Here is a 72,089-nt window from a genome sequence, read left to right as displayed (position 1 = left end):
AAATCAAATTATTCCCAGGGGCTTGGCTTGTTAAGGTGTTCTGAATGTTAATGAGCCCTGGGACACTGAATTCCTGCACTCAAGAGCTGAAGGCTGAACAAGCCTCTGCAGCAGGAAAATTCAGCAGCAGCCTCCAAGGTGCTGAGGATGCCAGCAGCCCCCACTGAGGCCATCCCTGCCCAGAGACCGTGGGGGAATGGACAGACAAGGAAAGCGTCCCTGGGGCTGGGGCAGCACAACTCAGAGGCACCAGCGGCTCCAGCTGGGAAATGGAGTGTGGAATGTGGCTGGGAAAGCCCTGCCTGGGCTGTGCCAAGCAGGACACACAAGCCCTGACTCCCATTCCCCAAACAACTCTCTCAAGGAGACATTCAAAAGGATTTACAATTGTTTGGGTAGTCTGAGTTGGACTCTCTGGAGAAATACCAACAAGAGATTCTCAGGAGCTCAAAACAACAAAACAGCTTTTACTGGGAACTTTAGAAAAGAAGATAAACTTTGGCAAAAGGTTTATTATGACATTGTAGTGGTCTTGGTTTGTTAATTTAAGATTTTTCTAATTTTGAGATTTCTTAATTAATGTATTGATGAGTGTGGTGCGTTTTAGTGTTGGTTAATTATTTATGAATTTATTTTGTTGTGAGAGTAGATTAGGTGAAAAGTAAAGCAGGCTTAACATTTTTAACGGGTATAAAGAAAATTTTATTAAAAAGTAAATATAATAAAAAGGTAGTAAGAATAAAATAAATTCTTTAAACAACTTTTTTCTTTACAACTTTTTTTAACTGGCAATGTAAAGAAACAAAACTTAAAATTTCTAGATAGTTTACTGTTTCTAGGACAGCCTTTTTTTAGTTTACTTTGGGAGAGAAGTTTTTCTTGTTAAGGTTATGGAGATTTTTTTACAAGAGAAGAAAATTTGTTTTTGTGGTTCTTAATTTTGTCATGGATAACAGTTGTCTGGGGAACTTTGTTATTGTGAAGTTGTTTTTATTGCTACAAGCTTTATAGAGATCTTCTTGTGGGGGTACTGGATTACTTTTTTTGTTTCTGCTTAAACATTTTATTAAATTACAGTTATTTTAATAGTTGTTTTACTTTAATATGGAGGTTTTTGTTTATTTTATTTTGAGTATTTTATTTTTTTATAATGTTATGTGCAATAAAGAAAAATTTTTTCTTTATAGATTATAAGAGGATTTTAGTTTTAGGTTTAAGGTACAAATTTTTTCGTTTTTATTTGAGATTTAACTTCTTCTTTACTGACTTGGATGGTTTTATGGGTTTTTTTTAATGTTTGTATTTTGTTTTTTTCCTGTACTTGAAGGAGGATTGAAATATTGAAAGGGTTTACACCTGACCCGCTGGTAACTTGTGATGGAAGTTGTGGTTGGGTTGTGTTAGGATTGGCTTTATGGTTGGTTTGTGGGCGGTTTTGTGTTTAATTTTAGTTGTAGGGTTATTTTTTATGTGTTGTAGGTGTTAGAGGTTTTTGGTTTGAGTTGTGTTGGCGAGGGGGATTTGATGATAAGATTTTAATAGCTGTGGCTACCTTTGTTCTGGTTGGGGTTTTGTAGCCTCTTTTGTTTCCTGTTTGGTAGTTGTTCGGGTTTGGTTTGGTTAGAATGGGGCCGATGGGGAGGGGGCAGCCTGGGGAGGGGGCAAGGGGCTTGGCCCACGGCAGGGTTGTTTGGTTTGGTTTGGTTTGGTTGAGATGGGGGATGAGGCCAGGGCTCGCTGCTTCTTTGTTGACTGGGAAAGAAAGAGGAGGTTCCTGGGTTTTTTCATCTTTAACATATGTGTTTCACAGAGGCCTGTTCAGTATCTTAGTGGTTTAACAGATTGTCAGTAACACAAGAAGTTTCGTATTACTTTTTAAAATTCTTCTCATGTCAAACTATGACAGATAATCAGCCAACAAAAAACACTTCTCAAAGCATTGGCTTGGCCCATTCAACTTCACAAACTCTAAGCCTGTTCAATGTAATGTTAATCAAAATTTGCAGGAGCACAGAAACAGAAGACGTAGAAAAAGACAAAGACAAAAAATACAAAGAAGCACACACACTGCTACCAACTCCTGGATTCCAGCACTGTTCAGATAAAAATTCCAAGAGGAGGTAGGGTCAAGATGTGTGCTTGCCTTGTGGTCAGCCTTAAATACCCCTTGGTCTTCCTGGGCCCTTCCCCCAGCTGGGTCTTGGGGTCATTTGGTCCTTCAGGAGCTGGGCTGGGGGCTCCAGAGGTGGCTGTGGAGCATTGCCTGTGCTGTGCCAGGGACTGGCAGACACTGCTGGCCTGGGATAGAGGCTCTGGGGGGGATTGGGGTTCCAGGGCAGGGCAGGGCTGGGGTTGCAGGGCAGGGCAAGGCTGGACCTGCCCCTTCCTCCCCACACATGAAATTATTCAAGCCAACAATCTCCTCCAGTTTGTCACAATAGGCAGTGTTGGAGATGGGACCCAAATTTGGCCATGGGCACCTGGCCAAGAAGGACAGTTCCTTTCCATAGGAAGGAAAGCATAGAGCCTTCCCCAGGGTTTTGGGGCCAGATGAGAGGTGACCCTTGTGAAACCACTGCCAGACAGATTTGTCCTGGCAATATTGCTGTGGGAACAATCCCTGGATATAAAGAAATTTGGTGGTGAAATCCCAGTTCTGGCCATGGGCACCTGGAGGAGAAGGACAGTTCTTTCCCATAGGAAGGAAAGCACAGAGCCCCAGTGTTTCAGCAGCAGATGAGAAGAGACCCTCAACATGCCAAGGTCAGCTGGACCAGTCAGGTGGCCCACGGGAGGCCAAACCAGCCAGACCTGTTCTGTGTTCCCTTGGTTTTGTGGGGCCCTGAGGTGTCACAAGGGTGCCTTGGTTCCATGGGCTCCCACAGTGTCACAATGGCCCCCGGGTTCCTGAAGGTCCCACAGTGTCACAATGGTCCCAAGGATTACATGAGGCCTTGCAGTGTCACAGTGGTTTCTGCGGTTCCACAGGCCCCACAATGTCATGTCACTCCTCTGTTCAGTGAGGCCTGCAATGTCACAATGGACCTTTGGACCATGGGGGTTTGTGGTGTCACAATGGTCTCCTTTGGCTCCACAGTGTCACAATGGACCATTGATGACAGGAGGCCACTCTGTGTCACCCTGGAGCTTTGGTTCCATGAGCCCAGCAGTGTCACAATGGTTCTGCTTGGTTTCTTAGTGTCACAATGGACCACTGATGACAGAAGGCCTCACAATTTCACAATGGCCCCTTGGTTCCATGCAGCCCTGCAGTGTCACAAAGATCTCTTGGTTCCATGAGGCCCCACAGTGTCACAATGGTCTCCTTGGTTCCATGGTGGCCCACAGTGTCACAATGCTTTACTTATTCCATGGGGCCTCGTAGTGTCACAATGGTCTCCATGATTTCATGAGTCCCCTCAGTGTCAAAATGGCTCTCTGTTTCCATGAGGCTGTGAAGTGTCTTAATGGTCTTTTCATGGTTCCATGAGGCCTTGCAATGTCCCAGTGGACCTTTGGTTCCATGGGATCTCACAGTGTCACAACGGCCCCTTGGTTCCATGACACCCCAAAGTGCCATAATGGTCTCCACAATTCCATTAATCTCCTCAATGTAACAATGGACCCTTGGTTTGATGGGGTCTTTTAGTATCACAATGATCCCTACATTCCATGGAGCCGCACAGCGCCAGTATGGTCCCCTCGGTTCTGTGAGGTCCAGCAATGTCACAGTGCTCTCCATGATTCCATGAGGCCCCACAGTGTCACAATGGCTGCCTGGTTCCATGAGGCTGTGAAGTGAGTTAATGGTCTTTCCATGAGGCCTTGCAATGGCACAATGGACCTTTGGTTCCATGGAATATCACAGTGTCACAATGGCCCCTTGGTTCCATGACACCTCAAAGTGCCATAATGGTCTCCAGTGTTCCATGAGGCCCAGCAATGTCACAATGGCCCCTTGGTTTGATGGGGCCTCTCAGTGTCACAATGACCCCTTCATTCCATGGAGTCACACAGCATCAGTACAGTCCCCCTGGTTCCATGAGGCCCAGCAATGTCACAGTGCTCTCCATGATTCCATGAGGCCACACAGTGTCACAGTGATCCCTTGGTCTCATAGTGTCTCTTTCTCGGCTGTTTTTATGGCCTGGAAAGGCTCGGGATGGCCTTGGACAGCCCGCGCCCCAAAGGACAAAAAGAGTCTTCAGGTTTTTTCTCGGTCTTCAGTGTTTATTAGTTTTTTATCTACAAGATTTTCTCTCGGCCCGACAGAGGTCCGCACAGCAAGCCAGCCATGAGCACACTGAGAGCCCCCGGGGCAGTCACTTATCTTTATACCCAAAACTACGTATAAGATATTTACCTATTTTCCCCAATACCTTTCACCCTTATTGACAAGTGCACTTTTAGTAAGAACCAATCCCAAAGTGCCACCACCACCACAGAATATGGAGGCCAAGAAGAAGAACAGGAGGACAGGACACGCCCCAATTCCTCCATCTTACTTCTCTAGACCCCCCTATACCGAAATTCTAAACCCTGTGTTTCACACTCTAATTAACCTATCCCTTAACCATTTATCCCAGTGAAATCCTCCCATCCTCATACAGGTGTCGTCTCCCGTGCAGGATCAAAGTCCAGCCACCAGACACTTCTGGCAACATTCCAGGACCTCCGAGCCCCCCAAGGGTGGTCTTGGTGACTCGGCATATCAGTCCTGAGGTGCTGAGATCCCACATCATACGGCCCCACAGTGTCACAATGGTCCCTTGGTTTCACAGGGCTGCACAGTGTCACAATGGTCCCTTGGTCTCACAGGGCTGCACAGTGTTACAATGGTCCCTTGATGTCACAGGACCCCACAGTGTCACAATGGTCCCTTGGTCTCGCAGGGCTGCACAGTGTCACAATGGTCCCTTGATGTCACAGGGCCCCACAGGGTCGCAATGGTCCCTTGGTTCTATGGCCCTGTGCTGCTGCATTCCCCCCTCCCCTTCTCAGGCTGCCACTGCCAGCTGAGAAATGCTCCTTGGGCCTGGGCCTTGGCCAACAGCCCCTGGGCTCAGCTCCTCTGCAGCTCATCACAAACACTGTCTGCTCCAGGCACTGCTGCTGCCCAACCAGCCCCTGGTTCCTGTAGGAGCAGCCCTGGGAGCTGTTTGTGTTCCCTCAGCGGCATAACATCCCTGTTCTCACACTGCCAAAGAAAGCTGTTGGTGCCAAGTGCGGCCAGGATGAACCATTGCTGGGACTGAAGCCCGTCTCTTGGGGCCCTGCACACAGTGCTCCAAAAGGAGCTCTTGGAGCTCTCCTGGGCCAGCAACTCCCTCTGAGTGGGGCCTCTCCCAGCTGGGAACTCTCCTGTTTGCTGCACTCGGGGATCCCAAAACACGACGGAGCCTGGGCCGATCCCCCCACTCCTCCAGACTCAGCCCTTTGCCTGCTGGGGAAATGCCAAAGGATCCACAGAGAGCATTTCCTGCCCTCAGGGGAATTGCTCACAGGTGTCTTGCACTGACTCTTTGTGTCTGTGTGCACACAGGAGTGCCTGTGCTGGGGAAATGTGGCAGAAATGCTGCTCTCTGAGGGGTTTGAGTGCCTTGGATAGTGTGGGAATGTATAAAATCAGAAGGCTTTGGGATGATATATATATCATCCTGCATATATATATCAGAAATTGGTCACATTTCTAAAATAATAGAGTGCTTGTCACATCTTTAGTATTCTTCACTCTCCCACAAGCCAAGCAATTATTGAGAGAGCACATCAGACATTAAAATACATTCTAGATCAACAGAGAGGGGGAGTAGAGGTAACACCACAGATGAGGCTGAACAAAGCTTTCTATGTTTTCATTTTTAAACAGTTTGGTTGCAGAACCTGATCCACTGATTTTTAGGCATTTTCCAAATAACACACAGGCAAAACTGAAAGAAAATCCTCCTGTTTTAATTTGAAACCCTGAGACTGGACAAATTGAAAGTCCTTTTCGATTAATAACCTGGGGCAAATAGTATGCTTCTGTTTCTACAGGTGCAGGAATTAAGTGGGTCCATGCCAAAAACATCAAACCATATCGCACCCCAGAATGTGTTGATGAGTCCAGAACCAAGGAAGCAAGTACGCAGACGTGAGCCGAACAGAGGGATCCCAGGTCACGCCTGACGTTCCTTGTGCATCGGTGGAACCTGCAAACTCTGATTTTGCATTAATGCTATTTATAAGTGTGTCAATTGTATGTCAAATGTTTGTTTCATGGAGCTGATTTTTGGCAAAAGTGTAAGTTTTTGTTTTTATTAGGTTACAGATCCTCTCTATTGGATTTTCAAAATCAAATCTTCTCTTAAGGCTAAAAGCAAAGTTTTAAAATTAGTATATATGTGAGGATTTTGCCAAAACGTAGCTCACGAAAAAGATGGAGCAAAATCAAATTGTATGTTGGTGTTGTGGGTTTTAATTGTTTTTTGTCATGCAGATTTGCCTGTGGAACAACCAAAAACAAACGTTTAGGTGACCTTAGCCAAGTCAGCCAGCTCAGATACTATATGTTTGTCTAATTCAGAATCAGAAAAACTTTTCTCAACCTGTCTGGTCAGTGTGCCAGTAAAAGAGTTGCCTTTGGTCAAAAAGCAATCCAATGGTGAGCCAGGTGAAATTGACAATGGGAACAATCCTGCATTGAATTGGAACATTTGGGCCAAAAAACTTCCCAGAGCATCATCTGAACCCCAAGAATTAGAAATCCTTAGTTCTTTAACAATAGATTTTTGCTTTACCTTCACAGCTAGTAGTTGGCAAAAAGGTGATCCTCCAAATACAATGTTACTCCTCATTATTTTGCATATAGAAACTTAAGGTTTTGGTGTAATTCTTCAAACAGTTGAGATGTGCTTTCTGAGGCTGACCAATATTCACAAAAATTGCCCAAGAGATATTGGTTCATTTGTAGAGATAGGGCTTGGCAGGGCAGTCCATCACACCTCAAAGGTGGCCCTTGTAGCATTGAGATGCTCACTATAATTGTGCCCACAGCCAAAGAGGTCATGAAAAAAAAACAAAAGAGAACAAGATCTGCTCATCATTATGATGAGAACTGTAGAAGTGATTTCATGCTTTAGAAGGCTGCGAAAAGAGTTTCAGCAAGTTTGTTTTTACCCCAACTGGCTTCAGCAATGGCATTGAAAAAAATAGATGGAGTTGGATGCTGGCTGAGCAAACAAGTTAATGCCACATCCTCTGCAATTAGTGACATGTTGACCGATGTTCACATAGTGTTAGACATGCTACCCTTCAAAATAGAGCAGCAATTGATTTTGTTTTACTTGCACAAGGACATGGTTGTGAAGAATTTGAAGGATTGTGTTGTATGAATTTGTCCGATCATTCTGAATCCATTCACAAAAGCATACAAAAACTGAAAGATTTGACAGCCCAAATTAAAGAAGATGATGGGTCCTGGTTAGATAATTTGTTCCAAGAATGGAGCTTTGCACCTTAGCTAAGGCAACTTTGCAAGATAGGTCTTTATGTATTGGGTGTTTTGGTGGTGATATTGATAGTAATCCCCTGCATACTTCAGTGTGTGCAACGAATGATGAACAAAAAAGGTCAGAGAAGTTTTTGCCACACAAGAGAGAGAATTAACAAGTAAAATCACAGAAAGTGCTCGAAATCTCACGGAGATAGTAGATGAAGGTATAGAAATAGAAGAGGATTTTGAATTAAGACGCTAGAATTGACAAGAGTTTTTTGAACAATGAATGTAACTATTGTCAGATGTGATTTATACCCTTTCCACTAAGCCTTCACAGCATTAAATTGCTGTGTTGTAATATAGCAATGCTTAGTGCCAGCAAGAACAGGTCTTAAGCAGTTAGTAAGAAAAATATTATAGTAGGGCTATAAAACACAAGTAATAAACGACACGATTATGAAAGTTTCTTTTTGGGTGAACAGAGAGGGTGAATTGTGGGAATCCATAAAATCAGAAGGCTTTGGGAAAATTGCAGAAGACAGGCCTCAGATAACGCAGAATTGTGAACAGTGCTAAAGCAGCAGAAAAATTATTTAAGCTGTTGAAAAGACATGAGAATAGAACAATAAAGCTGTGCATTAGTGCCTGTATAAGCTTTCTATGTTGCAAAAAGTTTATCTAGCAAGATATTAAGAAGGTTAAGCTTATGAATAAGGCTCTATGCATTGTGCTTCACAAACAGTTATTGTATTCAAAATAAGTAAGTATTGTTTTAACCAAAGCTACGTGTGCTTACGGTGATTGGATAGAACTACTGTAAATATGCTTTTGCTTCATGTAATTGGCTAAGAAGGTTATAAAGTATGCTGCAACATTAAGTTTTCCGGCCTGCTTCTTAGATTTGTGAACTGTTAGCATCTTTCCATTATCATAATCATGTAATGAGACTGATGCCAAAAAATAAAACAGCTCAAGACAATCCTCATAGCAGTCCCTTCCTGTTTGCAGCGTAAATTAACTGCTGGCATCAGGATAGCTGAGTCAGTCAGGCCTGTAAGTAAGGGTGAGTCACAAGCAGTAAGCTGAGTTGAATGCTGCTAAGTAATGTTTTGCTAAATTGTTAAGTTTAATATAAGTTATAAGCTAAGTTGAATATTGTTGGTTGTTATTCCACTGTGAAATCATTAATCATAAGGGATAAGTAAGGTTAAATACTGTCAAGTGCTGTTCTTTTCCTAAATGCTGAAGTCTAAGGTATCAGTCAAGGCAGGCTTGTTTTTGGTTCATTTCTGGTTTGACTGCCTGGATTTTGTTTGGTTTTGTTGTTACTTTGTTTCCTTGGAGTGCCTGAAGTGTCCAGTCAGGAGCAGAGGGACTCTTGCCAAGGAACTTTGTGCTGCTGTCCCTTAATATTAAATCTGGTTTTTGCTGATCCCTTGCTGGGGATTTTGTCAGCACTCTCAGCCCCTCGTTCGTAAAAGGGTGAAGGAGCCCTGGCCCAGGCTCTGGCCCTGCGGGACACGGGGATGCTGCCGGGGGGTCCCTGTGCCCCTGTGCCACCCCCAGGGCCCCAGCTCCTTGTCCCCATGTCAGGCTCTGGGGTCGATCTCATGGAACATACTCTGGGGGAGGCAGCGGGGCCAGGGCTGGGGGGACCTGGGGGGACAGGGGACCCCGCTGTGCACGAGAAGGGTTGGACTGCTGTGGGGGGAGCTGTAAAGGTGGCCAGGGCAGAGTGACCTCCCCAGTGACCTCACACAGCCCCTGTGATGTCACACAGCCCCTGTGATTTCACACAGCCATCTGTGATGTCACACAGCCTCCTATGATGTCACACAACCACTCTGTTATGTCACACAGCCTCCATATGATGTCATCCAGCTGCTGTGTGATGTCACAAAGCAGATTTGTGATGTCACAGTCACCCTGTGATGTCACAGCCTTCTCTGTGACATCACACAGGCTGCTCTGTGATATCATACTCTATGTCACAACCTACATTGTGATGTCACAGAGCCGCCTTCTATGATGTCACAGCTAGCTCTGTCATGTCACAGCCCCCTCAGTGCTGTCACACAGCCCACTCTGTGCTGTCACACAGCCCCTTGCTGATATCACAGCTGCTCTGTGCCTCTGTGACACAGCCCCAGAGGTGCTGCTGTGACACAGCCCCCTCGGGGCCATCCCACAGCCCCTGCCAGTGCTGAGCCCCTGTGAGCTCTGTCTGTGACCTGCTCGTGTCCCTGAGGGGCCCTGGCAGTGCCCCAGCCCTGCTGGGCTGTGCACAGGAGCTGCTCCTGGCCAGAGCTCTCTCTCTGCAGCACTGCCCTTGCCAGGAGCTGCCTCTGGACGAGGAGACCGGCCCAGATCAGCAGCACAGACACAGCACAGGGACTTTAATAAGCCTCTGGGGCTTTGGTGCTCTGTGCATCGGACCCAGTGCTTCAGAGTGGGCTCAATAAACTTCTGAAGAACTCAAACTCACATGTGAAGTCTAAAGTTTCATTTACTTCTAATGGGTCTCACTGAGGGACAGGACTCACATGAAATTGTCCCCAGGTTCCAGTTGGAGCAGAACACTGGAGGCAGTGATGACAGCTGGGGACAAGCAAGGCAAAGGAGTCTCTGGTGCTGAGCACACCTGGATGTGTTTGAGGGATTCAAAGGGCCAAGGCCTGAGCCCCAGACCCTGGCCAGGCAGACCCTCTCCCTCCCTCCTTGCTCAGGGATCTTCCCGGGATGGGCACTGGCATGTGGGGATGTGCAATGGCAAGGGCAGGAGCATGGTGCGGCCCCTGCCAGACTGCTGAGCAGGGACAAGGAGGCAATGAGGCCCCAGCCCTGCAAGGGTCACTTGTCCCCTCGTGGCCTCAGGCCCAGGCCCAGCAACCATGGCCAAAGTGCTGCCCAAGTCGGCTCTGGCAGGGCTGTCTTGCAGCTGCTGCCCATCCCTGTGCCCTGTGCAGCCCAGGCTGTGCCACGGTGTCCCTGCCCTGCGTCTCTGTCCCTGCAGGCTGTCGGCATCCCCCGGCTGCCCCTCCTGGCTGGGACCTTCCTTTGCTGACAGCTCTGCCTCCTGCCTGCCCCTGCCTGCTCACACAAAGCCTTGGGCTGCTCCAGGCTCCTGCTGGGGACGTGCTGCACCACAGCCCTGCCCTGCCAGGGAAATTCCTTTCTCCTGGTGCCAGTCTGGGCCTCCCCAGCTGCCCTTGGCATTAATTCTTTATCTCTCTGGCTGTTTTCCAATATGTCAAAAGGATCCACCATCCCTGAAATTGCTCTTTAAACACTCTCATGGCTCTGCTCCACTGTCCTCAGTCTTTGCCCCACTGAGCACAGAGCTCCTTTGTCCCTATACAGTGCTCATGTGCCCATGGCCTCCAAACCCCTCCTTGGGACAGCTCTGGGCCCTCTCCAAGGTGTTTCCAAATGAAAACATTCAGCTCATAGTCTAAGTAAATCACCAGAGGACAGAGCCAGCCTGACCTGTCTGTCCTGGATATTTTTGTCTGGGAGCAATCCTTGGATTGCTCAGAATTTGGGAGGCCAAATTCTAATTTTGGCCATGGTCCCTGGACAAGAAGCCTGGTTCTTTTCCATAGGAATGGAGGAACAGAGACTCTGTGTTTCAGGGGCAGATGAGAGGTGACCACCAGAGGCCAAGGCCAGCCAGAGCTGGCAGATTTTATTTTGTTTTGTGAGATACCCTTGCAAATAGGAATTTTTTTAGGGAGAGTACCAATTTTGGCAATGACCATCTGAAAAGTCAGACAGTTTTTTTCCATAGCAAGGAAAGCATGGAGCCCCAGTGCTCCAGGAGCTGATGAGAGGCAGCCCTTGACATCCCAAGATCAGCCAGAGCTGTCAGGTGGCCCCTGGGAGGCCAAGCCAGCCAGAGCTGTTCCATGTTCCCTGGGTTCCATGGGGCCCCACAGTGTCCCAATGGTCCCTTGTGTCCACGAGGCCCTGAGGTGTCACAATGCCCACTTGGTGACACGAGGTCCTGAAGGTTGGAATGGTCTCCAAGGTTCCAACAGGCCCCACAGAGCCATAATGGTCTCTGGGTCCATGGAGCCCCTCTGTGCCACCAAGGCCCCTTGGTTCCATAGGCTCCAGTGATGCCACAATGATCCCCTTGGTCCCATGGCCTCTAGTGGGGCCACAATGATCCCCTTGGTTCCATTGGCTCCAGGGGTGCCACAATGATCCCCTTGGTCCCATGGGCTCTAGTGGGGCCACAATGATCCCCTTGGTTCTATGGGCTCTAGTGGGGCCACAATGATCCCCTTGGTTCCATGGAGGTGGAATCCCAATTTTGGCCATGGTCAAGATGGGTGTTTTTTTCCCATAGGAAAGTAAAGCACAAAGTCCAGGTGTTATGGAAGAAGATGAGAGGTGGCCACCCTCAGGCCAAGCCAGCCAGACCTGTCTCTCCTGGCATCTTTTGTCTAGGGGCTTTCCTTGGACATTGGGCATTTTCGAGGTGGAATCTCAGTTTTGGCTGCGGGCACCTGGACAGGAAGTAGAGTTCTTTTTACTAGGAAGGAAAGCAGAGAGCCCCAGTGTTTCAGAGGCAGATGAGGGCCAGCCCTCAGCAAGCCTAGGCCAGCCAGACTCATCAGTCCTGGCAGCTTTTGTCTGAGAGCTATCCTTGGATATAGGGAATTCCAGAGGCAGTTGCCCAATTTTGGCCATGAGTGCCTGGTCGAGATGGATGTTTTATTCCCATAAGAAAGAAAAGCACAAGGTCCCAGTGTTTCAAAGGCAGATGAGTGTTGAAAGCGAAGGTAGACGACCCATCCTCTGATCAGCATCGAACTCCAATTTATTCATCCATCATGCACATTTTATAACAGTGTTAATTAAGCTCATACATATTGCAAAGCCCAAGCTCATCATAGGTTACAGATTACACATTAACCCCTCCTTTTGTTTTCAATACCTGTGTTTTGTTATTGAAACCAAGATTTGTTTTCTCACCCTGATATGAACGGTTCTCAAGGCCTTCATGTTTGTCACTTTTGCTTTCCCAAAACTTATCCAAGGACAAGATATTTACCTGTTATGAAAAAACAGCCTGAGAACTTTGTTGTTTACAGAAATGTGCCTGAGAACTTTGTTGTTTACAGAAACAGGCTTTGAGAATTTGGTCCTCACAGCTGCCTTTTACTTTTCCATCAGCTGTATATTTTCATGGCCTTTTTCCCTTCAAGCCATGTCTGAGCAAAATTCTCCAACAAATTCCCCGTTTTTCAGTTTTGCACAAGGAGGCTAGTTTGCCAGGGTTTTTTCTATCATTCTACTGACCATATCTTTAATACAACTAAAAATACAAGGTAAAACAAGTAAAAGCATTATAAGCACACTTAGTATCTCTATAAGGTTCCCCAGCCACGGTCCGAACAATGGCTTTTACCCCAACGGGTTAAAACCACCCCCAGCTGAGCCATAATGTCCTGCCTTATCAGGCATTGCACAGTAGGTGGTAACTGGACTAAGAAAAGAAGGCTGTTAGCTGTTTTCATTCATGCGAACCCGGAGAGGAGGCGAACAGCTAGGGCTAATAATGCTGGAATCGACCCCAGTGTCCAACAAGCTTGAAGTTGATCCTTTCTGTCCTTGAAATTCCACTTCCACTCTTTTCTTGGGTCTCTCAGAAAAATTCAAAGTCAGTAAGGTAAGTCCTCCAGTGGATTCAAAACCATTTTTCCCCCTCTCTTGTCCTATTACAGTCTGTAATCCTTTAGTCATTTGGCTCAAATGGCACCAGCTGAGCAATTCTCAGTCCTTTTGTTGATTTGGAGTGGTGGGAAAGTAGTATGCACCATAACATATAGTCCCAACAAATGCAGATCATAAAATAAACACCTAGCATAAATCTATCTAACATCATTCAAACTTAACAGCACTTAAACTTAAAGAACTTAAAATATTTAAACTTAACAGACTTATTTTCAAATCAACAGAACTTACATGTAAAATTACTTAAATCTAACAAAACTTTAACAAAAATCAACTGACTTTAAATTCTACATAACTTAAACCTAATATAATTTAAACTTAACAGAATCTAACTTAACTTAAACTTAATAACACTTAATAGATAATTTAACTTAAACTACTTAATAACAAATAAAACTTACTATAAAAATAGACTATAGCATTTAATATAACTTACTTACAGGCCTGATTCTAAAATACTAGGATGAAACAACTTTCTTCATATGTTTGCTATAGCATTTTTACACTTGAATGCACTTAAACACAAGAAGTTTGTTTTTAAGGTATACCTGTGGAAAAATTCTTTTGAATTCAGTGTTTGCCTTTACATCTATCACATCCAAGCAAATCTCAAAGAACATAAAAAGCACACTCACTACATCTCACCCATACAATCGCTTCCACACATCTTTAACATTTTTAAATTTTTCAAAATACAATTTCAGAGTTTGATTGTTCCACCGACCGAGCCATGTGTGCCTCTGATGTTAAAGTCTATGTTACTGCAGGTGATTCTGACAGCATAACGGATGCTGAGCCAAATCGGCTAGGCGAGGAACGTCTGGATTCTAATGCTCCTTGGTGTCGCTTGTTTATTATCACTGGTTTCCCAATTGCAGTAGGGATCTTTTCCTTTTGTTGACAAGAGTCACATCCACCACGGCTGCTAGGTCTAAAACCGAAGCTCTTTGCCAGCTGTGGAGTGGAGAGACAAGCGCTGGCGCTGGAAAAGCGCTCTGGTCCCCCGCCGCTTGTGTTGGAGCGGGCGAACCCCCCCGCGCTGGGTGCGGTGCGCGCTCCGTCCGCGCTGCAGCCGTGGCGGTGCGGGTCACTCCTCCCGCAGTGGCTCCGCTCCCCCCGCAGCGGCTCCCTGTGGTGTTGGGTTGGAGACAGGAGAGGGTGCTGATGCTGCAGCGACGACTTCTGTTGGTGCCTGGTCACTGCGGTTCGTACTCCCGGGGAAGTTTCCCGATTTCCGTCTGCAAGCGCTCGTATTATGAGTGTCCGAACGGCATCTCCGGCACCAGAGTCCTGCAGCCTGCCATTCCCGGTGCTTGTGACCCATGCCTCCACATCGGTAACATTTCATGCGGCCTCTTCTATTTGCTGGTGCCGATGCAACTGGCACTTGAAGAAGTGCATGAGCAGCTAACACCTGATTCTGAGAGGTCCCTAGCCCTAATTGTGCTACGCATTTATTTACAAGCCCTTGCCAATGAGCATTAGATAAGAATTGCTGGGGCTGAGATAAGATCAATTTAGTTATCTCATGACAATCATTCTCCAGAAGGAGAAGGTTGGCATCAAAAATATAATCTAACATCTGTTTGGCTGGCTCACTTTTCACTTCAAACTGACTAACAGTAGATCTCAGTTGAGACAGCAATTTCAAATCAAAATCTGTAATAGTAGCCTGCATGCTGCCTCCCTCCTGCGCTGTGGATACAACAGGACAAGCCAGCTGGGTAGCAGCGCTGATAAGCTCCCCCTCCCGCTTATTCATAGCGTGGCAAGCGCAGCCCATGCCAGCTTCCATTACAATAGCCCCGCTAGGTCGTTTTCTGCCCCAGGGATCAGATGATTGATTTTCGGGAGCTGATCGGGGGGTCTCGGCCATGGCTGCTGTTGTTCAGAGGGTGCGGGAGCCTCAGAAGCGCTCTGTGTAGCCTGGCTTGCTGAAGAGGGCAGCGAAGCAGGTAATAAAACCGTCCTCATTGCAGAGGCCAAGGGTAATCCCCTGTCCGGATCGTATCCTTTATTACACCCATGAGCGGCGTTAGCCTGCTGGGCAGCCTCTTTTGTGGCCTGAAACTGCAGTAATTCATTGTGAACAACCCACCATATTTACCTAACTTCTTGGCAGTTTTACCACCATCTAAAGTAGCCTCCCACAATAAATCACCGAATTTATGCCATTCCGTTAACTCGTGAACCGTATGGGGATTGAGGAAAACACCTCTAGCATAGCCGTCAGCCAAAAGTCCTTGTAAATCCTTTTGCAAATCTACCCCCTTAACCTGCCTTTTCTGCAAAAAAGCAATAAATAAGTCATATGCTGCTTGCCTTTCCATACCTAAAATCGTCAGCGCTGATTCCAGCCTCTTCAAGGTCCGTGCAGCATGTATCAGTTGGGCTTGCCTGTACGACACCCAAGGCACAACGCGTCTCAGCTTCTTTTTTATCCATTTTGTCGTGTTTACTGCCATCCCGCTGCTAAGACCTGACCTGTTTCTTCGCTCCTTCGTGGTGCATTGCCGTATCACGATCGGGTGTCACCATTTGTAGAAAGCGAAGGGAGACAACCCATCCTCTGATCAGCATCGAACTCCGATTTATTCATCCATCATGCACATTTTATAACAGTGTTAATTAGGCTCATACATATTGCAAAACCCAAGCTCATCATAGGTTACAGATTACACATTAACCCCTCCTTTTGTTTTCAATACCTGTGTTTTGTTATTGAAACCAAGATTTGTTTTCTCACCCTGATATGAACGGTTCTCAAGGCCTTCATGTTTGTCACTTTTGCTTTCCCAAAACTTATCCAAGGACAAGATATTTACCTGTTATGAAAAAACAGCCTGAGAACTTTGTTGTTTACAGAAATGTGCCTGAGAACTTTGTTGTTTACAGAAACAGGCTTTGAGAATTTGGTCCTCACAGCTGCCTTTTACTTTTCCATCAGCTGTATATTTTCATGGCCTTTTTCCCTTCAAGCCATGTCTGAGCAAAATTCTCCAACAAATTCCCCGTTTTTCAGTTTTGCACAAGGAGGCTAGTTTGCCAGGGTTTTTTCTATCATTCTACTGACCATATCTTTAATACAACTAAAAATACAAGGTAAAACAAGTAAAAGCATTATAAGCACACTTAGTATCTCTATAAGGTTCCCCAGCCACGGTCCGAACAATGGCTTTTACCCCAACGGGTTAAAACCACCCCCAGCTGAGCCATAATGTCCTGCCTTATCAGGCATTGCACAGTAGGTGGTAACTGGACTAAGAAAAGAAGGCTGTTAGCTGTTTTCATTCATGCGAACCCGGAGAGGAGGCGAACAGCTAGGGCTAATAATGCTGGAATCGACCCCAGTGTCCAACAAGCTTGAAGTTGATCCTTTCTGTCCTTGAAATTCCACTTCCACTCTTTTCTTGGGTCTCTCAGAAAAATTCAAAGTCAGTAAGGTAAGTCCTCCAGTGGATTCAAAACCATTTTTCCCCCTCTCTTGTCCTATTACAGTCTGTAATCCTTTAGTCATTTGGCTCAAATGGCACCAGCTGAGCAATTCTCAGTCCTTTTGTTGATTTGGAGTGGTGGGAAAGTAGTATGCACCATAACATATAGTCCCAACAAATGCAGATCATAAAATAAACACCTAGCATAAATCTATCTAACATCATTCAAACTTAACAGCACTTAAACTTAAAGAACTTAAAATATTTAAACTTAACAGACTTATTTTCAAATCAACAGAACTTACATGTAAAATTACTTAAATCTAACAAAACTTTAACAAAAATCAACTGACTTTAAATTCTACATAACTTAAACCTAATATAATTTAAACTTAACAGAATCTAACTTAACTTAAACTTAATAACACTTAATAGATAATTTAACTTAAACTACTTAATAACAAATAAAACTTACTATAAAAATAGACTATAGCATTTAATATAACTTACTTACAGGCCTGATTCTAAAATACTAGGATGAAACAACTTTCTTCATATGTTTGCTATAGCATTTTTACACTTGAATGCACTTAAACACAAGAAGTTTGTTTTTAAGGTATACCTGTGGAAAAATTCTTTTGAATTCAGTGTTTGCCTTTACATCTATCACATCCAAGCAAATCTCAAAGAACATAAAAAGCACACTCACTACATCTCACCCATACAATCGCTTCCACACATCTTTAACATTTTTAAATTTTTCAAAATACAATTTCAGAGTTTGATTGTTCCACCGACCGAGCCATGTGTGCCTCTGATGTTAAAGTCTATGTTACTGCAGGTGATTCTGACAGCATAACGGATGCTGAGCCAAATCGGCTAGGCGAGGAACGTCTGGATTCTAATGCTCCTTGGTGTCGCTTGTTTATTATCACTGGTTTCCCAATTGCAGTAGGGATCTTTTCCTTTTGTTGACAAGAGTCACATCCACCACGGCTGCTAGGTCTAAAACCGAAGCTCTTTGCCAGCTGTGGAGTGGAGAGACAAGCGCTGGCGCTGGAAAAGCGCTCTGGTCCCCCGCCGCTTGTGTTGGAGCGGGCGAACCCCCCCGCGCTGGGTGCGGTGCGCGCTCCGTCCGCGCTGCAGCCGTGGCGGTGCGGGTCACTCCTCCCGCAGTGGCTCCGCTCCCCCCGCAGCGGCTCCCTGTGGTGTTGGGTTGGAGACAGGAGAGGGTGCTGATGCTGCAGCGACGACTTCTGTTGGTGCCTGGTCACTGCGGTTCGTACTCCCGGGGAAGTTTCCCGATTTCCGTCTGCAAGCGCTCGTATTATGAGTGTCCGAACGGCATCTCCGGCACCAGAGTCCTGCAGCCTGCCATTCCCGGTGCTTGTGACCCATGCCTCCACATCGGTAACATTTCATGCGGCCTCTTCTATTTGCTGGTGCCGATGCAACTGGCACTTGAAGAAGTGCATGAGCAGCTAACACCTGATTCTGAGAGGTCCCTAGCCCTAATTGTGCTACGCATTTATTTACAAGCCCTTGCCAATGAGCATTAGATAAGAATTGCTGGGGCTGAGATAAGATCAATTTAGTTATCTCATGACAATCATTCTCCAGAAGGAGAAGGTTGGCATCAAAAATATAATCTAACATCTGTTTGGCTGGCTCACTTTTCACTTCAAACTGACTAACAGTAGATCTCAGTTGAGACAGCAATTTCAAATCAAAATCTGTAATAGTAGCCTGCATGCTGCCTCCCTCCTGCGCTGTGGATACAACAGGACAAGCCAGCTGGGTAGCAGCGCTGATAAGCTCCCCCTCCCGCTTATTCATAGCGTGGCAAGCGCAGCCCATGCCAGCTTCCATTACAATAGCCCCGCTAGGTCGTTTTCTGCCCCAGGGATCAGATGATTGATTTTCGGGAGCTGATCGGGGGGTCTCGGCCATGGCTGCTGTTGTTCAGAGGGTGCGGGAGCCTCAGAAGCGCTCTGTGTAGCCTGGCTTGCTGAAGAGGGCAGCGAAGCAGGTAATAAAACCGTCCTCATTGCAGAGGCCAAGGGTAATCCCCTGTCCGGATCGTATCCTTTATTACACCCATGAGCGGCGTTAGCCTGCTGGGCAGCCTCTTTTGTGGCCTGAAACTGCAGTAATTCATTGTGAACAACCCACCATATTTACCTAACTTCTTGGCAGTTTTACCACCATCTAAAGTAGCCTCCCACAATAAATCACCGAATTTATGCCATTCCGTTAACTCGTGAACCGTATGGGGATTGAGGAAAACACCTCTAGCATAGCCGTCAGCCAAAAGTCCTTGTAAATCCTTTTGCAAATCTACCCCCTTAACCTGCCTTTTCTGCAAAAAAGCAATAAATAAGTCATATGCTGCTTGCCTTTCCATACCTAAAATCGTCAGCGCTGATTCCAGCCTCTTCAAGGTCCGTGCAGCATGTATCAGTTGGGCTTGCCTGTACGACACCCAAGGCACAACGCGTCTCAGCTTCTTTTTTATCCATTTTGTCGTGTTTACTGCCATCCCGCTGCTAAGACCTGACCTGTTTCTTCGCTCCTTCGTGGTGCATTGCCGTATCACGATCGGGTGTCACCATTTGTAGAAAGCGAAGGGAGACAACCCATCCTCTGATCAGCATCGAACTCCGATTTATTCATCCATCATGCACATTTTATAACAGTGTTAATTAGGCTCATACATATTGCAAAACCCAAGCTCATCATAGGTTACAGATTACACATTAACCCCTCCTTTTGTTTTCAATACCTGTGTTTTGTTATTGAAACCAAGATTTGTTTTCTCACCCTGATATGAACGGTTCTCAAGGCCTTCATGTTTGTCACTTTTGCTTTCCCAAAACTTATCCAAGGACAAGATATTTACCTGTTATGAAAAAACAGCCTGAGAACTTTGTTGTTTACAGAAATGTGCCTGAGAACTTTGTTGTTTACAGAAACAGGCTTTGAGAATTTGGTCCTCACAGCTGCCTTTTACTTTTCCATCAGCTGTATATTTTCATGGCCTTTTTTCCTTCAAGCCATGTCTCAGCAAAATTCTCCAACAGATGAGAGGTGGCTCCAGATAGCCAAGGCAGCCAGATCTGTCTCTCCTGGCAGATTTCATCGGGGAACAATCTTTGCATGTAAGGGAATTTGGAGAAGGAATCCCAGTTTTGGCCATAGGGCCATGGAGGAGGATGAGGACAGTTCTCTCCCATAGGAAGGAGAGCCCAGAGTCCCAGTCCTTCAGGGGCAGATGAGGAGCAGCCCTTGACATGCCAAGGTCAGCCAGACCTGTCCAGCAGCCCCCGGGAAGCCAAACCAGCCACACCTGCTCCCTGTCCCCTTGGTTCCATGGGGCCCCACAGTGTCCCAAGGGTCTCCTTGATTCCAGGAGTCCCTGGAGTGTCACAGTGTTCTCCTTTCTTCTGCAGTGTCACAATGGCCCCTTGGCTTCCCATAGCCCCGCTGTGTCACAACGGCTTGGCACTTGGAATGTCACCATGGCCCCTCAGCTCCCCATGGCCCCGCTGTGTCACAACGGCTCCTTGGTTCCATGGGTCCCACAGCTTCATCCGTGGCCCTTGGTTGCATAGGGGGCCTGAGTTTCACAATTGGTCCCCCTGATTCCATGAGGCACCAGAGTGTCACAATGGCCTCTTTGCTCCCATGAGGTTCCATAGTGCCACCATGGTGTCCTTGGATCTGCATTGTCACAAGGTTCCCTTGGTTCCATGAGTTTCTGGACTGTCAGCAATGGTTTCTTTGTTCCAGAGGGGCCTTGATGTGTCCCAAGGGCTCCATGCTGGGGTTTGTGTCTCACCCACACTGGAACCCCAGCAGTTGGTAGCCATGTTCATTTCTTTCTATAGAGCTTCTGTCCCCCTGTCTCTCTGTCTTCTCCTTCTAATGCTCTTGATATGGAACATTTTTTGATACCTCAACAACTGAAGTGATTAAACGTTTCCAGGTGCAACGAGCTGAGTTAATGAAGTTACTGCTATTGTGTTTTATGTTGAATTGCATGTTTTAGTATATCTTTTCCCAAAGTTTCTTGATTTTTTGTACTTTGCCAGTAAAATTTTGTGTCATTTTGACCTCTTCAGAACATATGGTTGGTGTTTCTCCTGTGCACCAAACTCCAGTAAAGGAACCCATGGTTAATGTGAGAAATGACTGCTGACTTTCAAAATTTTAAAAGTTTTATTCAACCTTAACAAAAATGACAACAAAAGGACTAAATAAGGAAGAACAGGCCTGGGAGCTTCCCTCGTGGCTGCCTACCACATGCCTGGCCCATCCTCAAGATGGATGCTTCACCTTTTATACCCCAGGGATTGCATCAGCCAACCCTGGCCCCTCCCATAGTCTGTCAGTCAACTCTTCTTTGCTGTTTATTGGTGGACTCTGCTTTCCTGCAGCTTCATTGGAGGGTCAGGTGCTGTCATGCCACGCCCCCTCCCCAGGAATAAGTTTTTTTACTCGCCTTCTTTCCACCTGTCCTGAATGGCTCAGGCTGGCTGATGGCAACAATAGGGGGAAAGGGGACTGTGGGGAGAACCGAGGACATCTAAACAACAGACTGCAATAACATAATCACACATCAATAAAGCTTCTCTTAATATTCATACAGTATTCATCCCTTAATTGCGAGAGCCAATCATCTCATTAGCCATCTATTACACATAGGGACCTAAAAGGTAAAATTACCCAAAGAGAACTAAAATCCACCCATATGGGCCTAAAATCAGCCAAAGGGATCTAAAATCCACCCTAAAACCCACCAGATTTGGCCTAAAATCAGCCAAAGGGGCCTAAGATCCACCCAAAAGGGTTCAAATCCTTGCAAGGGATCTGAAACCCACCCTAAACCTGCCCAGTTTGGCCTAAAATCACTCAAATGGACCTAAATTCTCGGGAACAAGACCAAACCCAGCAGCAGAACCAGCACCAGCAGCAAGACTGAGACCAACACTGGAACTGAGATTGGCAGCGCTACAGGACCAGCACCGAGACTAGGACCAAGACCCAGACCAGAACCAGCACCAGAACTCGCACTGGGACCAAGACTGGGACCAAGACTGACACTGGGACCGGCACCAGGAGCACTTTAGAACTGGGACTGGCTCTGGCAGCGCTCCAGGACTGGGATCAGGACCGAGACTGGAACCCGCCACCCGCACCGGGACTGCTCTGGGACCGGGATCAGGACCGAGACCGGGAGCGCTCTAGGACTGAGACCGAGACCGTCACCGGAACCAGCACCGAGACCGGCAGCTCTCTGGGACCAGGACCGAGACTGAGATTGGCACTGGGAGCACTCCGGGACCAAGACCAGCACCAGTAGCAGCACTGGCTCCAGAACTGCTCTGAGACCGAGACTGAGACTAGGACCGGCACTGCTCTGCGATTAAGATTGACATGAGAACCAGAATCAGCACTGGGAGTGCTCCGGGACTGAGACAGAGACCGAGGTTGGAACTGGGACCGGGATCAGCGCCAGGATCACTCTGAGACTGGCACCAGGATCAGAAATGGGATTGGCACTGGGATCCCTCCTGAACCTCTGTGTTCATCCCGGGAAGCTTTGGCTGCACCCCCGGGCAGGATGGGGAGGGACCCCTGGGCAGGGCGGGACCCCCTTGGTTCACATTGATCCGGTGCAGCCATCCCGGTCCATATGGTCCAGTTTGGATGATCCCAATCTCTGCTCCTAATGCTTATGGTCCCAGCCCGTGAAATCCTGGTCCACGTGATCCCAGCCTGTACAATCCCAACCCATACAATCCCAACCCATAGAATGCCAGCCCACATGACCCCAGTCTGTATGGTCCTGATCCATATGATCCCAGTTTGTATGATCCCAGTCTGTATGGTCCTGATCCATATGGTCCCAGTCTGTGAAATCCCAGTCCACATGATCCCAGTCTGTATGGTCCTGATCCATATGATGCCAGTTTGTATGATCCATGTCTGTATGGTCCTGATCCATATGGTCCCAGTCTGTGCAGTCCCAGTCTGTGGGATCCCAGTCCACACGACCCCAGTGGTGCCAAAACCTCGGGACCGATCAGCACCCAGGGTTCGGGGATCGCCTGGACGAGGGACCGGCGTCTGCACAACTGGCCTAGTGCAGCGGGGGGGACGCCCCCGGACCAGCGGGGAGCATGGACGCTATCACGAAGGTCGTAAGTCAGATCCACACGCAGTGGGGCATCGAGTGTAAGCTTAAAGATCTATGTCTTGCAATACCGAGACTGATTAAGCTTGGGGCTATAGAAAGCCCAGTAGACATTCTCAATTCGGAGATCTGAGATAATTGCACAAAGGCTCTGGCCGAGGAAACCATGTCCTCAGGCTCAGGGAAAGCCCTCAAATCATGGGGCAGAGTTATCCAGGCTTTGCAAAAAGCTCAGAAAGAGCAAGAAACCTGGAAAGCCACATGAACTTGTTTATTAGCCACGCCACAGTTGGGGGTAGGGGCAGTGACACAAACCGCGGAGGCGTGAACGCCGGAACCCCCTCAGCGACCGGACTCACCATCAGAAGGGGGGGTGCACGCGCAGGCATTTTGGCAGGGGCTAGCAGAGGAGGCGTGGAATGCTGCTATAATATCAGACCCCGAAGCGGTTGATAAAAAGGCACCCCCGCCATATGCGTTTAAAAATGGCGCTGGAGCGCGTGACCAGGGCTGGAATGAAGACACGGGGGGCAGAAATGCAGAAGGCTCGATGAACAGCGCAAGCATGGGCAAGCGGGGAGGAGGGGTGGCCCCCAAGAAGGAGCGTAAGACCAATCAGAGCGCTCAATTCACATTAGGTCCTTATAGGGCAAGGACCTTCCCCAGCAGGAGGCGGGGGGAGCCCAGAGGGAGGGAATGCCCGACCCCCGCAAGAAGGGGCGGGGTCGGAGCCCAAGAAAACAGCACAGCAGCCCGGAAATGTCCGGCCAGTCGACTTCCGGCTCGGACTTGGACTCGAGCCGCGAAGGGCTCGAAAGATGGTCAGAGGATTCCGACACGGATTCGGGTTTTAAAAAAAAGAGAGTAGCGGCATATAAGATCACTAGCCACAGCGCTCCTGCGTGGGTTAAGGGGATATCAGAGAAAGATCGAACCCTGCTTACAGACTGGCAGAAAATAAAAATGGCTTGTGCAGAGTGGGCTCCGTCTGCCACGTTGGTGTTCCCGGTCCGTGTGGGGGGGGCAGGCGGAAACCAAAGAACCTACTCCCCGGTAAACCCAAAAGATGTACAGGCAATTATTAAAGCGCTTGCAGACAGGGGGATTAATTCCACTATGGTTTCCACACTCATTGACAGCGTTTTTGGAAGCGATGATACGCTTCCCTTTGATATCAAACAGACTTGCAGGCTGATTTTTGATGGGGCGAGGATGATCGTTTTTAAACAGGAATGGGAGGACAACTGTGTAAAGCAGCTAGCCTTAGTAACAGGGGCAGACCACCCACTGCACGGCTCCAGCATACAGAGGCTAATGGGCACAGACCCCACTATGATCACCCCCCAGCAACAGGCTGAGGGCCTGCGGGCCCATGAGGTTATGACAACAACCCGTGCTGCCCGAGAAGCCATCTGTGTTGCTTCCAAAGTAATAGCCAAACCATCGCCATGGTCTACTGTAAAGCAGAGTGAGCGTGAGAGCTTCACTCAGTTTGTGGGCCGCCTTCAGGCAGCATTAGATTCCTCTGCATTACCCTCAGAGGCGAAGGGTCCTGTGCTAGCAGACTGCCTACGCCAGCAATGCAACTCAGCCACCAAAGACATCTTAAGATCACTGCCACCTGGGTCCAATATTGCTACCATGATCAGACACGTTGCAAAGGAAGAACACCTAGCTCCCATCCAAGCAGCAGTTCACACTGCAATAACCAGTGTGATGGCATGCTTCAAGTGTGGCCAGGCAGGCCACGTGGCAGTAAACTGCCCCCAGTCAGGATGCCAACCAGCAGCTGCTCCACCACGCCAGGGGAAACTTAGGGGACCATGCTGGGCATGTGGAAGGAAGGGGCATTTAGCTGAGGAATGCAGATCCAGGCCTCAGGGAAACGGGAGAGGGAGAGGGCAGCTGGGCCGTACCCAGCCTCCTCCCACCTGGAACATGAAGCGGCCCAGCTACAACAACCCTCAATGGGGCACAGGGCTTCCATGCCCACCACCCCCTCAAGAAATTACCAACTTTGTCGCCCAACCAATGGCTCAATCAAACCCATCTGCACCTCAGGAATACCAAGAACAGCTCCCTGGGGGCGAGGCCCCTGGGTGGCTTTGGCCATGAAAGCATGGGAACGAGACCCATGGGTGGCCTTCACCGCGAAGGTGCGCAATTACCCACTGATCGTGTGGGCAGCGTGTCATCTCCACAACAGCTCCGACGACTCGGCCATCTGCCTTCCCTTTTGGGTGGACACAGGATCAGATGTCACTGTCATCCCAGACATACACTGGCCTCTACAATGGAAGCTAGAAGAAGCCCCCATGGTGGGCGGAGTTGAAGGGCTGTCCCGAGCCTACAAATGCACCCAACCAGTAGCAATAACCCTCTGCACTGAAAGAGGACCAGGAAGAACTATCACCCTCACTACATATGTTATGTCGGATTGCCCACCCTTGTTGGGGAGGGATGCCCTAGCCCTGCTGGACGTTAGGGTGACAAATTTATTCTAAGGGCCACTGTCACATACCCGCCATTGCCCATCAAGCTGACTTGGAAATCAGTCGATCCGGTGGGGATCCAGCCCTTGTCAACGCCTCGAATAACTGCTCTCATTGAGCTAGCCATGAGTTACACAAGAATCATACAGAACCCTCCATGAGTCCATGGAACACCCCGATCTTCATAATACCTAATTGGTCTGGTGAAGGCTTTCATCTCCTGCACAACCTGCGGGAAGTGAACCAGAGAATCCAGCCTATGGGCCCCATACAAACTTCACTGCCCATGAACTCGATGATACCGAGAGGACAACCCTGTGCAGTGCTCGACATCAAAGACTGCTTCTTTTCTATTCCCCTGCACGAAGACAACAAGGAGTGGTTCGCCTTTTCCATCGCCTTTCCAAATAGCCAGCGGCCCAACCTACGCTTCCAGTGGAGAATGTTACCCCAAGGAATGGTCAACTCTCCCACCATCTGCGAGATCACAGTGGACCGAGCGCTAGCACCAGTCTGGCAGAGCAGTCCGACTGTGACCATCATGCAGTACATAGACGACATCCTGGTCGCCGCGTCATCCACAAGACAAGTAGACCAGCTGGTATCAACCATCTCCGAGACCTTAAAGACAAATGGCTTTGAGGTTGTGAGTGCAAAAATAAAAAAGGGACCGTGCGTGACCTTCCTAGGAGTGGGAATCACAAGCTCCTACATAACTCCTCCCCAGATGAAAACCCGCCGACACACCAAGACACTCCACGACGTGCAGCAGCTGGTAGGGTCCTTACAGTGGCTCCACAACATCGTCCTGATTCCTCCTGAGGTCATGGACCCTCTAAATGACCTCTTGAAAGGAAAGAACCCATGGGAGCAGAAAACCCTGACACCGGAAGCGATAAGTTCGCTCAACTTCATTGAACGCCAGATGTCAGAGAGCATGCTCACCAGATGGGATTCAAGTGCACCAGTCGATCTGTATGTCCACTTTACAAAAAAGGGGGGAGCGGGACCCTTAGCCCAAGGACCCCCCGACAAGGCCCAACCAATACTATGGGTGGTCTTGGGGAAACCATCATGTGCCTTTTCCCCGGGAGTCGAGTGCCTCAGCAGCCTCATCATGAAAGGCAGGAAACTCGCCCTAAGACATCTGGGCATCGAACCTTCAAAGATATACTTGCCTTTCTGCAAACAGCTCTCCGCGCAGTCAACAACAATATCTGAATATCTAGCCATGGCCCTTGCAGGCTTTGGAGGAGAGATTTGCTACAGCTGAGCCCAAGGAAAAACCCCCTTGGACTCGGCTGCTCACGGTCATTGACATCGACCTGCACCAAAGGTAATCGACCGACCACGGGCAGGACCAACCATCTTCACGGATGCATCATCGCAGACCTTCACCGCAGCGGCAGTATGGCAGTCAGGAGAACAGTGGCAATGTGTCAAGACAACCGACCCCACGCTTTCGGCCCAACAGCTTGAAGCAGCAGCCATAGTGCTAGCATGCGGCCTGTTCCCAGAAGAACACCTAAACATTGTGACTGATTCCATATTTGTGGCTAAGCTCTGCCTAGCCATGTCCGGACCAGGTGTGTCAGTGTCCACAGTGGCAATGATGCTGGAGGAAGCACTCTATTCACGGAAAGGCACCATATCAGTCATCCACATCAACAGCCATGACCCGATCAAAGGATTCTACCAAATTGGCAACGACAAGGCTGACACCGCCGCAAAAGGCGTATGGACACTGAAAGAAGCTTGTCAGTTGCACGAATCCCTTCACATCGGAGATAAAGCACTTGCGAAAAGGTGCGGGATTTCTACCGCAGACGCAAAGCACGTCGTCGCCACGTGCCCCCACTGCCAGAAGTCGCTGCTGTGGTCAAGTGGCGTCAACCCCAGAGGCCTCAAAGCCTCAGAAATATGGCAAACAGACTTCACCCAATGCCCTCTGTTGAGACCCCGAGCGTGGCTTGCAGTTACCATAGATACGTACAGCGGCATGATTGTGGCCACACAGCATCTCAAGACCGGTTCCAAAGCGACCATCCAACATTGGCTAACAGCCATGGCATGGCTTGGGGTTCCAAAACAAATCAAAACAGACAACGGCTCAAACTTCATCTCAAAGACAGTCCAAGCATTCGTCTCAAAATGGAACATCGCCTTGGTACATGGCATCCCATACAACAGCACCAGACAAGCCATCGTCGAAAGAGCAAACCAGACTCTGAAAACTAAGCTGGAAGTACTAGCAAAGACAGAAGGCTTCACCAATGCCATTCCCCCGAGTGACCAGGCGCGCATACTAGCAACTGTGCTGCTAGCGTTAAATCAATTCCCTAGGGGGGACGAAACAACAGTCCTGCCCAGAGACACTGGGCTACTCGAGCACTAGAGGAAGGCCCACGGGTTGTGATCAAAAATGAACCAGGGGAGTGGGAACAAGGTTGGAGATTAGTGCTCACGGGGCGGGGATATGCGGCCGTTAAAAAAGATGGGGACATCAAATGGTGTCTACTCAAATCTATTAAACCAGACCTTCAAAGTGAAACTCATGAGAATTGTGAGACTTTGTTTGCAGGACTGGATCATTGGACGCCCCCACAACCCATATGCCCCATATACTGGGAAAGAGAGAGAGACTACCAAGCAACCCGACATCACCTGAGAAGCTCACACCATCAAAATCAAAGCAGCAACAGTATCTGTGTGATCTTGTTTCTAAGGTTAGTAGGCGGAGGACAGGCAGATACATTACCCTCACCAGCCATTCAGGTGGGTTCTATGCCATCTCTCAGGTGAGGGGGTCATCAAAGAAATTGTTACAGCCAACACCCCATCTTTCGAGTTCAGGCTAAAAGACATTTTTCCCTCGCATACAGGGCACCCCAAATTTCAGGAGACGACATTATTTCAGACCTACTGGTGCCCTGCTTCCAACCCAGGAAAAAGTTATTGTAATTACCCAGGGTATGGACATTGTGGATATTGGGGGTGTGAAACTATTGTGACAAGCAATAGATGGAAACCACAACAGCCTGATAAGTTCCTGCAAATTAAGTATACTCCCCACGGCTGCCTCAAACCAAAATTTTATATGGAGGGGCATGTGCTTTCGCCCCAAGGCAGGAAACAGCACACCTGCAGAGGCTATATAATGACAATCCTGCAGCCGACCCATGATGGCTGGGCCACGGGCAAAGTGTGGACAGCGTTTGTTCATCTCTCTCGCCACATCTGGGTGAACATAGAAATTATCAGACTCGCAGCTCCAATATCCCAATCAGTCGGACCCAATCCGGTTCTAGCAATGAGTAGACCCAGGAAGGGGATCGCAGTTAACGGTAGTTCTAGCCGCAAAACACAGATGCCAAAACTTACTTCCCCATCTGATCCTTTAGCCAAACCAACCCTCTCCATTCCATTCTTAAGCGTGTTAAATGCTACCTTCTTATCGTTAAACCAATCCAACCCGAACTCCACAGAGTCATGCTGGTTATGCTATGATGCACAACCCCCTTTTTACGAAGGTGTTGCCCTCGATCTCCCATTCATCTTCTCAAAGTCAGACAATCCACGCCAATGCAGATGGGACACCCCCCGGAGAGGCGTTACCCTAAGTCAGGTTATGGGCCAAGGCAAATGCTTTGGCAATGCAACCTTGGCAAAGCAGATGGGCAACGTCTGCCGGGAATTCATCAAACTTAAGGGAGGGAAGTTCCAGTGGGTGATCCCAGCTGCATCGGGAATGTGGGTCTGTCAACGATCCGGGGTAAGCCCATGTGTACTCCTTGACAAATTCGATCATTCTACTGACTTTTGTGTCCAAGTTCTAATTGTCCCCAGAGTCCTGTATCGCCAGGAAGAAGAGGTGTACCGCTTGTTCGAGGAACCCGACCGGCTCCACAAATGAGATGTGATAGCAGGCATCACCATCACAATGCTCCTCGGTTTAGGAGTTACCGGCGCTGCCACAGGCATCTCGGCCCTTGCAATGCAACATCAAGGACTGGCACAACTGCAGATGACTGTTGACGAGGACTTACAAAAGATCGAGAAATCCATCTCTTCCCTAGAAAAATCCCTTTCCTCGCTCTCAGAGGTTGTCCTCCAAAACAGGCGAGGACTGGACCGCTTGTTCATGCAGCAAGGAGGCCTGTGTGCTGCCTTGAGAGAGGAATGCTGCTTTTATGCAGACCACACCGGAGTCGTCAGAGACTCCATGGCCGAACTGAGGAACCGACTAAACCTAAGAAAAATGGACAGAGGCTAAACAGGGCTGGTTCGAGTCGTGGTTCAACCGGTCCCCATGGCTCACCACCCTGATTTCTACCCTAATAGGCCCACTCACTATAATCTTACTAACCCTAATCTTCGGGCCTTGCATATTAAACAAACTGGTGCTATTCGTTAAAAGGCGTTTAGAAACTGTCAACATTATGTTTCTCGAGCACCAACAATTACTTTAAGGCATGCCAGATACTAACACACTTACAATTTTATACTAATTTTACTAACCCATGAAATTTTGTAACCTCTACATTTTATAACTTTATATGATTTTTACTAATAATGAGGGAGGGGGGAAATGTGGAGAGCCAGGGATCTGCGTGCAGAAGAAATCAGGCTGTATGGTCAGTCAGGACATCCCCCCACCCCTGCAGTCAAACCTTTGCTCCGTGCCTAGCCACACCCAGCCGGACATGAGCAGAAGGAAATGACACTGACTGTCCAAGCTATAAATGACCCCTGTGACCCCTCAATAAACGCCATTTGCTGTCCACCACATTGGTGTCAGGACCACATGGACCGAGTGACCCTGGGCTTTGGGCCACCGTGCCAGACTAAAACGAGGTCGCCACGCCTTGAGAAGGCAACACCCCAGTCTGTATGGTCCTGCATGGCACACACTCCAAGGGTCTGGAATTCCAGTTCCCAGCCAGGAAAAGATGTTCTTGCCCTTGAAGGCAAAGCTCTTAAGAAGGGGCTGAAAGCCAAGTGGAGCAAGATCCTACAGTGACATTTCACAGCCAGCCTTCAGAACTTCACCCATGGCTGTTGTAGCTCCTGCACTGGGAATTAAATCAGGGCAGGGTCTTTGGTGGCAGCTGCCATGGCTCAAGGGAGGCACTGAGAGAGAAACAGAGCAGGCAAAGAGAGGCAGGAGAGAAAGGAGGACACAAACACAATCAGCTGAGAAGGCAGCACTCTGAAAACAGAACTGCAACTGACTGAAAATGAATGGGACAGAAATCACTAACTCTGAAAGTTTGATTTACTATCAAATATATCCCACCCAGCCAGCCCCATACAATCCCCATCCCACCGCTCCAAATTGGGATCCCACTTCTCCCAGTCTCCTCCAACCCCATCTCACTCTGGTAGCTGTGGAATGGAGTGAGTTTGTCATGGGGTTGAGTTTTTTAGTGTGGGAACAAGGCATTTTGAAGTGGGATTGAGCCTGTATGAATAAAATTCAGTTGTTTGACATGGGATTCAATATTTTTGAGATGAGTCTCTTGGCTTTTGGAGTGCAAACAGATGGAGAAGACTGTGCAAAATCTCCCCTCACAGACTGCACAAATCCACCAGAATATTGTCCCCAAACCATCAATTCCCCCTAAAAACCTCTGAAATTTTGGGACTTTAGCTATCTTTGATCAATTTATTTCATTTAACCCAGTTTTGGCTGATTTTAAGGGATGAAGATGAAGCAGAAGAAAATTAAGGTCAAACCAAAACGAGAAGCAGCCAGGTGTGTTGCCAACATGGATCACAGGGAATGTGAGTGACCAGGGCAGTGCCCAAAGTGCCTCCTCCAGTGGGGGATGGAGCTGGAGCAGCGCATGAAGCTCTTCCCACACTTGGGGCACTCGCAGGGCTTCGCTTATTGGTGCCTCCATTGGTGTTTGTTCAAGTGAGAGCGCTGTGAGAAGCTCTTCCCACACTGGGGACACTCATAGGGCCTCTCCCCAGTATGGATGCGCCGGTGTCTGATGAGGGTGCAGTTGTCCCTGAATCCCTTCCCGCATTCAGGGCATTGGAAGGGCCTCCCCTCTCTGTGAATCCAATAGTGCTGGAGGAGATGGGAGCTGGTCTGAAACCTCTTCCTGCATCTATCACACTCGTAGGGCCTCTCCCCAGTGTGGATGAGACGGTGCTTCATGAGGGTGGAGTTGTCCCTGAACCCCTTCCTGCAGTCAGGGCACTGGAAGGGCCTCTTCTCTGTGTGACTCTGATAGTGGCGGAGGAGATTGGAGCTGGTCAGAAACCTCTTCCCACACTCCCCACAGTCGTAGAGCCTCTCCCCAGTGTGGGTCCTCTGGTGCTTGGTCAGGTCAGACCTGCAGCTGAAGCTCTTTCCACACTCTCCACACTCATAGGGTCTCTCCCCTGTGTGGATCCTCTGATGCAGGATAAGGTGGGAGCTCTGGTTGAACTTCTTTCCACAGTCCCCACACTCATAGGGCTTCTCCCCAGTGTGGATCCTCTGGTGCATGATCAGTTGGGAGCTCCACCTGAAGCTCTTCCCACACTCCCCACACTCATAGGGCCATTCCCCATTGTGGAACCTCTGATGGACGATAGGGTTGGAGCTCCTCCTGAAGCTCTTCCCACACTCTCCACACTCATAGGGCCGTTCCCCAGTGTGGGTCCTCTGGTGCTGGATCAGCCTGCAGTTCCACCTGAAGCTCTTCCCACACTCCACGCACGTGTGGGGCTTCTCCCCATCATGGAGCTGCTCATGGAGCACCAGCTCCGAACTCTGGCTCCATCCCTGGTCACCTTCCCGGCCCTGGCTGGCTCTTTCCCCCTCAGATCCCCTCCAGCTGCGTTTGCAGCCCCTCCTCGTGCGGCATCTCCGGGGCTTTTCCTCCCCGTTGGCTTCCTGCGCTGTGGAGCCGCTCAAAACGGCCTCTTCCACCAGGTTCTGCCGCAGGCATTTGTCCTCCCTGCTCTCCATGCTCAGCTCCTGCTCTGGGGGAGGAAGGACAAGGACAGGATGGGATTTGCCTCCGTGCCACAGGCAAGGGCATGGAGATCCCCCCAGGGCTGTGCTGCAGCCGGGGCCGTGCTGGGCTGGGAGATGGAGCAGCACAGAGGGGCAAAGGGGCACTGACCTCCTCCTCACCTGCCTCAGTGTCCCAGGGCATCTTCCTCTTCCTCGCAACCTCCCAGGGGTTGGCAATGGGAAATCCTGGGTTGGGGAAAACAAGCCATGAGCACGTTTGTAGGAGTGTCGGGGGGTAGCAAGGTCGAGACAGACGGAGACGAGAGATCTCTGAAGCCAGGTCATGGAACTTGCGGTTCATTGCAAAGGGCCTGGGTGCAGGGCCCTTCTTGGAGCTGCCAGCCACAGCTTGGAGCAGGCCCGACAGAAAAGAGGGGTAGAGAGCATGAGAGGGTGAGATAGGAAGAGGGTAAGAGCGTAAGAGAGTAAGGTTCCCGTTACAATACAATAAATTATTTTCTGTGTTGAATATTCTATTTCTCACTAACCAATCTAGTACAAGATACAAATCCTATAGCATTTACATACAGCCTTTAAGAAGCATTACATCACCACACTGTGTTACATTTTAAGCCCCAAAAACTACACTTTGGACCCCTTGTGCTAAGCTAGTAGGGTCTGCTCTGACCCTTGGATCAGGCTGCAAGCAGAGGGAATTGCTTCATCAAAAGGGGATTACCTTCAGTCGGGCCACACCATTGGTTTCCAGTTGTCCACTAACTAATGTTTCCCAAAGCTTGCTTTCATCTCAATCTTGCTTATAGCTTCTATATTCCCAAATTCTTTTGCCAGACAATCATATTTATAAGGCTTCCCTGTTTCATCTTCCCCAACACACGGTGAGTTTGATGGTCCCTCTGCCCAAGTCCATCTGTACAAGTCACTGGACACCTAGGCTCCAGAAAGCCCTCCCAAACACCAAGATTCAGCCCTGAAAAAGCCTCAGAGGAGTTGCCTCTCCCTGGTCCCTCCCCTTTGGTGTTCGGGGGTTCCTCCCTGTCCCAGTTGCTGGGGTCACACTTGGATTGGGGGTCCCCCTTCTCCTCGGTGCCTGCCCAGCCCAGGCTGCTGGCAGTCCCAGCAATCCCAAAAGCTCCCCCCTCTTTGCTCTCCCCATTTCGGGATGCCGGGGCTCTTTGGGCTCCCGGGCTCCCTTCTCCCCTCATTCTCTGCTCGGGGCTGCAGCGGCTCCACGGAGTCCCCCCTGCCCCTCTCCAGGCTCTTGAGGCTCCCGCCAATGGCGGCGCTCCCCCCTCTCCAGGCTCCCCACATTGGGCTCCTGGGAGACACAGGGATCTGCTCCTCCAGGCTGCCTCTGCCAGCAGGCGCCACCGGCACCCCCGATGTCACCCCGAGGGGCCTTTTCCGCTCAGCCTTGGACTGTTTCATTCTCCAAACATCTCCCCAAAAACCCAACCCAGGGACCCCCCGGGATATCTGGGCCGGGATCCCCCTCCCCGCTTACCTGCGCGATGTGGGGGAGGGGCGATGATCCCACAGACGGGGGCTGCGAATTCAGGCAAGGCTCGATCGCGGCTCCGTCTGCTCAGCCTTGATCCGCCTTTGTCCCTCCTCTTCCTCCCGCTCCTCATCTGTCTGATCTCCACCTCGTTCTCCTCTTCCATCCCGCCCCTTCCATTCCCCCTCCTCCTCCTCTTCCCCCTTAACCCGCCTCCTCCTCCCCCTTCCTCCCTGCCCTTCCCTCCCTCCTCCTCCTCCCCCAGCAGCAGCCACACCCTCGGTGCCCCGTTCCCGCAGCCCTCGCAGCCCGTGCCAGGAGCGGGGAGGGAGCCGGGACAGGTCGGGATGGGCAGCGCGGGGCTCTCGGCTGCTCCCAGCGGCTGCGGGCGGGGGGAACCCGGCCCGGGCCAAAGGAGAGACAAACTGGGCAAATTGGGGGCTGCACATCCAAACTGGGCCTTGCTGGGGACCCTGCCTGGCCACTGCCAGCCCTTGGGGCTCCTCTCGGCACATCCGCCAGTGGGGAACGCACACAGGGCTGGGGGATCCCAGCAGTAGCAGCACTGCCAGGGACTGGGCTGCACTGGGAGTGACTGGGACTGTACTGGCTTTGTACTGACATCACACTGGTATCATGCTGGGACTGGGTTTGTGTTGATATTATACTGGGATCATATTGGGATCATACTGGGAGTGAGCAGGAGCCTGCGGCGAGCAATTGAGACTATGTTAGGAGCAAATGAGATAAACTGGGAGTGACTGGGATTATACTGAGGGTGACTGGGTGCAGCTGTGAGCAACTGTGGACATGCTAGGAGCAACAGGCAGGAACTGGGCGTGTCGGTGCACACTGGAGGTGATTGGAAACAACTGGGCTTATACTGGGATGAACTGGGATCATGCTGGAGGTTACAGGGATCATACTGGCAGTGAGTGCCACTACACTGAGGCTGTCTGGGAGTGCTTGGGAGCAAATGGGATCATACTGGAAGGAACTGGAAAAGTGCTGGAGGGAAATGGGCTACACTGGGAGATACTGGGAGTGACTGGAAGGAAAGTGAGGGTGAAAGAGAGCAACTGGAACCATGTGGAGCACAACTGGTTCATACTGGCAGGGACTGGGAGCACACTGGGCTCATCTTTGGATCATACTGGGAGGGACTGGACTAATACTGGGAGTATCTGAGAGTGACTGGGAACACACCCTGCACATGGTCCCCCATACTGAGCCCCATTGGGAGCAACTGGGAGCGCACTGGGAGCAAATGGCATCATACTGGGACTGACTGGGTTGATCTAGGAAGCAACTAGAACCATGCTGGAGGCAGCTGGGACCATACTGGGAGAAATAGGAAGCAGTTGGGATTATACTGGGACCTCACTGAGAGGGCTGGCATGTGACTGGGATCAAACTGGAGCTTACTGGGATCACATTTGGGTTTAAAGGGAGCGACTGGGATCACACTTTGGGCTACTGGCAGCAACTGAGTGAAACTGGGATGACACTGCAAGCAAACTGGAGGAACTGGGAAGGACTTGATGCCTGCTGCAGGCAACTGGGATATACTGGGCATGACTGGGGGATCATACTGGGAGAACTGACACCTTACTGGGGCCACTGGCAGTGTCTGGAAATGACTACAGACATGCCGGGGACAACTGGGATATACTGGTATTGTCGGACACCATACTGGGGTAACAGTAATCACATTGGGAACAACCGGAGCCATGCTGGGGAGAATTGAGACTATGCTGGGAGAAACTGGGAGTGAGTGGGACCATGCTGAGAGGAACTGAGATCATATGGGGAGTGACTGGGACTAGAGCAGGGGCAACTGTGTTCAACTGGGACCATACTGGGAGTGTGTGTAACCATAATGGAGTGATGGAAGCACACTGGGAACAGCTGGGCCCATGCTGGGAGCCACTGGGATCACTCTCAGAGTGACTGGAATCATGCTGGCGTTGACAGGGAGCAACTGGGATCACACTGGAGGGACTGGAATTGTACCAGGAGTGTCTGGTAGCAACTGGGATTAGACTGCAAGTGACTGGGATCATACAAGGAGTGGTTACAATCATACTGGGATTAGAGTGGGTGTGATTGGACCCTGACTGGGGGTTACTGGAACTACCAGGCCCTGCTGGGAGTCAACTGGGGACATAATTAGAGCAACTGGGAGCACCTGGCAGATAACTGGGGGCAAGTGAACCACACTGAGGTGACTGGGAGTGCCTGGCAATGACTGCCAGAATGTTCAGGGCAACTGGTATATAGTGTGAGGGTCTCAGACCATTTGGGTGTGGGACTGGGACCAGACTGGGAATGTGCTGGGGGAACTGGGAACACATGGATGGCAAGTGGGAGTGACTGGGAACCTGCTGGGAGAGACTGGGATCATACTGGGAGTGCCTGGGACTATGCTAGGGCCAACTGGGAGAACTGGGAACACACTGGATGAAAGTGGGAGGAACTGGGAGCAACTGGGACCATGCTGTGAGAAATTTGCATCATCATAGGGAAGGACTGGGAGGGACTGACCTCGTCTGGGAGTCACTGGGATCCTGCAGGGAGGCAGGGGAAGTGACCAGGATTATACTGGGAGTGCACAGGCCCATACTGGGAATGACCAGGCTCACACTGGAAGTGCCGAGGAAACTGGAAGCACATGGAGGGACCAACTGGGCTCATACTGGGAGCAGCCACTGCTGGCTCTGGGACCCTCCGATGTCCCCCCGAGAGGCATCTGCGGCTTGGCTTTGGAGCCCTGCCAGCTGCAAACCTCCCCCCCAAAAACCCCGAATCCAGGAACCCCCCTTGGGATATTTGCGCCGCGCTCCCCCTGCCCGGGCACCTGCAAAATGGGGGGCGATGCTCCTGGGGCTGTGGCACTTTCAGGGAGCGCCCGGGCCACAAGATTCTCCCTCTCCTCTTGTGCTGCCGCCGAAGGCCAAGCCGTGAGGGGAAAGGGGGCGAGGAAGGGGCGGAACCCTGAGGGGAAATGGGGCAGGGAAAGGCCGGAGCCGTGAGGGGAAAGGGGCAGGGAAAGGGTGGAACCGTGAGGGGAAACGGGCGCAGGGAAAGAGCGGAACCGTCGAGAGAAAAGGGGGCAGGGAAAGAGCGGAACCATGAGGAGAAAGGGGCGGGCTCAGGCCAAGGGCGGCAACTGTGAGGGGACACTCTGGGAGGCGGTACTCTGCAACCAGAACTGCAACGGACTGATCATGAACGGGAGAGAAATCAGTAAGTCTAAGTTTTATTTGCTGCAAATGCATCCTGTACAGCCAGTCCTACACTGGGGCTACCCGTGAGGTGCAGCAGCGCACAAAGCTCTTCCTGTACTCGGGGCACTCACAGGACTTCCCTTACCGGTGCCTCCGTTGGTGTTGGGTCAAGTGAGAGCTGCTGGAGAAGCTCTTCCCACACTGGGGACACTCATAGGGCCTCTACCCAGTGTGGATGCGCCGGTGCTTGACGAGGTTGCAGTTGCGCTGGAATCCCTTTCCACAGTCAGGGCAGCAGAAGGGCCTCTCCTCTGTGTGAATCTGAGAGTGCAGGACGAGACTGGAGCTGGTCAGAAACCTCTTCCTGCATTTATCACACTCGTAGAGCCTCTCCCCAGTGTGGGTGCGCTGGTGAGTGATGAGGGTGGAGTTGCGCTTGAATCCCTTCCCACACTCAGGGCATTGGAAGGGCCTTTCCTCTGTGTGAATCTGATAGTGGCGGAGGAGGTGGGAGCTGGACTGAAACCTCTTCCCACACTTGGAACACTTGTAGGGCCTCTCCCCAGTGTGGGTCATCTGGTGCGTGATCAGGTGGGAGCTCTGGCTGAAGCTCTTCCCGCACATGGAACACTTGAAAGGCCTTTCCCCAGTGTGGATCCTCTGGTGCTTGATCAGGCTGGAGCTCAAGTTGAAGCTCTTCCCACACTCCCCACATTCATGGGGCCTCTCCCCAGTGTGGATCCTCTGGTGCTTGGTCAGGCTGGACCTCTCTCTGAAGCTCTTCCCACAGTCCCCACACTCGTAGGGCCTCTCCCCAGTATGAATTCTCTGGTGGCTGATCAGGTCAGACCTCCACCTGAAGCTCTGTCCGCACTCCCCACAGTCATAGGGCCGTTTCCCAGTGTGGATCCTCTGGTGCTTGGTCAGGTCAGACCTGCAGCTGAAGCTCTTCCTACACTCCCCACACTCGTAGGGCCGTTCTCCACTGTGGATCCTCTGGTGGCTGATCAGGTGGGAGCTCTGAATAAAACCCTTCCCACACTCCCCACATTTGTAGGGCCATTCCCTAGTGTGGATTATCTGGTGCCTGATCAGGTAAGAGCTGCAGCTGAAGCTCTTCCCACACTTCCCACACTCGTAGGGCCGTTCCCCAGTGTGGATCCTCTGGTGCTTCAAAAGGCTGGAGCTCTCGCTGAAGCTCTTCCACATTCCCCACACTCGTAAAGGCTTCTCACCCGTGTGGGTCCTCTGGTGCAGGATCAGGCTAGAGCTCCACCTGAAGCTCTTCCCACACTCCCCACACTCATAGGGCTTTTCCCCATTGTGGGTTCTCTGGTGCCTGATCAGGCTGGAGCTCCTCCTGAAGCTCTTCCCACACTCTCCACACGCATAGGGCTTCTCTCCAGTGTGGGTCCTGTGGTGCAGGATCAGGTTGGAGTTCCATCTGAAGCTCTTCCCACATTCCCCACACGTGTGGGGCTTCTTCCCATCACGGAGCTTCTCATGGAGCACCAGCTCCGAACTCTGGCTCCATCTCCGGCCGCCTTCTCGGCCCAGCCTGGCTCTTTCCCCCTCAGATCCCCACCAGCTGCGTTTGCAGCCCCTCCTCGTGCGGCATCTCCGGGGCTTTTCCTCCCCGTTGGCTTCCTGTGCCGTGGAGCCGCTCAAAACGGCCTCTGCCACCAGCTTCTGCCGCGGGCATTTGTCCTCCCTGCTCTCCATGCTCAGCTCCTGCTCTGGGGGAGGAAGGACGAGGACAGGATGGGATTTGCCTCTGTGCCACAGGCAAGGGCAAGGAGATCTCCCCAGGGCGTCCCCGCCAGGACGGTACCGGCAGCGCCCGATGTGCCCCCGAGGGGCCTTTTCCGCTCAGCCTTGGACTTGTTCATTCTCCAGTCGTCCCCCCAGAAACCCAACCCAGGGACCCCCAATGATATCTGGGCCGGCCTCCCTCTCCCTGATCACCTGCACGATGGGGGGCGGGCGATGATCCCGCAGGTGGGGGCTGCGAATTCAGGCCGGGCTCGAAACCGCTCTGCGCCTTCAGCTCAGCCTTGATCCGCCCTTGTTCCTCCTCTTCCTCCCGCTCCTCCTCTTCCATCCCCCCTCCCGTTCCTCTATGTTATCCCCACCTCCTTCTCCTCTTCCATCCTGCCCCTTCCATCCCTTTTCCTCCTCCTCCTCCCTAACCCCACCTCCTTCTCCTCCTTCCATCGCTGCTCTCTCTCCGCCTTCATCCCACCTCTTCCATCCCTCCTGCCCCTCCTCCTCCCCCATAACCCACTGGAACCCTGAGGGGAAAGGGGGCGGGGAAAGGGCGGAACCGTGAGGGGAAAGGGGGCAGGGAAAGGGCGGGAATCGTGCGGGGAAAGGGGCGGGCTCTCGCCAAGGACGGCAACTGTGAGGGGACACTCCGGGAGCGGCACTCTGCAAACAGAACTGCAACGGACTGAACATGACGGGAGAGAAAGCAGAGAGAAAGAAGTAAGTCTGGGAGTTTTATTTGCTATAAATACATCCCACACACCCAGTCCCTAGTACTTGAAATTGAGATCCCAGCATTTGAAATTGAGATTCCACATCTCCCAATCTCTTCCCAACTCCATCTAAGCCATGACAGTAGCTGTGGAATCAAGTGAATTTGTAAAGAGGTAGAGTTTGTTTGAGGTGGGAAAAAACCGTTTTGATGTGGGCCTGAATCCTTTCCGGGTAAGATCGAGCAGTTTTCACTGGGATTGGAGTGGTTTTGAGGTGACAGATCCATCCCTCTCAGCTTTTGGACTGCAGAGAGGGAGAAGAGAAAAAAATTAAGGCCAAACGAAAAGGAGAAGCAGCCGAGTGTGTTGCCAACATGGATCACAGGGAATGTGAGTGACCAGGGCAGTGCCCAAAGTGCCTCCTCCAGTGGGGGATGGAGCTGGAGCAGCACACGAAGCTCTTCCTGCACTCGGGGCACTCACAGGGCTTCCCTTACCGGTGCCTCCGTTGGTGTCGGGTCAAGTTAGAGCTGCTGGTGAAGCTCTTCCCACACTGGGGACACTCATAGGGCCTCTCCCCAGTGTGGATGCGCTGATGGATGATGAGGTGGGAGTTCTGCATGAATCCCTTTCCACAGTCGGCGCAGCAGAAGGGCCTCTCCTCTGTGTGAATCCGATAGTGCAGGAGGCGATGGGAGCTGCTTGTAAAGCCCTTCCCACACTCGGAACACTCAGGCTGGAGCTGCAGCTGAAGCTCTTCCCACACTCGGAACACTCGTAGGGCCTCTCCCCATTGTGGATCATCTGGTGGCTGATCAGGTAGGAGCTCCTTTTGAAGCTCTTCCCACACTCCTTACACTCATGGGGTCTCTCCGTGGTGTGGATGCGTTGATGCTGGATCAGGGTGGAGTTGTCCCTGAATCCCTTCCCACCCTCAGGGCATTGGAAGGGCCTCTCGTCCATGTGAATCCGATAGTGCAGGAGGAGATAGGAGCTGGTCTTAAAATTCTTCCCCCACTTGGAACCCTCGTAGGGCCTCTCCCCAGTGTGGATCTTCAGGTGCACAATCAGGGCAGAATAGTGGCTGAACCTCCTTCCACACTCCGCACACTCGTACGGCCTCTCTCCAGTGTGGGTCCTCTGGTGCTCGATGAGGCTGGAGCTCCTGCTGAAGCTCTTCCCACATTGCCCACACTCGTAGGGCTTCTCCCCGGTGTGGATCACCTGGTGGCTGATCAGGTGAGAGCGCCATCTGAAGCTCAGCCCACACTCTCCACACTCATAGGGCCATTCACCAGAGTGGATCAGCTGGTGCAGGATCAGGCTTGAGGTGCAGCTGAAGCTCTTCACACACTCCAACCACCTGTCGGGCTTCTCCCCATCATGGAGCTGCTCATGGAGTACCAGCTCCGAACTCTGGCTCCATCTCCGGCCGCCTTCCCGGCCCAGGCTGGCTCTTTCCCCCTCAGATCCCCGCCAGCTGCGTTTGCAGCCCCTCCTCGTGCGGCAGCTCCAGGGCTTTTCCTCCCCGTTGCCTTCCTGCGCCATGGAGCCGCTCAAAACGGCCTCTGCCACCAGGTTCTGCCGCGGGCATTTGTCCTCCCTGCTCTCCATGCTCAGCTCCTGCTCTGGGGGAGGAAGGACAAGGACAGGATGGGATTTGCCTCTGTGCCACAGGCAAGGGCAAGGAGATCCCCCCAGGGCTGTGCTGCAGCCAGGGCCGTACTGGGCTGGGAGATGGAGCAGCACAGAGGGAAAAGGGGCATTGACTTCCTCCTCACCTGCCTTAGTGTCCCGGGGCATCTTCCTCTTCCTTGCAGCCTTCCCTGGGGTTGGTAATGGGAAAGCCTAGAGTAAGAGGGTAGGAGCGTAAGAGAGTAAGGTTCCTATTACAACACAATGAATCTTCTTCTCTGTTGAATATTCTATTTCTCACTAACCAATCTAGGGCAAGATATAAATCCTATAGCGTTTACATACAGCCTATAAAAGTCATTACATCACCATACTGTGTTACATTTCAAACCATAAATTCTTCTCTTTGGACTCCTCCCGCTGAGCTTGTAGGGTCTGCTCTGACCCCTGGGTCTGTCTGCAGGTGGAGGGAATTGTTTCATCAAAAGGGGATTACCTTCAGTCGGGCCACACCATTGTTTTCCAATTGTTCACTAACTAAGGTATCTAAAAGCTTGCTTTCATCTCAATCTTGCTAAGACTTTCCATATTATCAAAATCTTTTGCCTGACAATCATATTTATAAGGCTTTCCTGTTTCATCTTCCCCAACACACGGTGAGTTTGAAGATCCCTCTGCCCATGTCCATCTCTACAACTCACAGGACACCTGGGCTTCAGATAAACCTCCCAAACACCAAGATTCAGTCCTGAAAAAGCCTCCCAGGAGTTCCCCTCCCCTTTGGTATTCGGAGGTTCCCCCCTGTCCCAGTTGCTGGGGTCACGCTTGGATTGTGGGTCCCCCTTCTCCTCGGTGCCTGCCCAGCCCAGGCTGCTGGCAGTCCCAGCAATCCCAAAAGCTCTCCCCTATTGGCTCTCCCCATTTCGGGATGCCAGGACTCTTTGGGCTCCCGGGCTCCCTTCTCCCCTCATTCTCTGCTCGGGGCTGCAGCGGCTCCACGGAGTCCCCCCTGCCCCTCTCCAGGCTCTTGAGGTTCCCACCAATGACGGCGCTCCCCCCTCTCTGGGCTCCCCACATTGGGCTCCTGGGGGACACAGGGCTCTGCTCCTCCAGGCTGCCTCTGCCGGCAGCCGCCACCGGCACCCCCTATGTCCCCCCCGAGGGACCTTTTCTGCTCAGCCTTGGACTGCTTCATTCTCCAAACATCCCCTCAAAAACCCAACTGGCAGTGACTGGGAACATGCTGGAGGTAACTGGGCTACACTAGGACATACTGGGAGTGACTGTAACAAAAGTGAGGGTGAAAGAGAGCAACTGGAACCATGTGGAGCACAACTGGTTCATACTGGCAGGGACTGGGAGCACACTGGGCTCATCTTTGGATCATACTGGGAGGGACTGGACTAATACTGGGAGTATCTGAGAGTGACTGGGAACACACCCTGCACATGGTCCCCCATACTGAGCCCCATTGGGAGCAACTGGGAGCGCACTGGGAGCAAATGGCATCATACTGGGACTGACTGGGTTGATCTAGGAAGCAACTGGAACCATGCTGGGGGCAGCTGGGACCATACTGGGAGAAATTGGAAGCAACTGGGACCACACTGGGAGGGCTGCCATGTGACTGGGATCAAACTGGAGCTTACTGGGATCATACTGCGGTCAAAGTGAGTGACTGAGATCACATTTTGGGCTACTGGCAGCAACTGAGAGAAACTGGGATGATGCTGCAAGCAAACTGAAGGAACTGGGAAGGACTGGATGCATGCTGGAGGCAACTGGGATATACTGGGCATGACAGGGGGATCATACTGGGAGAACTGGCACCTTACTGGGGCCATTGGCAGTGTCTGGAAATGACTACAGACATGTGGGGGCAACTGGGATATATTGGGAGTGTCTGGAACCATACTGGGGGGACTGGAATTATACTGGGAACAGCTGGGACCATGCTGGGGAAAGCTGGGACCACATTGGGGGCGACTCAGAGTGAGTGGGACCATGCTGGGAGGGACTGGGATCATCTGGGAAGTGACTGGGACTAGAGCAGAGGCAACTGGTTTCAACTGGGACCATACTGGGAGTGTTTGTAACGACAGGGGAGTGATGGAAGCACACTGGGAACAGCTAGGCCCATGCTGGGAGCAACTGAGATGACACTAGGGGCACTGGCATCAGACTGGGAGTGACTAGGAGTGACTGGGAGCAACTGGGATTAGACTGCAGGTGACTGGAATCATACTGGAGTGGCTACACTCATACTGGGATTATACTGGGCATGAATGGAACCTGACTGGGGGTTACTGGGAGCTACTGGGCCCATGTTGGGAGGAAAATGGGCATATATTGGGAGAAACTTTAATCGGCTGGAAGGTTCTGGAACCATGCTGAGAAGACTGAGACTATAACTGGGTCAACTGGGAGTTACTGGGAAAGACTGGCATCATTCTGAGGTAACTAGAACCTTACTGGGGTAACTGGGATGTACTGGGAATGCCTGTAACCATACTGGGGCGACTGGAACCACACTGGGAACAGCTGGGATCTTGCCGGGGACAACTCGGACAATGCTTGGGGCAACTGGGCATGACTGAGACCCTGTTGGGAGGGACTGGGACTAATCTCAGGTTAACTGGGATCATAATGGGAGGAACTGGGAGCAACTGGAACTCTGTTGGGGGCAAATGGGATCAAACTTGAATCACAGTGAGAGCAGCAGGGTCCATGCTGGGTTAGACTGGGATCACACTGACAGAGACTGGAATCATGCTGGGATTGACTGGGAGTGGCTGTGAGCAACTGGAATTGTGCTGAAAGCAACTGGTAGAAAGTGGGAGTGACTGGGAGCATGCGGGGGGTGACTGGGATATACTGGGAGAGACAGAGAGTCACTGGGATCACACTGGAGGCTCCTGGGGTCATGCTGGCATTGACAGGGGGCAACTGGGATCACACTGGGGGCACTGGTATCAGACTGGCAGTGACTGGGATCATACTGGGAGTGGCTACAATCATACTGGGATTAGAGTGGGTGTGATTGGACCCTGACTGGGGGTTACTGGGAGCTACCAGGCCCATGCTGGGAGCCAACTGGGTCTCCCAGCAGCCTGGGGAGGGCGGGCAACGAGTGGACAGGGCACCCCCAGTCCAAGTGTGACCCCCAGCAGCTGGGACAGGGGGGAACTTCCCCGGGCACCTGCGGGATGGGGGGCGATGCTCCCGGGGTCCGGAGTTCAGGCAGCGCCGGAGCCGCCCGATTCCGGCCGCGCTCTGCTCTCGCTGCTTCCTGTTGCCGCTCCGCCTCTTCCTCTCTCCCTCCTCCTCCTCTTCTTCCCCCGGTCCCGGAGCCCTCGCAGCCGGCGGGAGGAGCGGGGATGGAGCCGGGACAGGTCGGAACGGAGCGAGGGGTGGGGGGGATGGCAGCAGTGGGAGTGACTGGGCTGTATTGGGATCATCCTGGGAGCAGCTCCCGGGTGACTGAGTTCTACTGGGACCGTACTGGGATCACACTGGGAGTGAAGAGGAGCAGCGCAATGGCTCCAGCGCTGGGGCTGGGGGCGCTTCTGGGGTCCCGGGGGGCGGCGAGAGGTGAGGGGGACCCCCGGCACCGGGACTCTCTGATCGCCCATCCTGGATCACCGGGGGGGCCCTGAAACCCCATTCCTGGGCGCCGGGATCCCCCCGCACCCCCATTCCCGGGCAGGAGATCCACCCTGCACCCCCTTATCCGGCACGAACAACCCCCGAACCCTCATTCCCATGTATGGGATCCACCCCGCACCCCCTTCCCGGCCATCCCACCTCTCCCAGCCCCCAGAGCCCCCTTTTCCTTCCCCCAGAGACCCCCTGGACCCCTATTCCTGCCTTTCCCATTCCCCAGCCCCTCCTCCACACCGAGGATACCCGGGACCCCTATTCCCAGCCATCCTGGCTTTTCCCACCTTTTGCTGGGAATGGGGAACACCGGGGTCCCTTGGAGCTCCCGTTCCTGGATGCAGGAACCCCCTTAGCCCAGCCCTAAGCCCACTGCAGCCTCCCCTTTTCTCAGTCCTGGAACCCCCAAATCCCGTTCCCTGCTCTCCCTTTTGTTCTCCCTTTTGTTCTCCCTTTGGTTCCCCCGTGCCCTCCCAGTCCCCAAATCTCGGTGTCTCCCCAGTTCTCCTGTCCCTGCGTTCCCTGCCCGTGGCGCTGTCCGGCCTGGGGTTCCCCCAGTTGGTGTCCGTGGGGTCCTTGGCTGGGGTCCCCTTCCAGCGGGATCTCGGCACAGCCAGAGCCGGCACCACGAGCGGCACCGGCACGGGGCCACCGGGGAGCTGCCGCTGTTGCAGCTGCATCCTGCCATTCCCAGTTGCTCCCAGTTCCTCCCAGTGGCTGCGCAGTCGGCTCCCAGCATGCGCCTTGCAGGTCCCAGCACCCCCAGACAGGGACCAATCACACCCCCTACAGTCCCAGTCCGACAGTAGCTACTCCCAGTATGATCCCAGTCAGTCCCAGTATGATCCCAGTCACTCCCAGTATCATCCCAGTCACTTGCGGTCTAACTCCAGTCACTCCCGGTCTGATGCCAGTGGCCCCCAGTGTGATCCCAGTTGCTCCCTGTCAATGCCAGCATAACCCCACGAGCCTCCAGTATGATCCTTGTGACTGCAACTCTCTCCCAGTATATCCCAGTCAGCCCCAGCATGCTCCTAGTCACTCCCACTTCCCCCCAGTTGCTTTCAGCACAATTCCAGTTGCTCACAGCCACTCCCAGTCAATCCCAGTATGATTCCAGTCACCTTCAGTGTCCCAGTCACTCCCAGTAGAAACCAGTCCCAGTGCTGCCACTGCTGGGATCCCCCAGCCCTTTGTGTGTTCTCCCCTGGCGGATGCGCCGAGAGGAGCCCCAAGGACTGGCAGTGGCCAGGCAGGGTCCCCAGCAAGGCCCAGTTTGGATGTGCAGCCCCCAGTTTGCCCAGTTTGCCTCTCCTTTGGCCCGGGCCGGGTTCCCCCTGCCCGCAGCCGCTGGGAGCAGCCGAGAGCCCCGCGCTGCCCATCCCGACCTGTCCCGGCTCCATTCCCACTCCTTCCACGGGCTGCGAGGGCTGCGGGAACGGGGCACCGAGGGTGTGGCTGCTGCTGGGGGAGGAGGAGGAGGGAGTGAAGGGCAGGGATGGAGGGGGAGGGGGAGGAAGGGAAGGGCAGGGATGAAGGGGGAGGAGGAGGGAGGGAAGGGCACGAATGAAGGGGGAGGAGGAGGAGGAGAAGGGATGGAAGGGGCGGGATGGAAGAGAAGAAGGAGGTGGGGATAGGAATGAGGAGGAGGAGGAGGAGCAGCGGAGATGGAAGAGGACGAGCGGGACGAGAAAGAGGAGGGAAGGAGGCGGGGTGAGGGGGAAGAAGGAGACGAAGGAGGGATGGAGGAGGAGAAGGAGGTGGGGATAAGACAGAGGAGGAGCGGGAGGAAGAGGAGGGACAAAGGTGGATCAAGGCTGAGCAGACGGAGCCGCACTCGAGCCCTGCCTGAATTGGCAGCCCCCCCCATGGGATCATCGCCCCCCACATCGCGCAGGTGAGCCGGGAGGGGGATCCTGGCCCGGATATCCCGGGGGGGTCGGTCGGTTGGGTTATTTTGGGGGATCTTTGGAGAATGAAACAGTCCAAGGCTGAGCGGAAAAGGCCCCTCGGGGGGACATCGGGGGGTGCCGGTGGCGGCTGCCGGCAGAGGCAGCCCGGAGGAGCAGAGCCCTGTGTCCCCCAGGAGCCCGAAGTGGGGAGCCCAGAGAGGGGGAAGCGCTGCCATTGGCGGGAGCCTCAAGAGCCTGGAGAGTGGCAGGGGGGACTCCTTGGAGCCGTGTCACGATCCGTCCTAGTGAACGGAGAACCTGATGGTTCGTAGGGGTCATCTCAAGATGCAAAGAACCAACAAAGGCACAAGGGATTTGCAGCAACAATTAACAAATGCAATTTTATTGAAATAACCAGAACAGGAATGCATTGGTGAGGGGAACCGGGGAAAAAAGGATATATGGAAAAGAGGGAGGAAAAAGGGGGGGATGGGTTATAGCTACCAATTGTGGTGCTGCTTTATCCTTTGGGGTCCAGCCGACGAAATTCACCAGGCCATGCCTGGGGAGCTCTTGGAGGCGCAGTTCATCTGGACCCCCACTTATACAATTTTTTCTTTGTGGGAAGAGGGAATGAATTTCACAAGTGAAACAAAGGTCTTCAGGGGGAAAGAAGAGTATTTGTTCAGGGGTACATATTGGAAAAAAGTAGCTCCCAATATTACCAGTTAGATTGTGCCTGGGCCAGTCTGACCCTCGCTGCTGGGCTAAAGGCAGCAACTGCGGTGTGTCACCCCAGAGATACCTTGGCTTGCTGGTGGTTGCAGCTGGGCACTGAACAAGTCCAGGCTTGTAAGGGACCCCGTTACCTCAGGAGGGATAGCTTCAGGCGATGGTGAAGAGAAAAAGGAGATGGATTCTGCTGGAGGGTTTAATGTCCAGAGGTTTATTCCATGGTTACAGAGGTCTGAACGTGAGGAACTGCTCCAACAGAATGCGGACCGCATGGTCTGATGACCTTTTTAAGCTCAGGGACAGGGGGAGGGGAGGTACAGGTGAGCCACCAACCAGGTGGGAGGGGCAGGGTCTCAGGGGAAGATGACACCCAGACAGGCCAATGACCTCTGGGCATAGGGGCATCCTTTGAACTTGACCAACCACACGACGCCTTGCTGGAATGCTAAGCCTGATTGACAGGACTCACTCAGCATGGGGGCAAGGGGGAAGGGAGAGACATATAGGCACACCTGGGAAAGTGACCTGGAAGGCCAAAATGGGACAATACAGCACACCACAACATCTCCCCCTAGTTTTGTTTAAAAAGAAGAGGACTGTGTTTGTGGTGCAGAATGATTGCCAAACCATGGTTGGTAAATCAGTTCTTCCTCTACAGGAGGGTCAGTGTTTTCCACTGAAGCTTCTAGATCATCCATTGGAGCACTGAGGGCTTCCAAATGGTGGACCTTAGGAGGGGGAGATGAGCTTGAAATTAACTTGAGAACCATGCGTTTGATTAGTCCAAAAACAATGCTAACAACTACAATATTTATAACTAAAATAAACAGCACTAAAAACACAGTTTTCAGAATAGATCCCAAACAGCCCGAGAGTCCCCAGCCTTTGAACAGTCCATTCAGCCAGTTGTCAGTTTCTCTGTTGATGTCTGAGAGCCTTTGTCAAGGTAGTCCATATGTGGTTTGGGCTGCGGTACTATGTAGGAGATCGCAGGTGGGATGATCACGAGTAGGATGAGAAGCAGGCTCGGTCTCATGGCGTCTCGAGGCTACACACGAACAGTGGGATCTAAACTGGTACAAAAACTTGAAACAAACATATATTATAAACTATTCCAGATAGGAGGCTTAAATGGAATTTCCTCCAGAGAACACATGCGACGTTTTCTTCTCCAGGCAGCATGAGCAACCTGGGGTGCTTCTGTAGATTTCTCTGAGACCTTGGGAACATAGGGCTTTACCCATTTGGAAGGAACCCACCTTAAACCAGAGGGGGTGGACACACAGGCGTATCCACGTCCCCAAGTAACCAATTTGTAGGGTCCCACCATTTTCCAAGTCTCAGGGTCCTTTACTAAAACTGGAGGTTTTTCTTTAATTAACCTATGATTGCTCCCCCCAAAGTGGCGTAGGATGGGTGGGTTCAGGCTGTCATAAGAACAATTCAGAAAATTGATTGTGAATAGCGCCCTGGATAACCGGATGTGGGGAGGTTCTACCTTCAGAACCTGTTGTTGCTGGTCCAGGACCCTTTTAATATCACGGTGAGTTCTTTCTACAATGGCTTGACCTGTACGGGAGTAGGGGATGCCAGTTTTGTGCTCTACTCCCCATTGCTGCAGGAAGCTCCCGAATTCCTTGGATTTGTAAGCAGCCCCATTATCAGTTTTCAGCTCCTTGGGGATGCCCATGAAAGAAAAAGCCTGTAAGAGGTGCTTAATAGCATCAATAGATGATTCTCCTGTGTGGGCAGAAGCATAGACCGCTCCAGAAAAGGTATCTACACTAACATGAACATATTTCTGTCGTCCAAAAGACTGTATGTGTGTTACATCTGTTTGCCACAGTTCACAACTGTTCAGTCCCCTTGGGTTTGCTCCCGTACTTACTGTAGGGAGTGCCTGTTGTTGGCAATTTGGGCATGTGGCCACAATCGCTTTGGCCTGTTCTCGAGTGATGTTAAACTGACGAACCAGGCCAGGTGCATTTTGGTGGAAAAGCTGGTGGCTGATTTTTGCCTGTTCAAAAACATTTGGGAGAGTGGCCATCACTGCAGGTGCAGCAAGGGCATCTGCCCTTCTGTTGCCTTCAGCGATAAACCCTGGCAAGTCAGTGTGTGACCTGACATGCATCACATAAAATGGTTGCTCTCGGTGAGTGACTAACTTCACCAGTTTTGAGAGCAATTCGAAAAGTGCGATGTTAGACACATCTTGCAGTATTGCTTGATCTGCCCTGGATACTACTCCTGCCACGTATGCAGAGTCTGTAACCAGATTAAATGGTTCTGAGAACCTTTCAAAGGCCCTAACAACCGCAGCCAATTCAGCAACCTGAGGTGAACCTTCCACCTCAGCAATGTCTGTCTCCCACTGCTGGGTTTGAGGATCCTTCCAAGTCATAACAGACTTGTGGGACCTCCCAGATGCATCTGTGAAGATAGTTAGAGCCCTTTTTAAAGGTCTCCTACTTAGAGCACTTCTCAGTTTTAAGGTAAATTGAACATCTTGTTCGAACAATTTGTGAGCGGGCTGCGCTACCGAAATTTGTCCTGAGTAGGAATCCAGAGCAAACTGCAACACTTCATTTTCTTGAAACAACTGTTCCAGTATTTTCATAGTATTTTGACCTGATTTTAACTCAACTGGAATGTGAATGCACTTAAAATCACATCCTGCTAACTCCCTGATCCGGGTCCTTGCTTTCCGGATCAGTTCTGCTACCAGCTCCTGAGGCTTTGTCAGTCTCTTGGACCTTTTGTGACTGAGGAAAACCCATTCTATGATCAAGAGAGGGTCCCTCTGGTCCCGGTCCTTTTCTGGTGTGTTCTTTGCCTTAGGTGCTTGTTTTTCCTCCCACTGGAAAATAATTCCATGGAGGTGTGACAACTTACCTAGGATGATAAATTTGAATGGCAGGTCAGGCCGGCATCGGTTGGCCTGTCTTGTGGACATTGCAATCTGAACCTTTTCTAGAGCTTTCCGTGCCTCTGGGGTAACAGACCTAGGAGCACCTGGGTCCTCTCCCCCTTTCAATAAATTGAAAAGAGGGGCATGGTCTTCATTAGTCAGACCGAGCCATGGTCTTACCCAATTCAAAGACCCACACAACCTGTGGACATCCGCAAGGGTCTTGATCTTTGGATTGATTTCTAATTTTTGAGGAACAATGGTCCTATTTCCAATTTCTAAGCCCAAATACTTCCAAAGTGGCATCTTTTGAATTTTCTTTTCCTGGAGCTCGAACCCTGCAACAATCAATGCATCGATCGTTAGGTCAAGCGCATGTGTGAGTAAATCATCATTGGGGGCACACACAAGGATATCATCCATATAATGATAGATAATGGCCTTCTCTGCGGCTGCACGTACTGGGGAAAGCACGGAAGACACATACCACTGGCAGATAGCTGGAGATACCTTTAATCCCTGAGGAAGAACGGTCCAATGGTACCTTTTCATAGGGGATTCCATATTAATAGAAGGAACTGAGAATGCAAAACGCGGTGCATCGTCAGGGTGCAAGGGGATTTGGAAAAAACAATCCTTAATATCAATAACAGCTAATTTCCAATCTTGGGGAAGCATTGTTGGGGATGGCATACCAGGTTGGGGAGAAACCATATCTTCAATTACATTATTAATTTGTCGGAGGTCACAGAGGAGCCGCCATCTCTTTTTGTCAGCTTTTTGGATGACAAACACTGGAGAGTTCCATGGGGACATGGTCTCCACAATGTGGCCCTTTTTTAGTTGCTCTTCCACTAGCTCCTCAAGCACCTTTATTTTTTGTTTACTGAGCGGCCACTGTTTCACCTGAACTGGTTTGTCTGTTATCCACTTCAGTTTTTGGGTGGGGCACTGTTGTTCAATGACTGCTGTACAAATATGCTGTGGAAAGTCTGGAATATCATTTGTGACACCCCACTGGGCCATCAAATCTCTCCCTAACAAAGGTTCTGAATAATCCAACACAAACGGACGGATATTTGCCAATTGTCCATTTGGTCCCTCAAATTGAATAATGCTTTTGGATTGTCTTGCCAATTGCAGACCTCCTACACCTTGAAGGTGACCGGCAACATTTTGCAAAGGCCAATGTGCTGGCCAGTCTTGTACGGGAATCACTGTGCAGTCTGCACCTGTGTCTACAAGCATCTCAATGCGTTTTGACTCCCCACCCCCACTGACATTACAACATAATTTGGGTTTGTCTTTCCCAATAACTTGGACTCGGGCGACTGTGGGCCCTTGTTTTTTGATATTTTCAGGTAAAGATGGCACAGGGATAGCTTGTGCAACAGTTTGTCCCTTGGGAAGAAACAGGGGTGGGTGGAAACAGTGCAGGCCGAGAACGAATTGCTCAGGATCTGATGTTGTCATTCCTGGAGCAATTTCGATCTCTTGTGGTGTGTGTTTGGTGTCCCCAATGACGATGTACTTACAATGAATCCGGTTCCAAGTACCTTTCTGTTCAGGATTTACAGACACAAAATGCCAATCAGTGTCTTCCAGATGGAGTGACTCAGTCAGCTGCAACCTGTAAGGCTCATTGACAGAAGACGTGGTTAACACAGGATCACTTAAATCATACACAGTCTTTGAAGCACCTGCTTCACTTTGATGCCGAATTTTGCCCCAAACAGGCAGAGTGACTGCCTAATCAGACTCAGCTTAAGTCAATTAAGCAGGAGGTATTTTTATTAGTGACGCGTCGGAGAAATCACAAAATGGATTTCTGAGTTCACATAGCAAAAGCAAGGCTTATATACATTTTTGGGTATAGGATTACATCAGATCAGATACATAATCATGCATATTCATATGGGGCGTGGTGTAGGCGGAGCGTGGGCGGAGCGTAGGTGGAGACATCTCTTTTGGGGGATTTTCAGGTGGTCGTTCCTGTTGCCTTCATCATAGACGGGGTCTTTCCGATGAGTCTTCCTCTTTAAACTTTTGAACTCCTTTCCTAATCTGGTCAATTCCCGGTGTACTTGGCTTAGATCCCGTGGCTTGGCAAAACCCTTAGGGTCATTTCGACATTGCTGGCTCTACACCTGCTTAGCCCATTAGTTTCTCCTATACTTATCTCTTCCCCTGTCATGATGCTCTACCTCTTATCTAATTTATTGCTCTGTTTTCCTAGTGCTGTGCTTTCTCCGTGTGTTCTAGTGCTAGGCCCTGCTTTACATGCCTCACATTCCATGTTTTAACCCATTACTTCTGGAAGGCTATCTGCTTTAGGGCTTTATTTCCCCCCTTTTCTTGTAACTTACGAATTCTTTCGTCAAGTTCTGGTCCCACAGGACGCTGATAGGCTCGTACCATTGCCCAAATCATTTGGGTCCTTTTCATTATGCTCCTTAGTCTCCACCACAAACAAATGTTTGTAACACAAACAATTACTACTAGCATTGGGTGCACCAGGTAATGGAAGACCTGTGTAGCTGTTGGGGAATATCCTGTAAAGATGTCCCACCAGTGATGCTGGCCTACTTGTTCTACTTCGGTCAGGACAGAATAGTTGTTTGATTCACCTTTTGCACCAATTTCTTTACTTCAGGGTGTGCAAGCATTGCTTTGAGAATCTTGACGTCCATCCCTATTTGTAATTTCGGTATCTCTTGATATAGGTTGAAATTTGCGTTAATTAGCTGTTGGGTAGTTATTGGGACAGTGTAATGAAAATCACAACCTACGATCTTGGTAAAGTTGCATACACAAAAGTTAGTATTGTTAGTCTCTTCTTGGCAGTTATCTATAGTGACATTGTCACAAGCTGTCCTTACGCAAGCACACCCGTTTCCTATATAGTAAACTTGTGATTGTGTTCTATCATGCGGAAGCATTTCTAAGGTACATACACTATTTTCAGCATCTAAGCATAATTGTCCTCTAGGGATACATGTTTCTGTGCTAACCGATTGCCACCTATTTTTGGTGTAATCATAACTGGCCCAGACGTTATGGTCTATTGGCCTGACAATGACATCTTGGTGTATTGTCCCTAGAGTGAGGATGGGAAAGATAGCTCTTTCCTCAGCCGCACTAATGGTGAGGACATAAGCTTCAATGTGTTCTTGTTGAGGCTCATAAGTGAAGTTCACTAATTGCCACCAAGCCTGATGGTCCCTCTCAAATTGTGTAGTATGATTGTCCTTTAATATTGTTTCCCTTATTTCTTGAGGTAATATACCTGACGTTCCTTCTCTCATTATTCCTGCCGCTACTGATTGTACCCATTGTTGCGTCTGAGAGCATTGGATAGCGAGTGCAATGTCTCTGCTAAGTTCCCCTGTGTAGTCAGTTAGTTTTACAAAATCCTCTGCAGTATGGTTTGCTACCATGGTTAGTAATTTCACCACTAGCGATTGTGTTTCAGCTAATGTAAGCATGGATGAACTGAGGGGCACCTTAAGCTTTCCTAAGCTCGACGTGACGGTACTTAATTTGTTTACTAATACCTCTTGATCTATTGTGTTTACTATGCCAAATCCGGTGCCAATCCACCCACTTAGATCTCTTTTTGTTCTTCTGTGATGAGACCTTGTCGCTAGCCATGCATTCCATCCCTTAAGGCTTTGCTGTATAAATGGTCGGCAATCCTTTTGCAAATAAGTAATATCGGTGTGAATGTTCATTTGCACCTTTTTCAGGGAATAAGTGGGGTCTAGATTTTTCTTATCACCTGAGGCCCTATAAAGGTTAGGTTATGTACTGCTTTACATTCCACCGGTCGAGTGGTTTCTTGGGGCAAGTCTAAATCTGGGTACAATGAAATCACGTCTCTCGGTAATTCTACCTTATACATAGCGACACGCCTAGGGAAGTTGAAACCCCGTTCGAGCGTTTTCAACTCTCTTTCACATGTGAACGTCATCGACTGATCCAATCTAAACGCCATCTCACACTGTGCTTTTCCTTCCTCAGGACCACTAGATGCTACGATCTTTCCCGCAGGGTAGAGAAGGGGGTGAGGGTTATAGGTTATGTTTTGAGGATGTAGCTCCCCAAGTGAATCTTCTCTATAAATCACCGAGTTTCGGGGTTGTGATCCAGGTGGATCTTCTCTGAAGTCACTCCACTGACATGAAATTGGGCCCTTTTGCTGGGTCCAGGCAGTGGGCTTGCCCATTCTTACTGGACTAAAGGTAATTAGGTTATGTTCAGAGGCTGGCTCCAAGGGTTCAATTGTTAGCACTAGCCGCCTTGTTTTCCTTTCTTCTACTGGGTCAAGCTCTCGACACCCAATTTGGATTTGGTCTCCCTCGTATGCTACCATGGGGGACTGATGCCATATCTCACTCGCGTATGGCTGATTGTTACGTAAGGCATAAACCTCAAAATGGGGTCCTCTCAATCCCAACTCCGAGTGGATACACTGGTGTGCATGAGACCATGGGTCTATTGGGGAAGAGTCTTGGGGAAGAGCTATACTTATCGAGAGTCCAATGATCAGAGTTGCAAAGGTTCGAGGTGGAGTCAGGATCATGACGTCTGCTCCTCTTGTTTGTTCTCTTCCTCTTGTTTGTTCTCCGGAGCTTTCTTGACCCGTGAATAATGGATCCACGTAGGTCGCTCCTTGATCCGCACCACGGTGAAGATAGTCAGCAGCACTTGGAAAGGTCCCTCCCACTTTTCTTGTAGGGGTTTTCCTAAAAGATTCTTAACATACACCCAATCACCGGGATTAAACGGAGGCAATTTACAGTCAGGTTGTTTAGGTTGGTGCTCTATCATCACAGTAGCATTTTTATCAAACTGTTTCCCCACCGTAATTACATAATCATAAATGTATTGATTACCGATTTGGTCTATGGCGTCCCCATTTACTACTTGCATAGCATAATGTCTACCATACAAAATTTCGAATGGGCTTAACCTTTCCTTTGATCTTGGTTTCACTCTCAGCCTCAGCAGAACAATAGGCAAAGCTTGATACCACTGTAAATTAGTCTCCTGGCATATTTTGGCAATTTGCTGTTTGATGAGATGATTCATCTTTTCCACTTGCCCACTGGCCTGTGGACGGTAAGGCGTGTGTAATTGCCATTTGATTTGTAATGCTTTACTTATTGCTCTCACTATTTTGCACAGAAATATGTACCTCTATCCGAAGAAATGCTCTTCGGTACCCCAAACCGTGGAATAATTTCATTCAACAGTACTCTAGTTACCTCTCTTTCCTTATTTGTCCTACAGGGGAATGCTTCAGGCCACCCAGAAAATGTGTCAGTTAATACCAACAAGTACCGAAACCCCCCTTTTCTTGGGAGTTCAGAAAAATCAATTTGCCATACCTCACCTGGGAATTTACCTCGGTTTATGGCTCCTTGGTGTACTTTGGTTCCTGTATTCGGGCTGTTCTTCAGACACCGTTCACACTGGGACGTAACGTGTTTTATAGTAGTAAATAATTTTGGTCCTGCTATTCTGATCTGCCAATATTGGTAAAGCGAATCTAGGCCCCAATGGGCCTTCTCATGTTCTGCCTTCACAAACTGCCACATCACGTTTCCTGGTATCACTAACTGTCCTGTTTCTAATTGACCCCAACCATTTTGTAGTATTTTGCCCTTATTCCTTTGAATCCACCTATGATCTGATTCTTGGTAATCTGGCTGGATATTGATATCCAGCTCCCCTGGTATTAGGGCCGCTATTTCCGCTTCCCTATTTCTTGCAGCCGCCAATTTAGCTTCTGTATCTGCCTTCCTGTTCCCTATTTCTGGAATAGTATTGCCTTTCAAATGCCCCTTGCAATGCATTATGGCCACCTGTGTTGGGAGTTGGACCGCCTCCAGCAGTCGCAGAACCTCTTCTGCATGTTTGACTGTTTTTCCTTGTGTAGTCAACAGTCCTCTTTCTTTCCAGATGGCTCCATGAGCATGTACGACAGAAAAGGCATATTTAGAGTCTGTCCATATATTAATTTGCATGTTCTCTGCTAATTCCAGGGCTCGGGTCAGAGCTATCAGCTCTGCCTTTTGAGCTGAAGTCCCTGCAGGCAGGGGGTTTGACTCAATTACCCTTTTTGTAGTGGTGACTGCATAGCCAGCCATTCTTACTCCTTGCTTCACGAAGCTGCTGCCATCTGAAAACCAGTTGTCCGCGTCTTCGAACGGCTCTTCTTTGAGATCTGGGCGACTGGAGTAGACGGCTTCAATTGTTTCCAGGCAGTCATGTTCGATGGGTTCTGCTGGGGCTCTTCTTTCTAAGAATGAAGCTGGGTTCACAATATTAATTATCTGAATGGTTACATCATCTGATTCAGCCAGGATGGCCTGGTACTTTAAGAATCTGGAAGGCGACAACCAATGGTTGCCTTTCTGTTCCAGCACGGCTGACACAGTGTGGGATACTAACACAGTCACCTTTTGGCCCAGCGTGAGCTTCCTGGCCTCTTCTATGTTAATTATCACTGCGGCCACTGCCCTCAGACAGCCTGGCCATCCTTTACTTACTTTATCCAATCGCTTGGAGAAGTAGGCCACAGCTCTCTTGTGTGGTCCCAACTGCTGTGCTAGGACTCCTAGGGCCATCCCTTGCCGCTCATGGGAAAATAGCCAGAATGGTTTTGACACATCTGGGAGACCTAAGGCTGGTGCTCTCATCAGCTCCCGCTTCAGCCTCTTGAAGGCCCCTTCCGCCTCGGGAGTCCAAACTAGGACATTCTTGGTTTCCTTCAGCAAATCATACAGTGGTTTAGCGAGTATCCCATACTGGTAGATCCATAGCCGACACCAACCTGTCATCCCCAGAAAGGCGCGCAGGTCTCTCACCATCTCTGGTTTGGGCATCTGGCAGATGGCCTCTTTCCTGGCTGCTCCCAGGGATCGCTGTCCTCTGGAGATTTCGTATCCCAGGTACACCACTTCCTTTTGCACCAGTTGTGCTTTCTGTTGAGAGACTCGATATCCACTTAAACCCAGGAAATTCAACAAGGAAATAGTCCATTCAATGCATTCTTCCTCCGTCACTGTCGCTATTAGGAGGTCGTCTACGTACTGCAGGAGGGCGCCATCTCCCGACGGCCCTTCCCATTGTTCTAATTCTTTGGCTAACTGATTCCCAAAGATCGTGGGCGAGTTAGACCAGCCTTGGGGCAACCGTGTCCAGGTAAGTTGGGTCTTTCTCCCCCTATCTACTGATTCCCACTCAAAGGCAAAAATCCTTTGACTCTCGGGGGCTAAGGGAAGGCAGAAGAATGCGTCTTTCAAATCTAATACGGTGAACCAGGCCAGGCTATCCTTTAGCCTAGTTAAAAGCGTATATGGATTAGCAACCACCGGGTGTAATGTCTTGGTTATTTCGTTTACGGCCCTCAGATCCTGAACGAGCCTATACGTTCCATTAGGTTTCTTTACTGGCAAGATCGGTGTATTAAAATCCGATTCACATTCTACCAATAACCCCAGTTCTAAAAACCCTTTGATTATGGGCTCAATTCCCTTTCTGTCTTCTATCCTCAGAGGGTATTGTTTTCTTACCACCGGTCTTGCCCCGACCTTAAGTTCGACAACAATCGGTGTCGCTCGTTTTGATTTTCCAGGTATATCCGTAGCCCATACTAATGGATAAGTCTTGCTAAGGATTCGCTTGAAGTTGTGGTTCTCAGGTTTGGGTTCCACACAACTGATTGTTAGGCTTAGGGCTGTAATCAGTTGTTCATCGTTTACTTGAAATTCCAATTTGTCTTTATTGAACTTTATTATGGCTCCCAGGTTTTCCAATAGGTCTCTTCCCAATAAGGGCTTTGGCGAATTTGGTAAATACAGGAACTGATGAATTCCCATTTGTTTCTCAATTTTGTATTTAATGGGTTTCAAAAAGTAAGCCTTTTCTGGTTGGCCTGTTGCTCCCACAACTTGTACAAATTCATCACTTTTAGGTACCAATTCCTGATTTAAAACTGAAAAAGTTGCTCCCGTATCAATTAAAAAGCTCAATTCCTTTTTACCTTCCCCTAGCTCCATTTTAACCAGTGGGTCTGCTAGGGTACGGTCCACCGGTCCCCGTCATTCACTATCCTGATGTGTGGTGGTGGTAGTGGCCATAAATCTTTCCCTCAGTTGGGGACATTCTCGCCTCCAGTGCCCCATCTGTAGGCAGTGCGCACATTGATTTGGCCCTACCCTAGTGGGGTGGGGCTGGAGTCTTCCTCCCCTTCCCATTGGGTTGCCTCTACCCCTTCCTCGAGTTCCAGGTTCTGGGTAACCTGTCTTCTGAGCTGCCACTGCTACAGCCACCACTCGAGCTATCCTCCTGTCTTCCTTTTTCTTCTCTTCTGCTTCTCTATTATTGTATGCCTTCCATGCCTCGTTCAGCAGTGTCTCTAGGTTTTTGTTTGCTGGATGCTCAAGCTTTTGTAACTTCTTCCTGATGTCTGGGTTACTCTGTCCCATCATTAATCCTAACAGGTGTTGTTTCCCTCCTTCCGTTGCTCTCTTATCCTCTATCTGAATTACTATATTCAGCTTCTGTGAGCTGTTCTCTGCCTCCCTTTCGCATGTCTCACTGTCATTCTTCTCACTATATTTCAACTTTGCCAGTGAGTTACTTTTGTCTCCCGTCCTTGGTGTGCTAGTTTCTATTTTACAGGAACCTGATTTCCTTAAACTTCCATTCCTAGGTGTGCTACTATCCCCACATGGGCTTAGTTCGGGCAGGCTGTGTGTCTCCCCTCGGCTCTCTGTTCCATGTGGACTGCCTTCTTCCCTCTCAGCTTCTAGTCTGGGTGGGCTGTCAGCATCCCTGTAGCTCCCCGACCCCTGTGTACTATCTGGTCCCTGCGGGCTGCTTTCTTTCTTTTCAATCCCCGATCTTAATGGGCTATCCTCCTCCCAACTGTTGTCTAATTTCTGAGGGCTGTGCCCAAACTTCGATTTCCACCATCATTCTAGTTCCTTTAATGGGCTAGGATCCCCTTGTTCCTCTTTTGGCCTGGGAAGAGGCCCTTCCCGTCCTGGGGCGAATGGATGGTATTCCCACAGGCTTATTTCGCTCTCCTTTCCACTATCCCTTCTTGTTAATTTAAGACATTGTTGCCCAATGCTACATGCATCACAGCAACGTTCTTTAGGCTTTGAACCTTTCTTATCCTTTTCCAGGGCTAGCACCAGGGGGTCCTGAGGTGCTACATTTATCCCGCACTCTCTTTGCCACTCCGGTTTATTTCTTAGGGTAAAGAACATGTCAGCATACATCACTTCGTCCCATTTATTAAATCGGCGGAGGAAGAGCATCAGTTGTAAAATAGTGTTATAATTAGTTGTTCCCTCCGGTGGCCATTTCTCATTGTCATCTAACTTATACAACGGCCACCACTGTGTACAATATTTAAGAAGTGTCTTTTTACTGATGTTTCCCCCTGGAATCCCTCCCAAGTCCTTCCACTGCTTTAAGATACATCCTAAGGGGGTTTTCATATTTACGTCCTTACTCTGTCGACCTCCCATGGCTATTCCCTGTGTTTGTTTAACCCGATCAGTCCCTTTCTCGCAAGTACTGTAAGCCAATGCAGAGTGGGACACCCTCCTGCTTCGCAGCGATGCTGCGTTTCATTCACTCTCACCCACACCCACACACCTTTATGAAATAGTTCCTACCTTATGGTCTATATCAGAACAGACTGTTTTACCAGGTTTGGTCACGAGAGGTTGCCTGCAGACCGTGAGATACCGGTTTGCCAGGTTCATGCAATCGCAACCATAGACAGTATATAGATGTTTCCTGTAAGATTTTGCAACAGACACAGAGAACAGACACAAAATAAATCACCGGCTGTCAGACCTCTCAAAGAGCAATCTTAGTTCTTAACCCTTAATCCACAGTATTATAACATTAAACACAATGTTACAAACAGTTTCCCACACAGTAAAAACAGACCAAAGATACCAAGATAAACAAATACTCCTTCCAGCAGGACTTTAACCTGCGGTTTTTTTTTTGTTTTTTTGTTTTTTTTTTTTTTCTACATTCACAAAACCAAATGCTGGGACTCTAACCCAGTAGCAGGACTTTAACCTGCGTTTCTATTACTGGGACTCTAACCCAGTAGCAGGACTTTAACCTGCGTTTCTATTTCTGGGACTCTAACCCAGTAGGGATTCTTTACCGGGGCGTCCCCCAGCTTACCCTGCGAGCGGTCACGTCTGACCCTCGTTTCCCAAACAAAGCGCTTTATCCCAAAACCAACAAACAATTCAAATACCTCTTAAAGCCAATAGGCAATTAAAATACCTCTTAATTGAGCAGGAGATGCAGCCAGCGTCCATCCGAGAGCACCGGTCCAGGGAAGGAGCTTCTCCCGACGAAAAGCCGTCAGAGGCGCCCAGAAGACCCCGGCCCCGGACCCGGCTCGGGAGAGGACCCTTAAGGCTTGGATCCCCTGTCTGGTGCCATAGCTCCTGGCTGGCTCGCCAGAAATGATGCCGAATTTTGCCCCAAACAGGCAGAGTGACTGCCTAATCAGACTCAGCTTAAGTCAATTAAGCAGGAGGTATTTTTATTAGCGACGCGTCGGAGAAATCACAAAATGGATTTCTGAGTTCACATAGCAAAAGCAAGGCTTATATACATTTTTGGGTATAGGATTACATCAGATCAGATACATAATCATGCATATTCATATGGGGCGTGGTGTAGGCGGAGCGTGGGCAGAGCGTAGGTGGAGACATCTCTTTTGGGGGATTTTCAGGTGGTCGTTCCTGTTGCCTTCATCATAGACGGGGTCTTTCCGATGAGTCTTCCTCTTTAAACTTTTGAACTCCTTTCCTAATCTGGTCAATTCCCGGTGTACTTGGCTTAGATCCCGTGGCTTGGCAAAACCCTTAGGGTCATTTCGACATTGCTGGCTCTAAACCTGCTTAGCCCATTAGTTTCTCCTATATTTATCTCTTCCCCTGTCATGATGCTCTACCTCTTATCTAATTTATTGCTCTGTTTTCCTAGTGCTGTGCTTTCTCCGTGTGTTCTAGTGCTAGGCCCTGCTTTACATGCCTCACATTCCATGTTTTAACCCATTACTTCTGGAAGGCTATCTGCTTTAGGGCTTCAACTTACACAAACATTAATATTATCGCACGCTTGATTTGTTTTGCTACCCTTATTCCCTTGGCCTGCTCTTTTTGTGTCTGCGCGCCTGGCAGGCTGGCGCTCCCTTATCAGTTTTTTTGTTGTTGTTGACCCCCAGGGAGGGCTTGTAGTTCTCCTCCCCTGCCATTTCTAAATTCATGAAATTCCCTTTTCAGGGGGCACTGGTTACTCCAGTGCCCTAGGTTGTTACAAAGCAGGCATGGTTTTGTGGGCTCAGCCATTGCTGGTCTCCGCTGCTGCCCAGGGTATTGCTGTGCTGAGGGGAAAGGCGCAGGGCTGGCAACGGCGACACGCTGAGGTGGTCTTGGCAGCAGCCTTGGTCTGGTGTCTTCAGCTACACTCATCAGAGGCACTTTCCTGTTACACACTAGAAGCATATCTTTTAACGTTGGAGAAGGTTGAAAAGGAAGGCTCAGGATTGCTGCTTGACACTGTTCATTAGCATTTGTAAATGCCATTTCTTCTAAAATTGCTTCCCTAGCATTCTCTTTTTTAACTTGTATTTCAATAGCTCTAGTTAACCTTTCTACAAATTTCAAAAAAGGCTCTGATGGTAGCTGTTTAATTTTACTATAGGGCTCAAAAGGCCCCTCAGGTTGTAGGGAAAAGAATGCTTTTTCAGCTGCTTCTTTTACTTTCTCGAGTGTTTCTGCAGGAATTGCAGTAGCTTGGATCGAGGGAGAAGACCATTGGCCCTCACCACAGAGGTGCTCAATGGTGATAGGGTTACCACTGTTGTCTTTGGCTGTGTTTGGATCAGCATGCAAGCCTGGGAGAGCATCATTCAGCATTTGTTTCCATGCTATTCCCCATAATTTGAATTCCGTAGAGGTCATGAGACAGGAAAAAAGCTGTTTTAAATCATGTGGAATTACTACAGTCCTACTCAATTCAGAATTTAAAAGGCCACGGAAATATGGACTGTGTGGACCATATTCTTTATGAGACTTACAGATCTCTTTAATCAACTGTCGTCCAAAAGAACTCCAATTAGCAGTTGGAGCTGCTCCCCCCTGAGCTGCAGGCTGAAAGGTAACAGGAGCCAGTGGCAACATGGGACTATGCATTGGGTCTGCTGTTCCCTGCTCTGTATCCCTTGAATCAGAAGCATTGGGATCACAGATACAGGTTTGGGGGACAGGCAGTGGGTGTGTCCCCACCGTGGGAACCCAGGGAGGGGGCGGGGATGCAACGGGTACAGGGGGTGGGGACAGGGGCCCGGCAAGGGGCGGGGAAACCGTTAGAACAAGGGGCGGGGTCAGGGGGGAGAGAAGGAGGCGGGGACACCTGGTGACATCACGTCAGCAGACGCCCCCTGGGAGGAGTAGAGGGGCGGAGCTGAGGGAATTGCAGGAAAGGGAGGGGGAGGGGGGAAGGTATCACGAGGAACAGGAGGAGAGGGGGATGGGGCTGGAGTTTCGGGATGCTTAAGAGGATTTTGGGAAGAAGAAGACCAGGTTTGGGAAGATGCCACGTGGCATCCACCATCTTGTGGACCCCCTAGGGACTGGGGGCCATTTTGGGCATCACTGCTCTCTGGAAAGCTGACACATGCTCTGGGTTTCAGAGCAGGGGACACAGGGGATTGGGAAAGGTTCCACGCAGCCTAGACAGGGCCTTGTGGACAGGGCAACTCAGGCATTTCAACAGACTCTGGGAGTTGACTTCCCAATGAGTGTGCTCTCTTTAAAATACCAAGTTTTGGGGTAAGAGGTTTAGGGGTTTTAGAGCTAGGAGAGGGAGACACAGGGAGAGCAGAGGTACATGGCTTGGCGTTTGGCTTTTTCTCCAATTCCTTTTGTTTGAGCAAGGCTGTTCGAATTTGTAAACTCCAGAGCACAAATTTAGCTGAGGGTGCATTGCCAGATTGTCCTAAGGTTATCAATTCATTCCCAACTTTATCCCAGAACTGAATATTGTGGATTTCTTCAGGGGAGATTTGTGGGAAGTGCAGAAAAAGCCATCTTATGAACTGTTTCAATTTTCCTTTTGAGAACTTCACATTACCACTGACTAAAATGCTAACAATATTATAAAACACTCCTTTTTGTACAATGCTGAGTTTCGAACCCATATTAGATGTAAAAGGCAAAGTACTAAATCCCGCCTGACCAAAAACAAAGCCAAAATCAGCTACCTATTTCTAAAAAAAACCACAGATAGGAAAGCGATAAGATAACGAACAGACAAAAGCTTCACAATGCAGCTGTATATACTGCTTTTAAAATTCCTGGGCAGCAGCAGCAGGGCACGCCCTGCCAAGCCCAGGCAGACACAAAGCCTCCCCCGCCGTGGAATGCAGCCCCCCAGCGGAGCTAAGAGAGCAGCCGGGCCATGTGGCACACAGGTACTGGGGGCCACCGCGCCGCGTGTGTAGAGAACACCCGTCCCCCACACAGAGAGAGAAAGAGAGTCCCCCGTGGCGAGAGAGCCAAGTACGCTGCGCTGCTGAGCCGGGGGGAAGGGCAGAGAGCACTCCCACACCAGCGCGAATTCCAAAAGACAGCGAAACACGCTGCAGAGAGCTAAAGACTAGAACGCAATGAATTCCCGTCTGTGGGGCTGCGCAGCAAAAAATGCAAAGGCAAAAAAGGAACAGAACTCACGGCAGAGTCTGTTTTTGAGCTAATGCTCCACCGAGAGCAGAGAGCTTCACCCGAAATGGAAGCTTTAGCTGGCTGGGCCTAGGCAGGCAGGTCTCCTCACCGGAGCAGGACCTCTCTATGGGCAAGAGAGGCTACCCTGTTCTCCCTCTGGAAAATCTGCTCACCACAAAGGAGCTGGGCTTTCCAGAGGCGCCAAACAGTCCACGAAACTTCTTCTGGGAATATTCCCAAAGTCTCTAGCTGAGGGTGTTGCAACCAAGGCCCCTTTCAACTGGGTGCACGGCTGCCAGAAGCCTGCCCGAGGTACAGAGAGTCCGTCTGGGGCTGCAGAGTCGCTGAGCCCGACCAGGGACACCAAAATATTGGAATATGAATCCCAATATTACCAGGTATATTGTGCCTGGGCCAGTCTGACCCTTGCTGCTAGGCCAAAGGCAGCAACTGTGGTATATCACCCCAGAGATACCTTTAGCTTGCTGGAGATTGCAGCTGGGCACTGAACAAGTCCAGGCTTGTTAGGAACTCCGTTTACCTCAGGAGGAAAGCTTCAGGCAATGGTGAAGAGGAAAAGGAGATGGATTCTGCTGGAGGGTTTAATATCCAGAGCTTGATTCCATGGTCACACAGGTCTGAATGTAGGCAACAGCTGCAACAGAATAACGACCGCATGGTCTGATTACCTTTTTAAGCTCCTGGGGCAGGGGGAGGGGAGGGGACAGGTGAGCCACCAACCAGGTGAGAGGGGCAGGGTCTCAGGGGAGGATGACACCTAGACAGGCCAATGACCTCTGGGCCTGAGGGGCATCCTTTGAAAGTGACGAACCACACAACGCCTTGCTGGAATGTTAAAACTGATTGACAGCCCAGCAGGGGGCGACGGTGAAGGGGAAGAGAGGTATTGGCACAGCTGGGGAAGGGATCCGGAAGTTTAAAACAGGATATTACCGCACACTGCAACATCTCCCCCTAGTTTTGTTGAAAAAGAAGAGGACTGTGTTTGTGGTGCAGAATGATTGCCAAACCATGGTTGGTAAATCGGTTCTTCCTCTACAGAAGGGTCAGTGTTTTCCACTGAGGCTTCCAGGTCATCCATTGGAGCACTGAGGGCTTCCAAATGGTAGACCTCAGGAGGGGGAGATGAGCTTGAAATTAACTTGAGAACCATGTGTTTGATTAGTCCAAAAACAATGCTAAAAACTACAATAACTATAACTAAAATAAACAGCACCAGAAACACATTTTTCAGAATAGATCCCAACCAGCCCGAGAGTCCCCAGCCTTTGAACAGTCCATTCAGCCAGTTGTCAGTTTCTCTGTTGATGTCTGAGAGCCTTTGTCAAGGTAGTCCATATGTGGTTTGGGCTGTGGGACTATGCAGGAGATCGCAAGTGGGATGATCATGTGTAGGACGAGAAGCAGGCTCGGTCTTGTGGCGTCTTGAGGCTACACACGAACAGTGGGATCTAAACTGGTACAAGGAACTTGAGACAAACATATATTACAAACTATTCCAGATAGGAGGCTTTAATGGATTTTCCTCCAGAGAATGCGTGCGGCGCTTTCTTCTCCAGGCAGCATGAGCAACCTGGGGCATTTCTCTATATTTCTCTGAGACCTTGGGAACATAGGGCTTTACCCATTTGGAAGGAACCCACCTTAAACCAGAGGGGGTGGACACACAGGCGTATCCACGTCCCCAAGTAACCAATTTGTAAGGTCCCACCATTTTCCAAGTCTCAGGGTCCTTTACTAAAACTGGAGGTTTTTCTTTCATCAACCTATGACTGCTCCCCCCAAAGTGGCGTAGGATGGGTGGGTTCAGGCTGTCAAAAGAACAATTCAGAAAATTGATTGTGAATAGTGCCCTGGATAACTGGATGTGGGGAAGTTCCACCTTCAGAACCTGTTGTTGCTGGTCCAGGACCCTTTTAATATCACAGTGAGTTCTTTCTACAATGGCTTGACCTGTAGGGGAGTAGGGGATGCCAGTTTTGTGCTCTACTCCCCATTGCTGCAGGAAGCTCCCGAATTCCTTGGATTTGTAAGCAGCCCCATTATCAGTTTTCAGCTCCTTGGGGATGCCCATGAAAGAAAAAGCCTGTAAGAGGTGCTTAATAGCATCCATAGATGATTCTCCTGTGTGGGCAGAAGCATAGACCGCTCCAGAAAAGGTATCTACACTAGCGTGAATATATTTCTGCTGCCCAAAAGACTGTATGTGTGTTACATCTGTTTGCCACAGTTCACAACTGTTCAGTCCCCTTGGGTTTGCTCCCGTACTCACTGTAGGGAGTGCATGTTGTTGGCAATTTGGGCATGTGGCCACAATCGCTTTGGCCTGTTCTCGAGTGATGTTAAACTGACGAACCAGGCCAGGTGCATTTTGGTGGAAAAGCTGGTGGCTGATTTTTGCCTGTTCAAAAACATTTGGGAGAGTGGCCATCACTGCAGGTGCAGCAAGGGCATCTGCCCTTCTGTTGCCTTCAGCGATAAACCCTGGCAAGTCAGTGTGTGACCTGACATGCATCACATAAAATGGTTGCTCTCGGTGAGTGACTAACTTCACCAGTTTTGAGAGCAATTCGAAAAGTGCGATGTTAGACGCATCTTGCAGTATTGCTTGATCTGCCCTGGATACTACTCCTGCCACGTATGCAGAGTCTGTAACCAGATTAAATGGTTCTGAGAACCTTTCAAAGGCCCTAACAACCGCAGCCAATTCAGCAACCTGAGGTGAACCTTCCACCTCAGCAATGTCTGTCTCCCACTGCTGGGTTTGAGGATAGTTCCAAGTCATAACGGACTTGTGGGACCTCCCGGATGCATCTGTAAAGACAGTCAGAGCCTTTTTTAAAGGTCTCCTACTTAGAGCACTTCTCAATTTTAAAGTAAATTGAACATCTTGTTCGAACAATTTGTGAGCGGGCCGCACTACCGAAATTTGTCCTGAGTAGGAATCCAGAGCAAACTGCAACACTTCATTTTCTTGAAACAACTGTTCCAGTATTTTCATAGTATTTTGACCTGATTTTAACTCAACTGGAATGTGAATGCACTTAAAATCACATCCTGCTAACTCCCTGATCCGGGTCCTTGCTTTCCGGATCAGTTCTGCTACCAGCTCCTGAGGCTTTGTCAGTCTCTTGGACCTTTTGTGACTGAGGAAAACCCATTCTATGATCAAGAGAGAGTCCCTCTGGTCCTTGTCCTTTTTAGGTGTGTCCTTTGCCTTAGGTGTTTGTTTTTCCTCCCACTGGAAAATAATTCCATGGAGGTGTGGCAACTTACCTAGGATGATAAATTTGAATGGCAGGTCAGGCCGGCATCGGTTGGCCTGTCTTGTGGACATTGCAATCTGAACCTTTTCTAGAGCTTTCCGTGCCTCTGGGATAATAGACCTAGGAGCACCTGGGTCCTCTCCCCCTTTCAATAAATCGAAAAGAGGGGCAAGGTCTTCGTTAGTCAGACTGAGCCACAGCCTTACCCAATTCAAAGACCCACACAACTTGTGGACATCCGCAAGGGTCTTGATCCTTGGATTGATTTCTAGTTTTTAAGGAACAATGGTCCTATTCCCAATTTCTAAGCCCAAATACTTCCAAGGTGGCATCTTTTGAATTTTCTTTTCCTGGAGCTCGAACCCTGCAACAATCAATGCATCGATCGTTAGGTCAAGCGCATGTGTGAGTAAATCACCATTGGGGGCACACATGAGGATATCATCCATGTAATGATAGATAATGGCCTTCTCTGTGACTGCACGTACTAGGGAAAGCAGGGAAGAGACATACCACTGTCAGATAGCTGGAGAGACCTTGAGGCCCTGAGGAAGAACGGTCCAATGGTACCTTTTCATAGGGGATTCCATATTAATGGAAGAGACCGAGAATGCAAAACGCGGTGCATCGTCAGGGTGCAAGGGGATTTGGAAAAAACAATGTTAATATCAATAACAGCTAATTTCCAGTCTTGGGGAAGCATTGTTGGGGATGGCATACCAGGTTGGGGAGAACCCATATCTTCAATTACATTATTAATTTGTCGGAGGTTGTGAAGAAGTTGCCATCTCTTCTTGTCAGCTTTTTGGATGACAAACACTGGAGAGTTCCATGGGGACATGGTCTCCACAATGTGGCCCTTTTTTAGTTGCTCTTCTACTAGCTCCTCAAGCACCTTTATTTTTTGTTTACTGAGCGGCCACTGTTTCACGTCAACGGTTTTGTTTGTTTTCCACTTCAGTTTTTGGGTGGAGCGCTGTTGTTCAATGACTGCTGCACAAAAATGCTGTGGAGAGTCTGGAATATCATTTGTGACACCCCACTGGGCCATTAAATCTCTCCCTAACAAAGGTTCCGAATAATCTAACACAAATGGACGTGTATTTGCCAATTGTCCGTTTGGTCCCTCGAATTGAATAATGCTTTTGGATTGTCTTGCCAATTGCAGACCTCCTACACCTTGAAGGTGACCGGCAACATTTTGCAAAGGCCAATGTGCTGGCCAGTCTTGTACTGGAATCACTGTGCAGTCTGCACCTGTGTCTACAAGCATCTCAATGCGTTTTGACTCCCCACCCTCACTGACGTTACACCGTAATTTAGGTTTGTCTTTCCCAATAACTTGGACTTGGGTGACTGTGGGCCCTTGTTTTTCAATATTTTCAGGTAAAGATGGCACAGGGATAGCTTGTGCAACAATTTGTCCCTTGGGAAGAAACAGGGGTGGGTGGAAACAGTGCAGGCCGAGAACGAATTGCTCAGGATCTGATATTGTCATTCCTGGAGCAATTTCAATCTCTTGTGGCGTGTGTTTGGTGTCCCCAGTGACGATGTACTTACAATGAATTTGGTTCCAAGTACCCTTCTGTTCAGGATTAACAGAGACAAAATGCCAGTCAGTGTCCTCCAGGTGGAGTGATTCTGTCAGCTGCAACCTGTAAGGCTCATTGACAGAAGATGTGGTTAACACAGGATCACCTAAATCATGACAAAGGTTATTTTGTTTCACTTTCAACAGTGGACCAGCAGACTTGGTCTTTGAAACACCTGCTTCACTTACACAAATATTAATATTATTGCGCGCTTGATTTATTTTGCTACCCTTATTCCCTTGGCCTGCTGTTTTTGTGTCTGCATGCCTGGCAGGCAGGAGCTCCCTTTTCAGTTTTTTTGTTGTTGTTGACCCCCAGGGAGGGCTTGTAGTTCTCCTCCCCTGCTATTTCTGAATTCATCCAATTCCCTTTTCAGGGGGCACTGGTTACTCTAGTGCCCAAGGTTGTTACAAAGCAGGCATGGTTTTGTGGGCTCAACCATTGCTGGTCTCTGCAGCTGCCCAGGGTACTGCTGTGCTGAGGGAAAAGGTGCAGCGCTGGCAACAGCGACACGCTGAGGTGGTCTTGGCAGCAGCCTTGGTCTGGTGTCTTCAGCCACACTCATCAGAGGCACTTTACTGTTACAGACTAGAAGCATATCTTTTAGGATTGCGGGAGGTTCTATAGGAAGGCTCAGGATTGCCGCTCGACACTGTTCATTTGCATTCGTAAATGCCATTTCCTCTAAAATTGCTTCTCTAGCATTCTCTTTTTTAACTTGTATTTCAATGGCTCTAGTTAACCTTTCTACAAATTTCAAAAAAGGCTCTGATGGTAGCTGCTTAATTTTACTATGGGGCTCAAAAGGCCCCTCAGGTTGTAGGGAAAAGAATGCTTTTTCAGCTGCTTCTTTTACTTTCTCGAGTGTTTCTGCAGGAATTGCAGTAGCTTGGATTGAGGGAGAAGACCATTGGCCCTCACCACAGAGGTGCTCAATGGTGATAGGGGTACTACTGTTGTCCTTCGCTGTGTTTGGATCAGCATGCAAGCCTGGGAGAGCGTCTTTTAGCAGTTGTTTCTATGCTAATTCCCATAATTTGAATTCCGTGGAGGTCATGAGAGAGGAAAAAAGCTGTTTTAAATCATGTGGGATCACCACAGTCCTACTCAGTTCAGAATTTAAAAGGCCACGGAAATATGGACTGTGTGGACCATATTCTTTATGAGATTTACAGATCTCTTTAATCAATTGTCGTCCAAAAGAACTCCAATTAGCAGTTGGGGCTGCCCCGGCCTGTGGTGCAGGCTGAAACGTAACAGGAGCCAGTGGCAACATGGGACTATGCATTGAATCTGCTGTTCCCTGCTCTGTATCCCTTGAATCAGAAGCATTGGGATCACAGATACAGGTTTGGGGGACAGGCAGTGGGTGTGTCCCCACCGTAGGAACCCGGGGAGGGGGTGGGGACGCAATGGGCACAGGGGGTGGGGTCAGGGGGCTGGCAAGGGGCGGGGATACCGTGGGAAGAGGGGGCGGGATCAAGGGGCTGGCAGGGGGCGGGGACACCTGGTGACATCACATCAGCAGACGCCCCCTGGGAGGAGTAGAGGGGCGGAGCTGAGGGTACTGCAGGAAAGGGGTGGGGAGGAGGGAAGGTGTCACGAGGAACAGGAAGAGAGGGGGATGGGGATGAAATTTTGGAATGCTTAAGAGGATTTTGGGAAGAAGAAGACCAGGTTTGGGAAGATGCCACGTGGCATCCACCATCTTGTGGACCCCCTAGGGACTGGGGGCCATTTTGGGCATCACTGCTCTCTGGAAAGCTGACACATGCTCTGGGTTTCAGAGCAGGGGACACAGGGGATTGGGAAAGGTTCCACGCAGCCTAGACAGGGCCTTGTGGACAGGGCAACTCAGGCATTTCAACAGACTCTGGGAGTTGACTTCCCAATGAGTGTGCTCTCTTTAAAATACCAAGTTTTGGGGTAAGAGGTTTAGGGGTTTTAGAGCTAGGAGAGGGAGACACAGGGAGAGCAGAGGTACATGGCTTGGCGTTTGGCTTTTTCTCCAATTCCTTTTGTTTGAGCAAGGCTGTTCGAATTTGTAAACTCCAGAGCACAAATTTAGCTGAGGGTGCATTGCCAGATTGTCCTAAGGTTATCAATTCATTCCCAACTTTATCCCAGAACTGAATATTGTGGATTTCTTCAGGGGAGATTTGTGGGAAGTGCAGAAAAAGCCATCTTATGAACTGTTTCAATTTTCCTTTTGAGAACTTCACATTACCACTGACTAAAATGCTAACAATATTATAAAACACTCCTTTTTGTACAATGCTGAGTTTCGAACCCATATTAGATGTAAAAGGCAAAGTACTAAATCCCGCCTGACCAAAAACAAAGCCAAAATCAGCTACCTATTTCTAAAAAAAACCACAGATAGGAAAGCGATAAGATAACGAACAGACAAAAGCTTCACAATGCAGCTGTATATACTGCTTTTAAAATTCCTGGGCAGCAGCAGCAGGGCACGCCCTGCCAAGCCCAGGCAGACACAAAGCCTCCCCCGCCGTGGAATGCAGCCCCCCAGCGGAGCTAAGAGAGCAGCCGGGCCATGTGGCACACAGGTACTGGGGGCCACCGCGCCGCGTGTGTAGAGAACACCCATCCCCCACACAGAGAGAGAAAGAGAGTCCCCCGTGGCGAGAGAGCCAAGTACGCTGCGCTGCTGAGCCGGGGGGAAGGGCAGAGAGCACTCCCACACCAGCGCGAATTCCAAAAGACAGCGAAACACGCTGCAGAGAGCTAAAGACTAGAACGCAATGAATTCCCGTCTGTGGGGCTGCGCAGCAAAAAATGCAAAGGCAAAAAAGGAACAGAACTCACGGCAGAGTCTGTTTTTGAGCTAATGCTCCACCGAGAGCAGAGAGCTTCACCCGAAATGGAAGCTTTAGCTGGCTGGGCCTAGGCAGGCAGGTCTCCTCACCGGAGCAGGACCTCTCTATGGGCAAGAGAGGCTACCCTGTTCTCCCTCTGGAAAATCTGCTCACCACAAAGGAGCTGGGCTTTCCAGAGGCGCCAAACAGTCCACGAAACTTCTTCTGGGAATATTCCCAAAGTCTCTAGCCGAGGGTGTTGCAACCAAG

General features: G+C 49.9%; 1 pseudogene; it reads right to left on the bottom strand.

Annotated features, from left to right (window-relative positions):
* Positions 1-19,297: 19,297 nt before the first annotated feature.
* LOC131093000 (zinc finger protein 585A-like) lies at positions 19,298-42,079 on the bottom strand (annotated as a pseudogene).
* Positions 42,080-72,089: the final 30,010 nt, after the last annotated feature.

The sequence above is a fragment of the Melospiza georgiana genome, chromosome 23, assembly GCF_028018845.1.
Source record: "Melospiza georgiana isolate bMelGeo1 chromosome 23, bMelGeo1.pri, whole genome shotgun sequence".
NCBI lineage: Eukaryota > Metazoa > Chordata > Aves > Passeriformes > Passerellidae > Melospiza > Melospiza georgiana.
Note: the sequence above shows the minus strand (reverse complement) of the source record. Positions and strands in the feature narration are given on the sequence as shown.